The sequence below is a fragment of the Diadema setosum genome, chromosome 19 (assembly GCF_964275005.1).
Source record: "Diadema setosum chromosome 19, eeDiaSeto1, whole genome shotgun sequence".
Taxonomy (NCBI): domain Eukaryota; kingdom Metazoa; phylum Echinodermata; class Echinoidea; order Diadematoida; family Diadematidae; genus Diadema; species Diadema setosum.
Window position 1 is genome coordinate 30,504,980 of NC_092703.1, and position 72,089 is coordinate 30,577,068.

A 72,089-nucleotide genomic window follows, 5' to 3' on the forward strand; every position below is an offset into this window, starting at 1 on the left:
TATTGGTTGAGAAGAGGATTCAGCTTTCAACTTTTTGTGAGATACTAAGAAACCAATTTATGACATGTTAAAGAGCATACAATTCTAAGAGGAATTCAAAGTTTATTTGATGAACATTGGTTTAGAAATGGCTGAGATATCCAAAAACAGAGTAAAACAAAGCGATCCTATAAAAGATGGGTCCCATCTTTTATAGTGATAGCTTTGCTTTGGATATCTCAGCCATTTAAAAACTAGTTTTCATCACATAAACTTTGAATTCCTCTTAGAATTACATGCTCTTACATATTTATAAGAGGCTTCTCATTATTTCAAACAGTTATCATCAAAAAACGTTAAAAATCTGAAGTCCCATCTCAACCATAACTATCCCTTTAAAAGGCTGACGGAGTCTATGTACCAGACACCTGCACCTGACCTGGCCACTCTCCATTTTACACCTCAAAGTTACCCATGCTCCATGATGCTGCTAGCAAATGCAAGCTCACTGCATGCAAACAAGTCTGTGACAGTTGGATCAGTATTGGAGAATCTTTTCCTTGAGCCGATTTGGAAATGAGCTTTCCTATACATTTATATGATTTAATGATTTGTAATTCCAACTTGTGATTCTCTCCATTTTCCCCCATTTCACACAACAGTATCAAATCTTGTCCCACTCCAGACAGTCCTGTGAGAATCAGCAAGACACTTCCTCTCACCCCTCACTCCGGTTCTTCACACCTGCAAGGCACCTGTACACAAACAGAAAACTCACCCCCTTTCACACCCTAAAATCAGCCACACTCTAACACTCCCAAGCAAGACAGGGTGTGGACGTGTGGCACTGGTGCGGTGGTGTTTAGGGCATGCAGTCACCTTGATATTTTCAGAAAGCATTCAGAGAAACAAATACAATTTCTTCCATCCTTGCTACATTTTACATTCTGAAAACAGTATTCTAATATTTCTTCACCCCTGTGGATCACTTTGAAGCCTTATTTTGTACAAATTCACATAACCTGGGATATTACATTGGGGTTTGTTGAAAAAAATCAGAAATCAAAATTTTCAGGTGATTTTGATACATAGAAAAAGCAAAATGTGTATAGACTTGAGAAAAAAAAAAATCTGAAATAAGATTTAAATCTACAGAATATCATGCCTGATAACTCAGTGCAATGATAAACAAAATGTATGCTAACTGCACATCAACTAATCTATCATGGTGGTCAATCCAACACTTCAGATAAGATGATTACACATGTACATTTTGCCAGCTAAAAGCCTGAAGCAATCAAAATTAACAGGATCTCTTATTTTTTATTTAATCCATCTGGACTTCCAGCTGCCGACACCAATTGTGGGAGTATTATTAGGTGACAGAAAAACAGGCAGAGGGCCCTCATTACTGATGAGTTGCACAGTCAGAATGAATGAATAATTCTTTCATATCCCTGTTCAATCATCCACTGTATCAATCATTCATGGTCACCCCAGAAATCTTAACAGATGGGTTAAGATCTCTCTCCTCCATCATTCTAAGTTCTTTCTATCTATCCATCTATCTATCTATCTATCTATCTATCTACCTATCTATCTATCTATATCTATCTATCTATCTATCTATCTATCTATCTATCTATCTATATCTATCTATCTATCTATCTACCTATCTATCTATCTATCTATCTATCTATCTATCTATCTATATCTATCTATCTATCTATCTTTATCTATCTATCTATCTATCTACCTATCTATCTCTATCTATCTATCTATCTCCATCTATCTACCTATCTATTTATCTCTATCTATCTATCTATTCCCAACCTATCTATCTATCTATCTATCTATCTATCTATCTATCTATCTATCTATATCTATCTATCTATCTATCTTTATCTATCTATCTATCTATCTACCTATCTATATCTATCTATCTATCTATCTCCATCTATCTACCTATTTATCTCTATCTATCTATCTATTCCCAACCTATCTAATATATCTTCTATCTATCTATCCCTATCTATCTATCTATTAATATATCAATCTATCTATTAATCAACACTGTATATTCAAATGGCCTGTCAATCTAAAATGTCCTTGTCTGTTTCTTCATTATCCAGGTTTATTCCATTCAGATGCTTTCTATATTGTCATCATCACACAGCAACAGTACAACCTGTAACACTGTAATTCAGGTGTTGGCCCCCTTCTGCAAACTATCATAGCTTCCAGCATATTTTATAAGATGATGATAGGTAAAAACAAGGCAAATCTGACAAACTTTAGATGCGTGGTGATATTGGTGAGCTGTATAATCATCCTGTTGAATATATGCATGTTACTGAATGCTTATGCATCTTATAGGTCAATTTATGTTAAAAGTCCATAATAATTTCCAGCAAAATAATAGCACACACCTACATGTATGAATTTGATATCAAATACAATGGGTGATTTCAAGTTCGGTGCTAGTGCTAGTGCTAGTGCTAGCTCCCAAATAACAGCGTTAAATCGAGCTCCAATACCGACGGTCAGATTAACGAGGCGATACCGATCACAATTATCGATCACCAGCACTAGGTGTTCGAATCACAGCACCGGGAGCTCCGCGGGAATTGCGCGACGAAAAAAATGATGGCGCGTGATTACAGTCAAATATTAAAAGATGTAGCCAAAACTGCTTAGTTTATAGTGATGAAGACAGAATAAATTGCCACAAATTTCATCCATTCCCCAAAATACAACTGTCTTAATTTTGCTCCCAGGCTCAGATTTATGTAGCCATGTCTGGAGTGTTCATGTTCTTTACGTGGGCGACCACTGCATTAGCATAGACTTTGCGCGTAAAACATGCATCTACATTTGTATCATGGAAGTGAATACGAGTCTCGCACAGCAACGCTAACACCAGCACTGAACTTGAAATGAAGAAAATGATAATCCCTAGGGGCTAGTGTTAGTCAATGGGGAAAAAGGCATGTAAATCGCGAACACAAACGGGGGAGCTCGGTTCAGCAGACGACATTCAACACCGAGCCCAGCACCAACTACCGGAAATACGTCATAATTTTGAGGTCAACTCCCAACACTGACGTGATTTCAAGTTCGGTTTTATCGCCGGTGCTAGTGCTGAGATAGCACTAGCATTAGCACTAGCACCGAACTTGAAATCACCCAATGACATTCATAACACTTGGCTGAGTTATCACTGTAAAGCATGTTTCCCACTGAAAGTTTACAAATTGCACTGCTACACTGCAGGCATCAGATAATAGCAATTTTTCTTTATCTCTTTCTCTCAATGGCACTCTCTCCCTCTCTACATCATGAGTATAATATACACCGATGTTATCACGAAGTCAGTGTGCGAAACCCTGAAGAAGATGCATGACATGTTGACGATTTTGTTTAAAAGTTGTGGAATGCTAATAACGCACTACGATCTCTTCTTTTTATCTTGTGTGTACTGCATCCAACGCATGGACTTAAATCCTCATAGTAATATAGTGTATTGATTTCTTGTGTACAGCTGTACATACACATGTATAGCCTGTGTATTTGTCAATTCCTACATGCATACCCTACATATTTACAAACAAATATACTGTAAACGTCAATATTTTCGCGCGATTAATTTTTCGCGCTGAGCGGCTCGAAAACGTATTCGCGGGTTCTTAAATTCGCGCTCCGCAGCAGGTTACTTTTACTGTAGTACACATTCACTGCTTTCATCCAAAGCCTCTGCTACATAGCTTGCTATGCCAGCGTACGACAAGCGATGTAGCGAGCGGCTCGACTGCGAGTACAAGCACTCAAATACGTAGTACAGCTGTGACTGTAGTACCGTAGTTACGGGGGAATGTAGCATCGGTGCGTGCGGTGCGTGCGACAATACTGCTAGTGCTATGTTGCTACGCTACTTTATTGCTAGGCCGGTACGCATGGCCACAGAGCTAGAGAGCACATGTGTACTGTACTCGTAGACGTTTACAAAAATAATGAATCTTGGCACGTTTCAGATTTTTAACTTACCGATACTAGTGTAGATGCTCCACTGCCTCCAGCTCATTTCCAAAGATTGGAGATGTAATATTTCCAAAGTTTATCCAAAAACATCCACACCGAACATTTTTACGGCAGCTGCTCAGAGTCAAAGCTAGGTAAATACATTGTATTCCAAATTAATTGCTGCATTCCAAGCTCATCAAGCAGTTGAAGTTGATTCCAGGTTACAGTACAAACATGCTGAGTGAACACTAACAACAGCAGTAACGTTATTCAACATCTGATCTGGTTCGTAGTTGGAACATAACTTTCCATTCTGAACATGTTGCAACGGCAATATCAATGGACAACTCTTAACAATCACTGGATGCGTCCCCAGAAAAAAAGAAAACAAGTAGGCCTACATCCGAAGTCAAAAACAACAGGCAAATTAGAACTGAAAGTCACGAAGAAGTTGGGGAGATGTCTACTCGTCATCCCATTCGCCTGTTTCGGCGTCACTGTCAGCACATGGAGGTACGGGACCTGCACGAGCATCGTACACCGCCTGCACGATTCCAGTTTTCCTGAACCCCTCCTTGATGATCTCTGCCTCGCTTGACACGATCGCTTGGGTGCGGATAAGCCACTGGGCGTGTACAGGCTTGATGGTGGCCGTGCGTAAATCCAATCGAGACGCGATGTCAGCCGCTCCAAGCCCTTGCTCTACCATTGCTGCCACTTTTTCGGCAAACCACATCTGGAATTGCGTGCGCATCACCTGTTTGTACTTGGCATTCACAGTAGCATCGAGAGGCTGCATTTCATCCGTGCATGTAGGTGGAACGAACACGCACAGACCACCTGCTTCCGTGATTGCTCTCCTGACGTCATCAGTACGATGGGCAGCAAACACATCGAAGATGAGAAGTGGAGGAGCGATGGTGTTCAGCCTCTCCTGAGTGCGCCGAACATATGGAACAATGATCCGCTCGATGTAGCGCACCATGGTGTCGCTTGTACTCCAGTGACTGACGCTATGCCAGATGTCCCAATCTCGAGGAAAGTTGATGTTTGGATGACATCTCTCAGTGGTCCCCTGATAGATAATCTGAGGAGGCAACAGCTCGCCACTCATGGTGCATGCAAGAAGGGCAGTGTACTGCCTCTTGTCATCCACTCCCTTGATCTCCACTTGCGTTTCCCCACGATGATTCATTGTCCAGCTCCCAGATGGAATTACTTCCACGGCAGTCTGATCCCAGTTCAAGATCAGTTCGTCTGGGATGTTGTACTTCCGGACACGCCTGCCAATCCGCCGCTGAAACTTCCCCCGCAAAGCCTCAAGGTCATCAGGGAGTTTCCGAGCTGCTTTTGTGCCTTTCCGCTTCGTGAAGTTCATGCGCTGTAGCAAAGAGCGTGCCCAAGTCTTCTCGATGACTAGGTGTCCCCCAAATTCTGACAGAATTGGAGGGGTCTCATTTTTCAACAGTCCCTTCGTTGCCGCTACCACCAGAGGGGTTGATACAGGTCCTCCACTCTCGCGCAAAGCCCTGATGAATTTTTGGACCTTCAAATCCATCTCCTTTCCAAGCATGAGAGGTCTGCCGCGGTGCTGACGGGCAAGTTCGTCGATCGGTCCAGGGATAGCTTCGTCCAGCTTTCCGAGGTAGGCCTTCTTCATCCCTCTCACCGTACTCTCGTTGACAGGGCGTCCGAGTTCCTTGGTGAAATTTCTTGCCGCTGCAACAACGCCATTTTCAGCTGCGTATCTGCCAATCTTCGCACGAAGCTGGCTGGAGTAGACTCCATACGGACCACGCTTGGGTTTCACTTTGCCGCCACTAGTAGAACTAGCGGCAGACAACGTAGACCCAAGCGTTTGGTCCGATGAATCTTCTTCCACTTTCTTCAAAATCTCCTCATTTGCTGATCGGATGGATGCTGGATCAAGTCCATCCTCTTGCAAGATCTTGTTGGCAGGCTTTGGAAAAAGCTGAAGATTATCTGTCTTCGATACTGGCTTAAAATAACGAAGCATTTTCGCAAAGATTGAATTGCCAACGGAAGGAAATCCCGGGAAAAATTCAAACACTCTTAGGAATCTAGTGCATGCGCGTTGCATACATAGACCGCATACCGTACCGCATACCGGTACGCCTAGCATGACACACAACGATTTCATCACATACACTTACCACATACACACGCATACAATCCAATCGGAATGCACGGTATGTAGGTATGCGCTCACTACAGTACGTCTTGAAATGCACGACGTCGTCCACATACCACAGCTTGGGGGGGGGGGGGCATGCAATGGGAGCAACATTTTTTTTTTTTTTTGCGCCAATGGGATCGGAGGATCGCGGCCGGATATTCAGCAAGCATTACCGAGCGTCGCTCTCTACGCTACTAGTACGCTACACACACGTACACGCACAATACTTACAACATGTTCGAGGACACACACCACACACACACACATGCATGCTACAGTACACATCAATCTATCGTCTCTTCGCACAGTAGCGTAAACATGCCTGTACATTGTACTACGCAGCAGTATCATCGATGAAGCGCACACAATTCATCCCGTTCAAAATGTGCATAGAAAATTGTGAAGATATATTCGCGCGTTTTTGAATTCGCGCTAGCTGAACGTAGCGCGAAATCCGCGAAAATTAATGTACCGCGAAAATTTCCACGTTTACAGTAAGGTGTTTATGTACATGTGCTAAAAAGTAAGAGAGGTGGGAAGAGACCCACCTCCCTAGAAGTACAGAGAGGATATATGCACTAAAACAATATCATAACAACAAGGCAGCCAGTACCAGTCTTATATTGGACTGAATTAACAACTCTTGTTTTTGTGAGAGAAGAAAGGGGGGGGGGAGTAAAAAGAGATTGTGCAATGATAAGATACAAGAGGATGAAAAATAAGGGCGAGGGACCAAATAAAGCAGGGAGAAAGTAGTTTGCAGGCACAAACCCTTGTTGGTCGTAAAGGAGTCTGCGCCAAGACTACTACTTGCACCACTTTGGCACTGTCCCATAGGCCCTGTGTTGAAGCTTCTCCCAACGAGAGGCTGCAGTGTAGTGGCGCGTGTATTAGTCTTGGCGCATGCAGACTCCTATACGACCAACAAGGGTTTGTGCCTGCAAACTAGGGAGAAAGGGGGCTACACCTGGCAAGCTGTTGGGCCAGAGATACTCTTCCTCGTCTGGATGGTTGTCTATTTGTTTACATCCCCCTATTCAAGCAGGCAGGGAAAACTTGATCAGCTAAGCTCCCCCTTCATCAGGAGTATAGACTTCCATTCTGTAACCCAAGGGTTGTGTGGGAGGTGTGACCCTATGAGGTCATGCCCAGGGATGGGGGTTTTCATGACTAGTCTTACTTCAAGGCCATATATTTTTAATTTTCTGGGAATGCATTATTTATACAAGTGGATCACTCTTTTCTTTTGCTATATTTACTTTTTGTCACCACTGCAAAGTATGCATTTTTTGTTATATATTTTATTTATTTTTACATACACTGTGGATTATACCTGTTACTTCATGACATGTGCTTCTTACAAATTAACAATTAATTGTCAAATACAAATACTATGTATACTTTGTATACTAGATGTTTTCTCTTTTGTTGGATGGAAAAAAAAAGTATAATTGGATTGAAATTGAAATTAAACAATTCTGATGTTTTACACATGCAAAAATGTTCAAAACTTTTCTCATGGTTAATTTATGCAATAGAGTTGATGTCATTAAGTTTAAAACAAAAAGAAATTAACCATTAAAAAAGAAGAGGGGAGCACATTAATGTAGAACTTTGCATACTTCTTAACATACACACATGCCAAAGTATCCCTTGAATATCTTGAACAGTGCAGACATGGAGGATTAAAAGGATTGAATGTAAAGGGAGGAGATCACCACAGTTTAAAGCATTGTAATCCCATTCTTAAAAATCTTGTCAGTGATCTCACAGTGTTGGTCTGAAGATGGTGTCATTATCACAGCAAACTTCCGCTCAAATTAATCACTTATTAGAATGGGGAAAAACAAATCCTAAGCTTATCACTTCAACAACTGTTTAAGCTAGTATTTCTTTTAGCCATTTTCTATGATTAGATGACTTAATTCACTCCATAAATACAACTGCAAAGCAATAAGTGGCTAACCAGAAAGGTCATCCCATTCACTTTATTTTCTTTAGGAATGAAAGTACGCATGGTATGTGTACATCAAGACAACGGACTACAAAATCATCAAATTTTATTTATATTATTCTAAATTTCATTGCCATTGATGAACAAAGAACACATGACAATTCTGTGGTTTTGAAACGTTATTAGAGAGAGCTGATAAACAGCCTACTGTCAAAACAAGCCAGTTCACAATTAGCTCATGTGCACATTGGTAGAAATTACCTCTCTTTTGTTTTCATTAGTTAACATAGGCTTTTCACTGATTTTAAAGCAGTATAATGCATAAGCTTGCCCGACATACCAATCTATGGAATTCATGTTCAAATAAAGAATGAAGAAACAAATTATCAACCAGGTAGACAGAATGGTCCATCAATTGACACTTTGGCATCATCCATTTTCTTGTTTTGTATTGAATGCATTTCTTTTTACTTCAACCTTTTTCTTCTAGTATTGCAAAATACCAGGCTTGCTGTTAGCCGGATGTGCTACAGTGTAGCACGCACACCGGATTAAATGAATAATCAAAACATCTTGGATGCTTATCTCAGTGGATTTAAAAACCAACATGTTTGACCGTACTAATGACCTTTTTCTGCTCATGTGCAAAGTGGAACTGTGAACTGACTTACTTTATTCATTCTCCCCTGTACACCTGCTGCTGCTCAATAAGTGGGTCAACCATGCAAGTTAACCCTCAAGGCGCCAAAGCTTCAAAATCCTTCTAACATATCAAGCAGTATAGTCTTGGAAGAGTTAATGGTATGGCTCTCCTAATCCTACTTTTAAAGGGCTGTCGTGGCTCAGTGGATACAACAAATGGACTCTTAATCCCAGGGTCTCTGGTTCAAGTCCCATGGTAGCAGTAGTTGTGCCCTTAGGTACTTTATCCTCATTTCCCAGTCTATTGGAGGGCACTATTGGACCCCTGTGAAAACCAGCTTTTAGCTGACCAGGGCAATCCATCCCATGAGTGGAGAATAAATAAATAAAATAAATAAATAAATAAATAAAATAAACTGAATAACATGGGGCCCCATCATTGCTTGCTTACAAGTTACATGTACAAGCATTCACTGCTTAGCAGCCATAGGAAACAAATCATAATTCAATAATCCAACATTGCTGAACTGTGCCAATAGAAGTAAAGTGGCTAAAATGTCTGCTGAATTATCTAGAGCTCATCACAGCTATTCAAAGGATACAAAATCTTGTGGTCATGTTCAAAACTGATCCTAATTCTTGATGCATGGCTGCAAGGAGAAATTGATATTGGGATATAATCGTTCTTATAATCCTCTCCTTGAGAATGATTTAAATGGGATGGCTAGTAACTGATCAGTGGGAATCAGTGGGAATGCTGGGGGATGATTGTTCCCATTCTTGTGGGATTCATTTAAGAGTACATTATATATCTATTGTTGTGTGAAAATTATTTGCTTCAGAACGGTCTCATATTCAAGTAATGTGCAGTTTAATGCCCCGTCACTGTACAGGCATGCTAACATGGCACATTACTTGAATTAGAGCCCATTCTGAACCAAATAATTTTTACACAACAATAGATACATAATGTACTCTTAAATGAATCCCACAAGGATTGGAACAATCATCCCCCAGCATTCCCACTGATTCCCACTGATCAGTTACTAGCCATCACCTTAAAGAGTTTTCCCTGTAAAAAAAAAAAAAAAAAAAAAAAAAAAAAACTTTATAAAGCTTAAAGGGCTCGTATAGTTTTGGTTGAGACCTAACTTCAGGTTTTCAACATTTTAAGGTGAGATAATGAGAAACCTCATATGAAATATGAAAGAGTATGTAATTCAAAGAGGAATTCAACGTTTATTTGATGAAAATTGGTTTTGAAATGGCTGAGATATCCAAAACAGAGCGATTCTAATAAAGTGTGGGACCCACACTTTATTACGATCGCTTTGTTTTTCTTTGTTTTTGGATGTTTCAGTCATTCCAAACCCGATTTTCATCAAATAAACTTTGAATTCCTCTTAAAATGGTATGCTCTGTACTATTTCATAAGTGTTTTCTTGGTATCTTGCAAAAACTTAAAAGCCCAATTCTCATCTCCACCAATACTGTACTATCCCTTTAATATGGGATCAAATATATATGATCTTTTTAAATGTTACAAAAGTTGTAATATACATTAACAGTAAAGTCTAATACTAGTGGTACTTAATGTCATCCAGAATATATCATAGCAAACTACGTATATCAGGTTTTTACTTCCTTTTCTAAATCTCTCCCTCTTTGCTCCCATTTTCAATAACATGATTATTATCTTATTCATTAAAGAGCAAAAAACAAAAACAGAAAGATTGATCCCATTTCCAATACAATATTGCCATACAATATCTTACAATGTACTTCCCATAACCCTGTTGCTGCATGGACAGGAGCCCAGTCATTGGTAGATACATCATCTTCAGAAGGGGTGCACGCAAACGACCAAGATTAATCTTCTGATTGATTCCAAATCATTAATTATTCACATGCACATCGATGCATGTGCCCGTCATTTACCAAAACGCATGCACCTGCCAGTAATAAGATGCCTGCACCTGTAATTAATAGACTGCATGCATCAGACATATATCCAATGATCGCACTGATTTTGAGCTAGCGATTTCACTGTATCTATACTGTACTTCCCCATCTTGGTACAGTGAGAATGCTATCATCCAGAAGCCATGGTAGACATTTTGAGTGATGTTGTTCACCTGATCTGAAGGCCATTGTAATGTCAGTGCAAGTTTTGAATTTACTAATGTCCAGTTACTTTTGCTAATGCACGTTTTTCATTGTTACAATGTCAAACCATTTCTTAACATTTCATAATTACAAGAATACTAAACACAAAATTCTAATTTGCAGCACCTAGAACACACAGAAATTTTCTGTTGCAGCCTAAAGGTTCTTTGATATTACTAACTGTTTTACAGGTGTGTGTTTGTGTTTGGACTTATGTGTTAGGACTTTAACCACTAGGGATGTATTCATATGCTTGTGAGCTAGCTATAGATTATAGATCACAGGCTACTGGTTCACCTTCCCCTCTGGAGGACTGTATGAGGACAAAGTGCCTTGCTGAGGGGGAAGGACCAGTGTTGCCAGTGAATGGACTTGAACCTGGGACCTTAGGATTGAGAGTCCGTGGTGTTATCCACTGAGCCACAAACAAAACCTCCTCTTAAATACAATCACAAGTATTAAATCATTGGCATGTTTGCCTTTCCTTTGTACAAATTTAGATAAATCTTTTTCTACTGTATATGTCAAATATTTAGCAAGTCAAACTTTTTGTAAATCGGGACTTTCCAACAATTTCGCTAGTGGTTGAACTAGCGATCGTGGAGTACCGTACTGAACAGAAAAATGTTTACATGAATGCCACATTCACATCACGATCTGAGTCAATGTATTTGCATCTCTTTAAATACGCGAATAGCACCCAACTCGTGAAAAATTTGGTGTATCACTGGCAATATGTCATGAAAAATAATCTTAATCAATATCTCCAGTGCTTCTGCAACAACACTGTTATTTATATAGCATTCATCTTCAGGGAAGACATTATTTGGTGGTTTAAATGAGGAAACTGGACATTTTACACAATATACTCTGCTGACAAGATTTTTGCTTTTCTGCACCTTTACAGACAATATTACTCTCCAAATAACGGTGTCTGTCATCTATTACATATCCAGACATGATCCAACACTTCACTATGTGAAATGTGAACAAAAGAGAGAGGATAAAAATAAAAATAACAGATTCCTGATTGGGGTGAATCTATGATACAAGTTCTCCTACCCCCACTGGTACAGATGGTATACCGAATAAGCGCTGGCCTGTGGCGATTGGATGCCTAGCCATGACTCATTGTAATTCGTCCATGGTTCCCCTCCTCCTCCTCCTCCCTCCACCAGACAAGATTTGTCGGAGAGATGGTTCAATAAATTGTGAAATGAATGATTCCCGAGTCGTCCGCCCATAACACTCTTGTCTCCCTGGAGATGGGCACAAATTGAAACCGACTTCCCCCGGAACAAATCTCCCACTCTGTAGCTCTTGATTAGATCAAATGCTAAGTGTGCCTTGCTAACTTTCATTAGCTCCACTGCCCATTTCCCCCTTCACTACATTCTAGTCACCATCAACATTTTGTGTGTGTGTGTGTGTGTTTGTGTATTATCTATTTTTTTATGATTTTTCTCCCCATTCCATTTATTTCATTTCTATCACTTCTATTGTAATCAAAGTTGGTAGTCTACAATATTGATAGTTCTTTCTTTCATTTTATTCATTCTCTTATTAATTTTGTCACTACATTTAAGTCATCCTCTATATTTTCATGTCATAATTTTTATTCCTATCCATATATTTTATTCTTATCATTGTCATTGTTATCAAATCTTATAGTCTGCAATGATTATAATTTTTCTGGTAGTATTCTTCATTCTCTTCCGATATCATTACAACACTTCGTCATCTCAACATTCTCTTTTCAATATTACTCTTCTCTACCATACATGTACATGCATGTATATTTCATTTCTATCATAATCAAAGCTTGTACATTGTGGCTTGCAAATTTGTCTTTCATCTTTATTCATTCCCTTCTGATAATATCTCTGTAACTACATCTCTCCCTTGTCTTCCCCTATTAAATCATCTTTGTCAGAAGCACAAGCATCTCCCAAAAGTTGTAGATTACATGAAATAAACTCATAGAATTCCATCTCTGAGAACTGCACTTCTGTGTCCCTCTGTAATTGCCAAATTATGCATTCGCTGATGACTGATGAACTGTAGCGCTCTTCATCTTTTTGTTCCAGTCATGACTGCTTCAAAAAGAGACTGCTTGCCCACTTGGGATGTGTTCATACTCTACTTTTCCCCCAGAATCACGGTTTTCAAGCATGTTTAGCAATGAATATGGTTGCTTTCATGTAATTTTTTTGCCTGTCATAAAAATATGCGTGTATCAAAACGCCAACATGACATGCTGAAACAGACCTGTAGCTGTGCATTTTCAATCATGATTCTACCCAAATCTGCTTTGGAACATTGAAATTGCATGAACACAACAGTTTCTCTAAACATGATTTTATGATGTCATTTTCTATCTAGCATCCAGGTTCATATGAAAACTGCATACCAGGTACTTTGTACGCATGCAGCATTTTCGTATAGCTACAGTGACGTTGACCTACACTTCTGGGTCAAACTATGTAGTACACTGTGCAATGGCAGACCTTCAGGTAGAAGATGTAAAATTGCATGAATGTGTTTCATGTTGGCATTTGGATTATGATTTATCAGGGCTGCACACTGGCGCCGGTCCGACGGTCAAAGACCGGTAAAAGTCACTGTCGGACCGGTAACTTTTCAGGAAATCCACAAGTTACCGGTCCGACATGACCGGTAAAAAAAAAAAAAGCATTGGTGGGGTCAGTAGAAAGAAAAAGAGCAGCCCCGATCAGGCAGAAACAGAATGCAAGATATCGCACTGTTCAACAAGTTTTACGCAAGTTTTCGTTTATGTCTACCGGTGCAATTTGTACAGTAAATATTAGTTTTGAGCACTAGCAGTCGACCAGTTATTCGCGCTCGCTTCCGCATTAGACGCTGCTCATGCACTGCCATGCAATGCAATACATTCAAAGCATGTACAGTGTAACTGCTTTTCGTTTGCTTGCGATGCGCGGTCATGCCAGACAAGAAACATTGATAGAAGCGCACGCATTTCTGGGTCATGTTACTCATGATTTTTTAACGCAAGATCGATCCGATCCCGGCTTCGCAGCAGCGTGGTAGTTATGTTATAACTAATTTACTTGTGTCGATTTTTAGAAAAAGTAAAATGACATTCGATATTCAGCGATACAGTAAATGGATCTGATTGCGTTTATTTTCTTTCACACAGTCATTTCACAAATGAATATTTTCATTCGTTCAGAATGGTTCATTCGTTCAGAATGGTCTCATAATAAAGATAGGCGCAAAAAGGATCACGAAATCGGCCCATCCGCGTACTTTTTAAAAACGCATGCACAAAATGTGAAGAGATAATACTAGGGAGAAAAAAAAATGAAATCATCGCAGTCCCGCTTACATATTTGAGGTAGAAATCGTCCCAAAAAGGATCATGAATTCGACCGGCCGCGTCGTATCTTTCAAAAGTTTACTTACGAAATGCGAAGAGATTATAGAGGAGAAAAAGCAAACAAATAAAGGACACATTTGGTGAGTGCATCATAAAAGATAGCAGCCGAATAACAATTCATAAACTCAACGCAATCCCGTTGAAATTTGAGGAAATAATAGGCGCAAAAAGGATCTTGAATTCAGTTCTGCATGCCGTGTTGGTTATCCAAAACGCATGCACAAATGCGACAAGATTATCGGGAGAAAATAAGAAACACATTTTTACCCTTCTGGTGCGTGCGTTAAACAAGATTACATCCGAAGCTATTCATGAAATCGCCACAATCCCGCCGATACTTGAGGTAGAAATAGGCGCAAAAAGGATCGTGAATTCGGCCGTGTCGTATACCTTTTAAGAACGCATGTACGAAATGGGAAAAGATTAGCGGGGAAAAATAAAGGACACATTTTCACCCCTTTTGGCGCTTGCATCATATAGATTACAGCCGAATAGTAATTCATGAAAATTTCGCAATCCCGTTGGAATTTGAGGAAACAATAAAAGGCGCAAAAGGAATCTCGAATTCGGCCCTGCATGCAGTGTATAATTTTGAAAACGCATGCACAAATGCGAAGAAATTATCGGGAGAAAAATAAAGAACGCATTTTCAACCCTTCTGGTGCATGTGTAAGGCTCGGGTTCTCTCTCAGCTCTCTAGCACTCATCACACGTACACCAACAGCAGACTAGAGCAGCACACACGTGGTACCTGGAAGGAGTCCCCTGGCTAACTAACTTGTAGCCAGTTTATTCTTCGTAATTTAGCATGAGTTCACATGAAAATCCAGGTTATAACATGAATATTCATATACAGAATCAACATAACAAAACATGCAAATACGGAAACAAAGGTTACAGCTAAATATTCATAATATGTAAATGATGTGTAGGCTTGGGTGATTTTGGCATGTTTTCAGTATTACAGGGACCAATGGATGTGAAGTGAAAAGAGCGGGAAAATGTCATGTGATATGTGGTGTGTCTGTGATAGGTGGGGTGCGTGGATGCATGTGGATGTGAATATGTATGTAGTGTGGGTTGATGTATTGGTGAGTAGAGGGGTGGTACATGTTATAACAGAAGGGGGAAACACTGATAATAAATGGTTCAAAATAAGTCCCTACAAATCAGTCTTCCTCTTACAAAATAAAATGTCCTCATTTTCTTATACCTTTTTTTTTTTTTCCAAAAAAAATGAAATCAAACATATATCCTATTTTGTCAAACTGATCACACTGATCACATCAAAAACGCAATTCCTTCTTCTTTATATACTCCTTCCATCATCTCGAACTACTATTATTTCTTCTAAAATCAACTTTATCCACTGCGCTTACTCATCTTCTATCCTCCTTCCAAAATCACCAATCTACATACAATATATACTATAACACGAAACATCACTTTTCCCGTATAAATACACTTTCTCAGTCTATCTCCTACCCTAACCAAATTCATCACTTCCTTCTAATCTTCCTTCTTTCTATCCTAATCAAAATATACAGTAACATATATTCCTTCCTAACGACTATATTCTGTTAACAGTATATTCCATTTCTGTTCACAACAGTATATTCCATTTCTGTTCACAACCAATATTCTGTTTCTGTTAACAACATTACTTAATCCACTTTTACTAAATTACACACATATGTATTAAATTACCTCTCATAACTAATCAATTCTCTTTTCCGTACCCATTTTTCCATACTTCTTTCATCATATAAACACATCAAAATAATATCACCTTGTGTTATGCACTATACAAACACTGTGCTATACAAACACTATCAATTCATATACTATCATTTACTCTAATTTTAATTTGTTTATTTTTTTTTCCATCTATGTTACACCAGTTACCTTCCTGTGGCGTTTCTCATACTTATATAAATTTCAAAACCAAAAATAAAATCAATAGTTTTGGTTCATCTCTCTATATACACCCAAAATACAATTAATACTCTTCTCACTTTAATAGTGCTTTTCAAACACCATTAATCACTTACTGCCTTCAAAAACTAACTGCTAACAACTTTAACATAAACAAACTAATGCACCTTAATGTTCCTATTTTCTACCTTTTTTTTCTTCAAACTTCATATTATCACAGTAATTACACTTTTGGCAAAATCTAACCAATCCTTCTGATAAATCCAAACATCTCACATTTCATAATCTCGAAATCTTTGCGGCCTATTAATCTGTCTACCATAACGAGTCTGGGTAACCTGTCTTTCCCTGGTTTCTCCCTGTGCTCGGGCTGCGGTTGGTTGGTGCGCTGTTTCACCAGATACCCGTTGCTGCGGTGTGGATTGCCCGATGTTGCCTTGGTGGTCGTCGATGTCCGGGCCGGTGGAGCTTTCCCGGGGTGGTTGTGGTGGGATGTTGCCTTGGTGATCGTCGACCTCCAGGCCGGTGGAGCTTTCCCGGGGAGGTTGTGGTCCCTGGTTGCAGTGGGCAAGGGGATGTGCTCGTCCCTCAGGGAGGTTGATCTGGCTGGGTCTGGGGTGCTGGATGTGCTGGTGGCGATGTACTCGTCCCTCAGGTAGGTTGATCTGGCCTGGTCTGAGGTGCTGGATGGGCTGGTGGTGCGTCTGCTGCCCCCTGGCCTGCTGGCGTGGTCGTTCAGCATCGTCTGGCTCAGCTCGAAGTCGAACCGGTTGGATTGGTGGCTGTGTGTTAGACTCTTCTGACCGTGACGAATGGTCAGAATCGTCTGCCGCCTGGTGATGAATGGATTGGTCATGGCGTTGATGTCGTGGAGCCGAGTCTGACCTAGGCTGTTGGTCAGTCTCGTCTCTGCCGGGGGGACCCTGGTGTTGACCTGGAATCTGCTGATCATCTCGGGGCTGGAACTGGTTAGCTGGAGTTGGGGTGATGGCTGACCATGGTACCTCTATCGAAGCAGGAAGTGAAGTATATGGTGGAGAGGAAATTGTGGGTCTCCTCTCTTCACTTACAGGTGGTGATGAGGCTGGGGTGCTATTTTGTTGCTTACTCTGGTCACCTGAAGGAGGATGTGACACTGGTGATCCTTTACTCTGTAGAAAGGCTCTGGATCGAAACAGTTTGAGTCTGTTGTGATGAACCAATTTCTTCCAATTTTGGTTGTGGATGTCGACTATCTTGTAGTCCAAGCTGTCTGGTGATGCTGCGATGATGCTGTATGGTCCTTTCCAGTTTGGCTCTAGTTTATGCCTTGCATTAACAGGATCGTGTAGCCAAACGAGATCTCCTGGTGCATACCTGATGGTTCTGGTAGATGTGTCGTAGTCTCTTTTCTGACGGTGTTGGGCTTTGTCTGCATTCTGCTGGGCATACTGAAAGGCCTTTTTCAGTCGCGAACATATGTCGGTGACATACTCGTGCTGTGAATCGTATGGTTGAGTCATAACTGGGCATGTGGTAGTGGCTGGGGTTCTTGCTTCACGCCCGTGCATGATGAAGTATGGCGTTAAACCAGTACTGGCATGGACACTGGTGTTGTATGCTAGTTGGAGTTGATGTATGTGCTTGTCCCAGTCTCCTCCTTGGCCTGCTATGTACTTTGCAAGTTGATCTTTTATCACTCGGTTCGCTCTTTCAACAATGCCAGCTCCTTGGGGGTGATATGGTGAGGACCGTGACTTCCGAATACCAAGCTTTTGGCAGAGATCCTGAACTACTCTGGCTTCAAACTGCCTTCCTTGGTCTGTGTGAAGAGATTCAGGAACTCCATGCTCTTTGACATACTCTTCAAACAGGATTTTGGCTACTGTCTGGGCTGTTTGGTCTCGCATGGGGTAGATGTTGGTGTACTTGCTGAAGTGGTCGACGACAACCAGTATGTAGCGGTAACCATTTCGTGAAGTTGGGAGTTCGGCAATGTCGGCAAAGACCATCTGAAGGGGGTGATCAGTCTTGATGTTCTGGAGTGGGGCTTTGTGTTTGGGATTTGGTTGTCGGATTGACTCGCAGGCGATGCATGCTTTGCAGTGGTTGCTTATGTCTCTGTGCATGAATGGCCAGTAGCATGTTGATTCTGCCCGATGTAGCGTGCGTTGGGTGCCAAAGTGTCCCGAGGATGGATTGCCATGGATCTCTTCCAAGACTTGAGGGACTAGAGACTCTGGTATAACTGCCTGTAGTGTAGTTGACCCTGAATTGTTTTGCCGTCTTCGATACAAGATGTCATTCTCTAAGACGAGACGTGGAAATTGCCACATGAGACGCCGTAAACGAGGGGTCTGTCGACGAACTTCTCTCACCGTTGGATGATGTCCGTCATTGATATACATGATTATTCTCTGAATATCCCGGTCATGTTGTTGTTGGTATTTCAAGTCAGCATCTTGGTTGTCGAGGATGAAGTTCTCTGGCCCTGTACTGGATGTCATTTGACTTGCCTGTGGTTGAGTCTCGTGTTGGTCTGGCGGATGTGTGGATGACTTTCGTGTGGAGGACCGTGTGTTTACCATACTGATGGCCTGTGGAGAGTGCTCTGGTAGGCGTGACATGGCATCTGCATTTTGATGTGCAGTGCCTTTCTGATGTGTAATGGTGAACTTGTAGGCATTCAGCTCAACTATCCATCTCGCTCTGCGCCCAGATGAGTCGTCCTGGATTGGGACCTTGTTGTAGCTCAAGAGGGGTCGATGGTCTGTGATGATGGTAAAGTCCTGGCCTCTGAGGTAATGTCTGAAATGACGAATTGCTGACACAATTGCCCAGAGTTCCCTGTCATAGGTAGACCATTTTCGTTGTGTCTCTGTCAGCTTCTGGCTGTAGTAGGCAACTACTCGATCCTTTCCCTCCTGCATCTGAGAAAGGACGGCTCCGACTGCGTCTTGGGAAGCATCGGTGGCTAAAATGAACTTTTCGCCAAAGTCGGGGTATGCAAGAAGTGGTGGACTTGTGAGGGCCAGTTTTAGGTGGTTAAAGGCATCTTCACACTCATCTGTCCAGATGAACTGCCTTCCTTTGTGGGTGAGATCTGTGAGAGGGGATGACACCTGAGCAAAACCAGAGATGAATCTACGATAGAATGATGCAAGTCCAAGAAATGATCTTACTTGAGTCGGATTTGTTGGTCGAGGCCATGTTGACACTTTCTTGGTGTTGGCTGGATCGGGTAGAACTCCTGTCTGGCTGATCACATGACCCAGGTATGTCACTTCCTTTTTGAAGAGCTGACACTTTGCCGGTTTTAGCTTGAGTCCTGCCTCTCTGAACCGTTGGAGAACTTCGCTGAGGTTCACAAGATGTTCCTCAAAGTTTCTGCCAAGAATGATACAATCATCCAGATACACCAAGCATGTAGACCAATGTAATCCATGGAGGACACGTTCCATCAGGCGTTGAAAGGTCATTGGTGCATTTACAAGTCCGAAAGGCATTACGTTGAAGTGATATAAGCCAGTGCCCGTGGTGAAAGCTGTCTTTTCCTTACTGTCAGGGTGTAGTTGGACCTGCCAGTATCCAGATGAGAGGTCGATGACGCTGAAGTAGGACGATGAGGACAAGGCATCGATAGAGTCGTCTTGGCGAGGGATTGGATGAGAATCTCGCACAGTGACTGCGTTCAGTGCTCTGTAGTCCACACAGAATCTGAAGGTGTTGTCCTTTTTCTTCACCATCACGATGGGGCTTGCCCATGGGCTGAAACTTTCCTCGATTATGCCTCGTCTGAGCAGATCATCAACTTGACGTTGAATTTCAAGTCTCATGGTGGGTGAAGTTCGGTATGCTCTTTGCCGCACTGGGTTGTTGGTTGAGGTTGTGATAGTGTGGTATGTCAAGTCTGTCTGTCCAATATCATCTGCCGAGGTGCTGAAAACGTCTGAGCATGAGTTAAGTAGACATTCAGCCTTTTCGTATTCCGCCTTGGTCAGGTCTGATTTGGTGAGCATTGATGAAGCTTGGAAAGTAGAGTTCGGTTGTGTGACTGCAACTACATCATTTACGACTTCGTACTCCTCTCCTTCCTCTCCTGTGATCGAATGGAATTGCCCAAGGTTGGTCTTAACTGGTATCTCTACCACATCTGGTGTTGGGTTTATCACTCTGATCAGGATGACACCGTCTTGTGGTCGAGATAAGGACCGCGCACCTGCTATGGAAAGATGCTCATGGATGGAGGGCTCAAAGATTCCATCGTAGTCTCCTGGGATGATGTCAGGCTGTGATGGTACTAGTCGGCCATGAACATGAGTCTCACTCATTCCAGGGAGGACTGCCTTCCCGATAAGCGAAACATTGCACGTCAATGGAGTTTGGTGTTGATGGCGATCGACGAGTGGAATACTCACATCTGGCATGGAGAATGTTGAGGTAAGGGTGGATATGCAGGCATTATGTTTTGACATGAAATCCCATCCAAGAATGCAGGGGTGAGTAATGTTCCTTGCAATAAAGAACAGATGTTTGATGGCTCTGTTTCCAAGATGTACAGTCGGTGAAATTATGCCAATGGTGTCGATGGCTTCGCCTGTGACTGATGACACTGAGGTTGCGGCCTTCTGCAATGGACTTCGTTGTCTCTCTGGAATTGAGTAGTAGAAGTCTGAACTTATCAGTGATATATGGGCACCAGTATCAAGAAAAGCCAAAGTGTATGTGTTATCCACAATCGCTGGGATGTACGGAGGAGGAGATGAAGGATGACGTCTGCCTCGTGTGTCATCTACAGACATAGCGGATGGCTGGCATGCTGGATTTTGGGTTTGGGTCTGTTTGTTCTGTGTTGACGTAGTTGATGACTGACCCTCATCACCAACTACCAATCGTTTCCCTGGTCATCGAAGTGTACTCTTCGTGAAGGACTGTGGTTCATGCGAGGATACCGAGGCTCTGTTCTGTCTTGCCGATGTCTATCACCCTGTGATGACTGCCAGTGTGGTGCCCTGGAGTACTGTTCCCAGTATGAACTCTGTGATTGGTATCTGTCGGGGCTCGATGATCTTCTGTTCCCATCAGATCTGTGTCTAGATGGGCTTGACCTGGGTTGTGGACTCCAATGTTCGTTGAAATCTTGTCGTCTGTGGTGAGATGGAGGGGGACTTGGAGACCGATAACGATGATGGTGTGAGTGGTAATGCGAGGTTGGTGACCTGAAATGACTTTGATGTACTTGTCCTGGGCCGGGTGATCTTTGTGGGCTGGATGACCGAGCTGACTGGTACCACTGGTCATTGGGATATCTGTGTCTCGGTCTGGAATGTCGTTCAAAAGTGTGTGGCATGGTTGGTTGCTGGTGAGGACTTCCAGAACGATGAAGGCTGGATTTCAGTTGCAGTGTTTCCAGCTTGAGTTCAACTTCATCCAAACGCTGTAAAACTCTCTCAAGCTTTAGCAACATGTGATCCTCTTTCTCAGATGTGGATGCGACTACTTGGTCTGGCTGCAATCACTTTTCCACCCGTACAGCGATGTCAAGTGCGTTTTCAAATGTTGTCGCTCCCATTTCATGGATTTTAATTTGGAGTGCCTTGTCAATACCTGCCACAAATCGTCTGAACTTCTCACCCTCTTTGCCTGCAGCATCATAGTTTGGAAATGCTTCCTCTACCAGTGTGGTAATTGCGGCTGCAAACACTTCGAGGGATTCATTTCCCCGTCTCTTGCGTGCGTCAATGCATGATTTGAATGTTGTGAGATAATTGGTATTCCCAAAGACTGCTGCCAATTTCTTCTTTACTAGGTTGTAGTCTTTCTGATCTGAGCTTGGGATACTTTCCCACACAGTGAACGCTGCACCTGCCAATCTAGTTGGGAGCAGGAGATGAAGTTTGTTCTCTGACTGGGGAAGGACTTCAGCTGCGACTTCAAGTCTACGTACCCATTGCCCAAAGTTCTTTCCATCTTCTCCCGTGAAGACTTCGGGGAGATCAAGTTTGAATGTACTCATATCAAAAGTGTGCCAAATGAAGTAGGGAGACCAAAAATAGCTGTACTGTATCCAATGCTTTCAGTCTTACTGCACTTAAGGATGTCCACTCAACCTCATCACAAGTCTCGTACCAGAAGGTAAGTATTAGGAGAGTGCAACAAGAAGCGGGAAACCAGCATTCATACAGCAGAGAAAATGTAGTACAGTCTTCCAACTCATGCACACAAAGGGTTAAAATTCCAGGGGGGGAAACAACTCTGAATGGCTCACCTCTATCAAAATTCACTCTTGTGTCTATCCTCACAATGTGTTGCAGTGATGAGGTACTTGCCTTCAGGTATATACTGGGTGTTCTCAACTGCTGTAGAGTCACGGTGTAGACACAGTCATGCGAACTCCAAGCAGAGTAGAATTGATCCTTCCAGAATTCACAGTGAAAACACACTTCCGAAATATCACCACTTTGCTCAAAATTCTGCCAACTCCTGGCAAAAGTGAAGTAATTCACGATGAAGGGCGAATTTCAATCACAGCAGGATGGAGTATAAATTCAGTATAGGTGTGCTGAACTGCATCCAACAAAGTGCGATGAAAATCCTTCAAAGCTGAGCAAAATTCACATGAAGCACGGTAAAATGCCAAAAATCGAAGAAGGGTGAAAATATAGCCTCAAATTTGGCTATTAGTGGCTGCTGGTCAACGCTGCCTGTTTCTCTGGGGAAAAGAGCGCTAGAAAAACACACCGCTGCCACCAGTTGTAAGGCTCGGGTTCTCTCTCAGCTCTCTAGCACTCATCACACGTACACCAACAGCAGACTAGAGCAGCACACACGTGGTACCTGGAAGGAGTCCCCTGGCTAACTAACTTGTAGCCAGTTTATTCTTCGTAATTTAGCATGAGTTCACATGAAAATCCAGGTTATAACATGAATATTCATATACAGAATCAACATAACAAAACATGCAAATACGGAAACAAAGGTTACAGCTAAATATTCATAATATGTAAATGATGTGTAGGCTTGGGTGATTTTGGCATGTTTTCAGTATTACAGGGACCAATGGATGTGAAGTGAAAAGAGCGGGAAAATGTCATGTGATATGTGGTGTGTCTGTGATAGGTGGGGTGCGTGGATGCATGTGGATGTGAATATGTATGTAGTGTGGGTTGATGTATTGGTGAGTAGAGGGGTGGTACATGTTATAACAGAAGGGGGAAACACTGATAATAAATGGTTCAAAATAAGTCCCTACACATGTATCACAAAATATTACAGCCGAAATAATGACATATCGCAATCCCGCTGATAATTGATGTAGAAATAGGCGCTAAAAGGATCGTGAATTCGGCCGTGACGTATAGACATGTACGCAATGCGAAGTGATTATTGGGTGAAAAATACAAGACACATTTTCAACCCCTTTTGGCTCGTGCATCATAAAGATTACAGCCGAATAATAATTCATAAAATCATCGCAATCCCGTTGAAGTTTGAGGAAACGATAGGCGCAAAAGAATCATGATTTTTGGCCGTGTCGTGTATCTGTTTAGAACGCATTTACGAAATGCGAAGAGTTTATCGGGGAAAAATAAAGGACACATTTTCAACCCCTTTTGGCGCGTGTATCATAAAAGATTACATCCGAAGTCATACATGAAATCATCGCAATCCCGCTGATATTTGAGGTAGAAATAGGCGCAAAAAGGATCGTGAATTCGGCCGTGTCGTATACCGGTACCTTTCAAGAACGCATGTACGGAATGCGAAGAGATTACGGGGAGAAAAAAAAAAAAGAACGCATTTTCAACCATTCTAGCTGGTGCGTGCATCACAAAAGATTACATCCGAAATAATTCATGAAATCGCCACAATTCGGCTGATATTATTTGATGTAGAAATAGGCGCTAAAAGGATCGTGAATTCGGCCGTGACGTGTAGGCATGTATACGCAATGCGAAGTGATTATTGGGTGAAAAATACAGGACACATTTTCAACCCCTTTTGGCCCGTGCATCATAAAGATTACAGCCGAATAATAATTCATGAAATCATCGCAATCCCGTTGAAGTTTGAGGAAACAATAGGCGCAAAAAGAATCATGATTTTTGGCCGTGTCGTATATATCTTTTAAGAACGCATTTACGAATGCGAAGAGGTTTATCGGGGAAAAATAAAGGACACATTTTCAACCCCTTTTGGCGCGTGTATCATAAAAGATTACAGCCGAAGTAATTCATAAAATCATCAATCCCGCTGATATTTGAGGTAGAAATAGGCGCAAAAAGGATCGTAAATTCGGCCGTGTCGTATACCTTTAAAGAACGCTTGTATATAATACGGAATGCGAAGAGATTATGGGGAGAAAAATAAAGAACGCATTTTCAACCATTCTATCCGGTGCGTGCATCACAAAAAGTTACATCCGAAGTAATTCATGAAATCGCCACAATTCCGCTGATATTTGAGGTAGAAATAGACGCTAAAAGTGTCATGAATTCGGCCGTGTCGAACATCTTTTAAGAACGCACTTACGAAATTCGAAGAGTTTATCGGGAAAAAATAAAGGACACATTTTCAACCCCTTTTTGCGCGTGCATCATACAAGATTACAGCCGAAGTAATTTATGAAATCGCCACAATTCCGCTGATATTTGAGGTAGAAATAGGCGCTAAAAGTGTCATGAATTCGGCCGTGTCGAACATCTTTTAAGAACGCACTTACGAAATTCGAAGAGTTTATCGGGAAAAAACAAAGGACACATTCAACCCCTTTATGCGCGTGCATCATACAAGATTACAGCCGAACTAATTTATGAAATCGCCACAATTCCGCTGATATTTGAGGTAGAAATAGGCGCTGAAAGTATCATGAATTCGGCCATGTGGTGCATCTTATAAGAACGCACAAGTTCACGAAATTCGAAGAGTTTATCGCGAAAAAATAAAGAACACATTTTCAACCCCTTTTTGCGCGTGCATCATACAAGATTACAGTCGAAATAATTTATGAAATCGCCACAATTTCGCTGATATTTGAGGTAGAAATAGGCGCTGAAAGTATCATGAATTCGGCCATGTGGTGCATCTTATAAGAACGCACAAGTTCACGAAATTCGAAGAGTTTATCGGGAAAAAATAAAGGACACATTTTCAACCCCTTTTGGCGCGTGCATCAGAAAATATTACAGCCGAAGTAATTTATGAAATCGTCACAATCCCGCTAATATTTGAGGTGGAAATGGGCGCAAAAAGGATGGCGAATTCGGCCCTGCATGTCGTGTACCTTTCAAGAACGTATGCACAAATGCGAATAGATTATCGGGAGAAAAATAAAGAACCCCTTGTAGCGCGTGCATCAGAAAATATCACAGCTAAAATAATTCATTAAATCGTCGCAATTCAACTGACCACCAAGAGCAAGTTCGTGCGCCGATGTTTAGAAAAAGTCATAAACGAATTTGATACAATCTGATTTTGTTCATTACCATTTTACACTGTAATTCACGAACAAACATTCTATTTTTTCCTATCTTTTTTTTTTTAATTGCTTGTGCAACAAATAATGCAAGTTTTACAAAAAAAAAAATATTAATCTGTAAAGTACATGGGTGGGGGGGGGGGGGGTAAAACGTCCATAAAAAACAAGAAAATAAGTTTGCAAGTCATTTAATGTTTTTTTAGGTTGTCGTTGTTGACCGGTAAATTTTCTGTTCGGACCTGTAAAAAATGGTAAAACGGAGCATTTACCGGTCCGACAGAGACAGGTTTGACCGGCAGAAAAATTGGGTTAGTGTGCAGCCCTGGATTTATGTTCACATAATCTGGCTTCAAAAAGAATTGCATGAACACAACCCTCGAGCTACTTCTGCAATTCAGACATTATCTGCACCCCATCCCCACCCCACCCCCACCCCACCCCCATCTCTTCTCCCTTGGGGGTCGTAACAACCCCCATTTTGTCAGAAGCAAAGTACCTATTACAGCAAATGAATCACTACTAATTCCCATGTGACTTACTACAGAAAAGCATAGGAACAATAAGGGACCAATGGATGAGTGCATGTACTGTACATGAACCGAGGGTAGCATGGGTGATGTATTTCATACGAGAATGGAATAAATAAACGAGCAAATGAGTTATCTGATGTGTTCCTTTACAGTTCAACATCTTTCCTGCTGTAGAAAACATCATTTTAGTCGCCACACTGATGACATACAATTTTATTTGTAATGCTTTTTTTCATATCATCCAAGAATGATAGCTGTATTTATATATCTCTAGACTTTCCACAAAAATACATATTTGTGACACTGAGTGTACACCAAATATTTTGCGAGGTTTTCATTTTTGTGCATTTTGCAAGTCGGGTGCTATTCGCGAATTTAAAAACACATAAAGATATCAAATCTGATCCCGAAATGAATGTGACATGCACGCAAACATTTATCTACACTGTACTCCACAACTGCAAATTTTACCACTCACAAAATTGTAGGGAAGTCCAGATTCATGAAAAATTAGACTTGCTTAAAATATGGCATACATACAGTATAATTATGACAAAAACACAGAACTTCTCTATTCAACCATTGCAAAGGGCAATGTCTGGTTGAGAACAGAGAAATATTTCAATTATTACAGTAATCATAATCACTGAGGAAAGACAAGAGGTCAATTGTCAATTAGTACTTCATAGAGGTTATTTTTTCTCTTTAATCACACAACTTTAGATATAGCTAGAGGAAAATGGTCTTCTGTCTTCAGGGCAGGTAGCCTCTTCGGTGTTACCACTGTGCTACCAGGGGGCCCTGCCATTATTATTACCCTAGCGTTGCCAGGTAAGCATTGCCAGGTACCCATTTATCACCTGAGTTGAGAGGGACATGGTGGGTGAAAAAAGGCATCTTGTCCAAGGACTTAGGCACTTGATGAGATTTGAACTCTGGACCTGTGATTGAACACCAAGAGTCTCATTCACAATATCACAGTGCCTCCAGCTATTATAGTATATTGATTTCATTAGCTGTTGGTGACTGAGTTCATCATGGAGTAGTAATTATATAAGTGGCTAATGGGTTGTATAAACTACACACGCCATAAAATAGTATGTGCCACTTTAGCATGTGCACTAAAATATCACTGTTACCAATCAACCCAATGCCCATCGAAAACAAAAGTCACATACAAAATCTAAGTAAATTACCATATTTTACATACATTATCTTAATTGAGGGATGAATATGAATATCAGGTACACGTGTACTCTGACAGAGAATAATGAATTGGCCCCTCAATTCAAACAAAATATTCAATGCTGAAGAAAAATTGGTTCAGAATATATATTCTACAGTCTTACAGTTCTGTACAAGCAGCAATATTTCATGGAGGAGTTTTGATGAACTCACCCCAACTGTGTACATTTTATATCATCTCATTTCATCTTTGTTTGACATTATGTCACTGAAAAGCCCAAAGCCTGAAAATGTCTTGAATGAACTGAATTTGGAGCAAGAGCATCACATCAAATTTTGAAGCATGCACGCAGAATGATCAGTAGCAGGGTGGGATAGGTCTTCGGATACATATCATATCTTTTGCCAATGGATGGATGTATTCAATTTGTGTTTGTGGTACACTAGAAGCTAGAATACTCCATACCACTCAGTGTATTCCCTTAAAGGTAGGGAATCCCATTTGCATGCCTTAAATGAAGAGTTGTATTTAACACAGTGGTATGTTGAAGAGAGTATCATTTTAGAAACTCCAATAAGTATTGAAAGTGGAAGGTGACATTTAGTACATTTTTATTGACCGTTAGATTTTGAATTGAATTATTTTCGGGGCTCACCGTAAATTCCAGTACATTACTAGGCTACCTTTGCAGACCCATGCACTGCATGTGTGTCCATCATGTATATTTTGTGAATAAAGTTCATCAAAACTTACAAACATTTCTATATACATTCTTGCCACACACTCTATATGTTATTACATCAGCTCTTATACTTTTAGATTTGTGTTTATAGATAAAAAAATACAGAAGACTGCAACAAAAAGGCTTAAGTGTGGCTGACACACAGAACTACTGAGTAGTTGAGTTTTGTGCATGATTCAAATTGTAGATAACTGTTGACTTCCAAATTTCTAAGCAGTGGCCTAAACAAGTCCCCTGAGGTTCATATTTAATGTTTTGCTGCATTTTGGGAGTTCTGTAAAAGGTATCCCCTACCTTTAAATTCCACTCAGCTGTGTACAACATGTTTTAAGTATGATTTCAATCTAGGTCTTGTGGCTACAGATCTCCAGGTGACAACAATGGATATAAGGAACTATACAATGCAAATTCAAGTTGACTTGTGTTGATTTATGATACCCTCGCAATCTCTTATATGTGGCCTTATATCTAGATAAATTATGTGCCATATACAGTTGTATTTTAGAACAATTTGTACTATTTTTCTTCAGATTAATTGGATATGCCAACAAAAAATGAAAAGCAACTTCCAAACCAAGGTTCTGCCAGTGACACCATCTGCCAATCATTGATGACAGTACTAATGTGATTAACGTAAGACAGTGGAAAACACCTTTCCCTAGATTGAGCTAAACTTGCATGTTTGCATGTTGCTAAATCTCTGCAAGGAAACTTGCAATTTTTTTTTTTTGTTCGCATCATATTATTATGTGTAAGTAAGTGTGTGTATAATAAGTTTTATTGTATGTCGTTTCGTCTATTGTAATTTTTCATGTGAAGTTGGACCCCTCGGAAGACCAGCACGGCCATGAAGGCCGAGCTGAGCAGGGCAATCCATCCGTTTTCCTTCAGTTATATATCCCAGTTGTATTGTATCATTGTTATTTTTGTGATTTTATACGGTGAATAAATAAACAAACAAACAAACAATTATACTTAATGGTCTAGGAGTAGAAGAAGGTATTTTCCATTGTCTTTTGTTAATCATGTTAGTACTTTACTGGTCATTGATGGATGATGTCACTAGTACCGGTACAATCTTGGTTTTGGAAGGTTTTTTGGTGGGCATACCCATGTACTGAGTAACCTGAAGAAAAAAGTAGAAAATTCCATAGGATGAATGGCACACATTTAGATTTTTTTTTTTTTTGCCACATAAGTGATGACCAATGTAATATGAATCAATACAAGTCAACATGCTTGTGCATTGCACAGTTCCTTTAATATTGATAATAAACCAGCACTATTTATTCTACAATCCTCCATGTAGTTTGTGGATATCTTCCGTACACACACACACACACAAAAAAAAAAAAAAAAAAAAAAAAACCTGGAAATAAAAGCCTGAGCGTACACATGCTTGACAGTGCCTGCCTTGGTCATATTCTTCTTTTTTTTTTCCTAGCACCAGACAACCATAACCCTTACGAAGGTCACCGACAATCAATATACGTGTAAATTGGCAGCCATCACCATGCAAAGTTTGCTCAGCAAATAGGAAGGTTGGGGGGGGGGGGGAGGAGTGGCCTTGGAAGCTCTCAGGCTGTGTGCTTTTGTGCATTCCAAGCGTACATCCTCTTGTGGTTAAATCCAGAAATGTGGAAGCGAAATGAGCATACATTTATATAAACTGATAGAATGTGCAAATACAGACCAAGTGCTGTATAGAGCTCTTCCAGTGTGGGTTAATACCTCACAACAGGAAAATTTGCTCTTTAGCAGCAGAAAAAAAAAAATATACCTCTGCATTTATATACTGTATCTCACCAAAAGAGAAGAATTGAGTGATTTTTGTTTAATCAGTAGTAGGTATAGGAGAGGATTGTGGAAGTGAACATGTGGTAGATTTTGTGTGTGTCTTCAGGTTTGTTTGTTCTTTTTTACCTGGCACATTAGTGAAGGGATAACAGGTGTGTTCATACCTGAATTTAACCCGTTGAGGACAGTTTGATTTTGCTACAATTTGCATTTCCCATAGACACCTGCCCGAGTATACTTGGGACTCGTCCTCAACAGGTTAACACAGCATATTCTCATCATTGATTGAGACCAACTTTGGAGGTAATAAAGACATTCTGGTTGTTATTTGTACAAGTGTTTGTTGTAAATATAATTTTACTAATGCAGGTAAGGAAATCTATTCTAGTTCAACAATCATCCCATTAAACTGGTTGGTTTAATGTATTCTTTTTTCTTTTTAGTCTATTGACCTAAATTATGATTGTCATGTAGCTTTTTATTCAAACTTTAAAACTTTTTCTTTTTAGGCCTCTTGAAAGTTATTCACAAACCTTCAAATCGGAAATAAACATTCAAACCCAGTTTACTACAAATTAATGTTTATGATACAAATGCACATCTTGCATATTATGTACACACAATGTTGATAGGTAAATAAATTCCCAGTAGAATCTTTATCCCTATCATATGAAAATATATATAAAGACGAATATACAACTGTACATACAGTATATTATATGTAATGAATTGTGTACATATGCCGTGTCCCACCATGTGCATCATATTAAGCAACATTCTTTGGTCACACATTGTGTTTGTGTGTGTGTGTGTATTTTTTTACTATCACTGAAAGTACAGAATAAAATCATAAATACCTACATTTTAAGGATTTCAATGAAACAATTAGAAACTTACTAACAATGATGGTACAATACACTGTAAAAATGATAATGGGTATAGGCTTGGCATATGAAATATTATCAAAGATCATAAACAACACCCTATCAGCATGGAAGAGGTGCATGGTAGCAACAGAGGAAAATGATTATAAAATGATAGGTGGTGAGCTATTGGTATCACCAGTAAGTGGTTGCTATGGTGATGATGATGAGGTGGTGGAGGAAGAGGTTGATGGTGATGATGATAGTACTTGTGGTGATGATGATGATGATGATGATGATGGTGGTGGTGATGATGTTGGTGATTGTGGCAATGATAGTAATGATATGACGGTGATATGCTTTTGGTATAAACTAATAATACATTGATGGTGATTTGATGGTACAGAAGGAATATTATTCATAATAATGTTGAAGTTTGTGGTGATGATGGTAATGGTGGTGGTGGTGGCGATGATGATGACAATGGGTTGGTCATGATATTGCAATTGGTGGTAAGACAACAGGTGGTATAGATAATTAAAAGTGTGGTAAGTCAGCAGTGATGGCTTTTTATGTTATATTTGTCAATCAGATTGGGGTTTCACTAGAGCCCCTTTATAATACCATGCACTAATCTCAATAAGCTAATGTCACAAACATCAATTCATGATGTCACTGGAAAAATAGCAATGAAGGTTGAACATTCTGTACATGTACATTCACTGTTTGTGTGTATTTAAATACATAAATAATTCACGCACCAGCATCCCTCTACACACTGTTCAATAATAAAGGCCATTTCTCCTACCATTTACTACCTATGGTAGACTAGATGATTAAGCTCCCAAGGTTAGATGTAATGAGTATTTTCAATACCATGCCACATTTCAGTGTTCTCCCATTACTCACCTTTTGGTGTAAGTTCAGCGAGATGATGACAAAATATACCAAGAGGACTCCACCCACTTCTCTGGAGCATATAAATCCTTACATATATCCTGATCCAGACGAAAAAGGCATCGTTCCGGCGACACGAGCAAATCCTTTACTCACATCCAGCACGCATCACCACACACCCACGACCTCAACTTGATATATTTGCGGATTTATTAGGCGATCCGCTGGCTAGTGTATACTTGCGGATCTCTTTTTTGACGCAGGTGGTTGATACAGTAGACATGAAATGTGTAACTCTCGAATCAAACACAGGATGTGATATGACAGCTATACCTGGTCCAGCGCATTGATGAGCGCATTCGACAACCCTCCTCCCGGCGCTGATCACTACTCGTGAACTACCACTGCTGTAAAGCGCGACATGTACGGGCTCTCACAAACAAAACGGGGAGTTCCACTTGAACGATGAACATAAAAAGCCGTTTCGCTCGTAGGAATCAATAAAATCGCTGCCGATGAGAATGGTAAAAGGAGAGGCAGAGATCACAATGCCCGCGATTCGGTGGGAGAATAGTTGTCTGTTGGTCGGCGTAAACGCCCGTGACGATCTCCAACAACGTGCGCCGCGCTGGAACAAAAAACCCGCGCTGCTTTTGTTGACGTTTATGTACCTGGGAGGACTCCTTTTCAGCAAAATGTGAGATCAGACGACACATTAACAATGAAGCACTCGCCAAATGAGGCGCGTTCGCCCGACGCATTCACAGCAGTTGTCAGGTATCTTTTCCACAATGCGCTGGGATTTTGATTCCCTGTACGCGCTACAAAGGAATCCCGACAGAGTCCTCTGTTAGTTTTGCCTAATTATACGCTTAATTCGGAGATGGTGATCAGATTGTCTACTGCATCGAAGCGTGGGTGGTAGGCAAACGCATGCCATGCACACACTCGCCAGCACAAAAGATGCGACGAACTTGATGATGATGATGAAAGGGATGATGTCCGTCTCAAGCTACTCGGAGCTGGCGCGAATGAGTCATCCGCCAGTGGTGATGGAGACAGTAATGAAAAGTCGGGGAGTCTCTATACTTATGACGTAGCTGGCCACTCCTTCTTACCCTCCTCCTCCTCCTCCTATATCAGAATGGTTGTTTGTGGTGGTACTGATTCTTATCAAATTCATGAGATTAGGGCCTAATATAACCCCTCTCTTTTAATGAAAAAAAAAAATGATAACCCTAGACCGAGACTACGGCATCATCACCACTGTCTGTTTATATGCACTGTCAACATACACCGCTTCTCATGAGGACTGACTATACATGGTTGTCGGGGCGTAAACAAAGAAATGTTGTAGCAGACAGGCTGAGCAAAATGATAACAAAAGATGGCGCTGTAACATTGGCGATCGTTTTTCGTTTTGTCGGTACTTTCATCTCTGATCGGCAACATCAATGCGGATTTGATACAGAATTGAGACTCTATATAGTTCGTCTCTGCCGCTGCAAAGTAAGCCTGATCATCCTTTTCGATCTAAGCCGCGGTGAATGTTGTCCTCTACACTTTACATTCTACTTGAGACAACAAAGAAAGATCCAAATCGAGATAGAATTACAATGTATTGACATTAAATCCTCAAGAGTTCCCTGGTATCCGAGTCCATGTTAACTTCCAAATGACGTGGATAGGCCCGGTGTCTGCAAATCATGAATCCTGGAAGTGGATTTATCAAAATATGTGTCACGGAATTTTCAATCATTTTGTTTGTGAACAATTCTGCACCTAACGCCCGCACTTTCTTGCCTTTCGTGACGTCATAAACAGTAGAATCAGTTCTAGCATGAAGCTACTAGCTTCATGGTTCTAATAAGCATCACAATACGCACATCAATTGCATGTTATGCATTTTACCATAACTAAAAAATGTACAAATTTACAATAACAAAGTCGGTTTCATAACGTCAGAACCTTTATGATATACTATGATATATGGAAAATGTTTCAGGACTTGATAGTTAATGGAAGGAAAACGGAAGGATTTGCATTGTAATTCATCTCACTATTTTGAGTTAATACATCTGTTTATAGCATCGCGCGTACACTGTGATGCTTATTTCGGGTGAATTTACTGCTGATGACACTACAAAATGCAGGAAAGATTGTTTCAAGGCCGAAGCTGAGTTGATAGGCCCCACAGGAAAAACAAAAATGAAGATTATATGATTTCAAATATAGTATTTTTTTCTTTGTTCACACTTTTCCTTAATTCGTGGTATCAAAGGACAAGTTCACCGTTTTTTTTTTATTATTATGTTTGTAGATAGAGTGAATGCAGTTTGAGCAAAATCAGACAATTCGTTTAAAAGTTGTGTATTCTGAAAGTATCTGTGCAGCTATCACTAAATAAAATTATTTCTCCATAGTCTGTGGCGTCACGTTTGGACAGAAAATATGAAGAGTATTCCACAAAATTTATTCTTTCTGAAAAATACACATTCTCCCAGTTTGTTAAGATGCAAGGGTGATATTGTTCCCCTTGATTTCTGAAAGAGGTAAGCCAAGCACTCTTCCATTTTAGAAATATGAAAATATGTTGAATTCTCTTTTTGTTTTCTCTTTATTGTCGTACGTATGTGACATCACAAACTATATGAGTCTTCTCATCTAGCAATGGCTGCACAGAAACTTTAAAAATTAAGTTGTGGATGGACTGTCCGATTTTCCTTAAACTGATGTGTTCTACTAATATTGCTGTATTCACTCAATCAACACATAATAATATCTGGATGAACTTGTCCTTTAAAACTTATTCACATCAGCAAATGTCCCCGTGGCATTGGGATTTCTCAGAATAGGCACTAGATATTAGTGAGCCTCTACGCAAAACCAAAAACGGATATATCGATAGACCCATAGATTCAACCTGAATGAACGTGTTAACGTAGGAGAGAAAGAGTGTGATCGCAGTAAGGTTAGAAACCCGGAAGTGGAAGGGGAGAGATGAGCTGAGGACCTTTCTTTCTTTCTTTTTTTTTTTTTTTTTTTTTGGCTTGTTAGCTCATCAAACCCGGAAGTCCCCCCCCCCCCCCCCCCCACACACACACACTTTTGAAAACGCTCCGCCGGCCCTATTGCGTGTGCGCGAGACGGCTGTTTCCGTTGCCCAACCCTAGAGGCTGCTTCGTTTTATAGCTTTCATGCTGCTGTAGGTGCAGAGTTCGACACTTCTTCGATCCTCTTCCATTTTTCTCGTCGAGGGCGCCATTGTCAACATTACATGTATCTCAGAGCCTTGGCTCTGCATTATCTCAGCTTGAGAGGTTACAATCTAATCCAGACGAATAAGGCTTGAGGAAGGGTGGTAATACATTTATCTCCAAACTGCCAGATTTTTGGTGTTGTTGTTGTTCATATCCAGTTGTGAATGACTTGCAATCTTAAGTCAGGCTTAGTCGCCGAATAAAGATAATCGATTTTACCGATCAATCAATCAATCAATCAATCAATCAATCAATCAATCAATCTCCATATATATATATTTTTTTTTCTTACCAACTGTTCTACCAAACTGTTAATATTGGAAGGCTGAGTTTTTATCAATTTATTTGCGCACTCACACAAACACACAAATATATCACATATGGTATGTGTACATCTATCTATCTATCTATCTATCTATATATATATATATATGTAGCAATAATAATGTAACAATAGAGGAATGCATTAAATGCCAATTGCCTTGATTTTAATACAAAATCCGAATTTTCGGGGGCCTCCCCCTTCGTCAGGGATGACAGTGCTAATGAATTTCCATTGGGGTTTAATGCATTCCTCTATTGTGACATTATTATTGCTATTTCTAGTACTGCCAATATGCGGAGCAACTACAATATGTATAATATATATATATATATATATATATATATATATACATATATATATATATATATATATATATATATATATATATATATATATATATATATATATGAAGAGTTTGTTTGCAAAAACCGATAAGTCCATATTTGTCAAATGGAGATATTTGCGATCAAAGGTCAAGAAAAATAAAGAGAATAATAAGAAAAGTTTTGCTTCTTTTGACCATAACTTAAAAAATATACCTGTATAGGTAGTGAGCAATATATCATTTAAAAGGTATTATTTTGTACTTTATGACAGAGATCGTACTTCAAAATCTTCAAAAATGGACTTATCGGTTTTTGCAAACAAACCCTTCATATATATATATATATATAGATAGATATATATAGATATATACAATGTGTATATATATATATATATATATATATATATATATATATATATATATATATATATATATATATAGGGCCTATATGACCACCCAGCTAAAAAAAAAAAAAAAAAAAAAATCACAAAAAGTTGGCCAAAGTGAATTTCCATTTGTCTACATTTTAAAAGGGTCAGCTCTAAGCATTAAAATGATATAGAACTTGTTAGATTTGGATCATGCTAACCCATTCTTAAAGTGATTGAAATAAGAGAGTTTGAAGGGTTTCATAGAAAAGAGAGGAGAGAGGATTTAAAGATCAGTCACTCGTGTGTGCTGTACAGAAATATCAACAAAAAACATGTTTTATTTCCCAATGAAAACAGGACCCATCTGAAAAGATATGGTCCAGAAAAACTGCTTATGTCTCAATTTGTCCTTTATTTTAAGCCACCAAATTTTAACCGTAGGTAGACAAAATATCACTCTCTCAGGTTAGGCAAACTTTAACATTTGAGTTGGACCACCCAAATGACATACATGTATTTTGGTCCAAATCCTAATCTGTGACTTTATGTTGGTTTTGAGATGGGCAGTCACATGTTATATCTTGCAACATTATCGGTGTGTACACATGTAGGGCATCCTACTACAATGTCGATGTGTAAATGGCTGCTATGCTATCAATGTAGTTCCACTTTATTTTGGTGTAAGTACATGGAACACAAATCCTTTTTCAAATGGAAAGTGATATGATAACCGATTTCATTTTCAAATATAATGTAAATTGTAATAGGGCTAATATTTCAGGCATTCTATTCAATGTGACTTTGTGACCAAATCGGTACAGCATGCAAACTCAGGAGTATTCATTTCAAGCTACCATACATGAATAAAGAACACAGAAAAACACAGAAAGTTAAATGAACATACAATAACATTCGATAATTTCATTCTCTGTTATTCAGCTCTATATCAATACATTGTACATCATATGTACTATACATATCTACACACACTCAGTTTATAGTGTGAAGATGAATACTGCTGTCAGCAAGAAAGAAATACTGTATATGCAGAATATTTTGCAAGGTTTTTATTTTTGTGATTTTCGCAAGTGTGGTGCTATTCGCGAAATTAAAGACACGCAAAAATAATGACTCTGATCCTGTTATGAATGTGACGCACACGTATACATTTCTCCATTTAGTACAGCACTCCATGATCGCGAATTTAACCACTCGCGAAATCGTCTAGAATTCGCGAAAATTTAGACTCGCTAAATATATGGCATATATAGTAGTCTGATCATGGTCCTTTATCAACATGTCAAGGATACTGTCTGAAATTCCAGTGAGAATTCTTGTGATTACATGTCATCCTCGAAACATAAAGAAACAACAGTAAAGGCAACTCCTCTAGTCAAAGAGAAATTCAACCCAACAAAATTAAGATTTTCGTTACGTACACAGGCAAAGAAACTTATGTACCCATTAAACTTCCAAATGGGAATTTCACTGTGTAACAAAGGTATTACGTCATGTAACAAAAGGGAAGACTGTGCCCATATGAATTGAGACTGTTGATATCTCAATCTACATATGAAACTTGTAACATACCAAGTGATGCTACCATCCTCGCTTAAAGGGAAATGGACCCTGGATTCAAGAGGGCGCTATTGCATGGCAGGGGACCCACACTTCAAGTGTCCACCATGTTCTAAGCGTCCAAATAAAACCCATTTGTATGGTGAGCATGTCGAAAAGGGTCTAAATAATGTGAATCTCAATTCGCCTCTTGCTTTTGGCCATTGTTTCTGGATGGTTTTGCCTACTCATGTACATAATATTTTATGGAACCTTCGCAGCCCTCTTAAATCCCAGATCCATACACCTTTAACTGCTGTGTATGTACTATTCACAGAATGCCATAAAATTTGCAAGCATGAACAATGGGAGTGCATCCACAAACATGTTGGGCTTTCCCTATAACTCACTGAAAACACCACTGTCACCATGAAATATTCCTGGGTTATACTAGTGTACTAAAGTGAAAATTTGGTATCAAGTGAGGAACCAAATCTAATTATGCAAGTGACTTAAGCTGCAAAGAAGTGAATCCCTTTATTGTTGTTATTGTATTATTTCTTTCTTGTACTGATCTACCACAATTATTGATGTGATGAAAAAAATCAAAATCTCCATCATGTCCTAAGGCCTACTTGCACCAATATTCCATTCATTACACCACCTTGAAGGAGATTTCACAGGGGGAAAAAAAAAAGTGATTTGAACAAAAGCACCGACACCTGGGGCATACCTCCAAAAAACTTTGGGTACGCTTGAAGAAGTATACTTGCAGCCCTGTCACTGTCTAAAATGCTATATATCCTGGCATCATCTGAACCCCAAAACAATGTCATGAACCTCTTCGGAGCAATTATAAGGTGCAATGATAGCAGTTTCTATGGCAGCATCCATGCAGCAACCAATCAGACAGGAGTATTTGAGTCATTATACCATGGTTACTGCAAATACAGAAATTTCAACTGTCGCAAACTCCTTTATGACATGGGCACCGGGTCACATGACAGTGATGACACAATAAAACTTATATGACATCATAACTCTGCTCAGAATGTTTTGATCACATGACTTCCTTACATATGCCTCACTTCATTGAAGCACGATATAAAGTAATCTCACTTCTAGTATACTTGTTTGCAAACTCAATGAGTGTGTCTCTATGTGGCAGCATCATCAATAAGCCAGTTCGGAGTTAGTTCATAGACACATTGGTATGAATGATCTGTCTTTTTTCTCAGTCGGTTAGGGGCACTTCACTCATTTTCAGAGCGACATAATGCATAAGCTTCACATGACAATTTATGGATCCATCAATCCTGTTCAAACAAAGAATAAACTTGGGTAGACCAGATGACCAGAATGATCCGTCAATTAACACTTGGGACAGCATCCATTTCATTAATTTGCATTGAATGTATTGACAATCTCTTTCTATTGATATTGCCAAATACTACTTTTGCTGTCAAGTGGATGTGCTGGCAAGCAGCATTTATAAGGATTACATGAACAATCATTACATCACAGATACTTATCACAGTGAATTTAAAAACCAACATGACTATTGGTCCAAATGACCTTGTTTCTGCTCATGTGCAAAGTGGAACTCTGAAGTGGCTTATTATGACCTATTCAGCTCTTCCTTTATGCCTGTATATCACTACCATGGATGATCAGTCACAGCCAATGAAACAGTATGCTCTCTATTTCTCATATTTCAGTATAATCCACCGCTGTCATTTCACTTCTACAGACCAACTTTGTGAAATTGAGACACACAGGAAAAAAAAAAAATTCTACTTTTCCTGTCCACATCAAATGATAACATTCTACATACTGCAATGTTTGAAAGATATCAACATTGCGGGCAGAACATCAGTTTATAGCAGGATCAAGTCCATGACCATGTCACCATGTTTAGCACAGAGTCAAAAGTTGACCTTCTTCCAGTTTACCATGCAATTACCCATGGCGCGATAAATTCAAATGACAGCTGAAAAATCTCATCCGGCCAGCCCTGATGCAGCAAACTGCTTGACGGCAGACTTGTAATGACAGTTGCATCTACTTTGTATGATTCACTGGAATGAATATTCACTTGATTGAAGGAATGAGACCATGTCAGTGATGATGATAACTGGTGATGATGATGACGATGACGACGATGACGCTGACAATGAGAACGATGATGATCGTGATGATGATGCTGTTGATGGTGATGATGATGTGAATGTTGATGTTGACGATGAGAATGATGATGATGATTGTGATAATGATAATGTCGATGATGCTGATGTTAATGATGATGTTGTTGATATTGATGATGATGATGATAATGATGATCACAATGATGTTGATCAGACGGTGATGGGTGATGATGATAATGTTGATGATGATAATAATTACAGACATGACAATGGCACTGGCAAGGCAGTTATGATCACAACGTTGTTGATGATTATGTCAACTACTGTAAAACAAGAATTGTTCGCGTGCATTTTAATTTGGAGAATTTTGTGAGTGCCAAGATTCACGAAATCAAAATGCACGCCAAAGTTCTTGTCTGCACTGTATGCATTAAATGCCAGTGGCAATTTGCGAAAATTTCAAGCCACGAAAAAGGCCGTTGGCTCCATTTCGCGAAAGTTTCATGCCGCAAATATATCATGTTTTACAGTATAGACAACCCACCATTATGCTTGTATGATGACAAATATTCAAAACAAGTGGAACAAACTTCACAGCAACAATAACGACAGAAGTTTTCTCTGCAACTGCTTTGATATGAAAACTTTTGGAATTTCTCAGTGGATACTGGAAGCCGAGCCTTGTTGAGGTACGTGTCTTGCTAGAAGCCAATTTAATTGGACGGATTTAGTGAATGCAGTTCAATTTCTTTGCTACTGTCTTTTTTGAGAAGCACTCCCTCATTTCACTGACACTCCCAGAGCTGGTTTGGACGGCGTTGTGCGGACGTTGGCGGTGGTTGCTCGTGATGGTGATGGGGCCGACGGTAGAGAATCCATTGTCAGGCTGAACTCAAATGGGTCTTGATTGCTGGTCTTGAATTTTAATCGCTCATCTAAAAAAAAAGAAAGTATAAAAACAATCAATAGCTCAAGAAAAACAGTAGACATGCAAACTACTGTGGCCAGCTGTTCACATCCGTAAGTTGTATGACAAGTTATCAATGAAGTAAAATTGTTTAGCTATATATATGTTTTTTTTTTTTAAGCAGTCCATGCCAGATGACAACAGATAAAATTTGTACATGCATCATGAGGATATCGTGAGAAAGAACAGAAATCAACAAGGAGCACTTTCATTTAGAGCACTTACCATGTACAATGATTTTGATGTATAACTCAATACGTATCCTTTCAGCTAGATATCATGGACATGGACAAATTTTGAGATTCACTAGTACATGACAAGGATGTCATCTCTAAAACACAATCAATGGTGGAAGATTCATGCCAATGAAACTCTTCTGTATTTTCAGACCTATTTCCCATTTGGAGTGGCACTGAAACCCGTGTGACATGGTAAGTGATGATTATAAATAATCACGATGTTACAGAAAGTCTTAACCTCATGGTCTGGAAATCTACTGCAGGATGTTTCATTGTCAACTTAATATGGCTGAATCAACCACTGTAGATAAAAATATGTGCAAAGGAGTTATTGCTGGAACAAGTGGTAGGATGAGTACATAACTTGATAGAGACACTGATCTGTTCAACTCCAAAGAAACTAGAATTCATCTCTAACATTAACATAGAAATTAATGTGAGTGTGGTAAAGATGGCGAGGGGGTGGTGGCATACAAAGATAATTTGTTGTCCATTATTTCATCATCTGAGCATTTGTAATCTTTTCATATCATCTAATAAAACATTATGCCTCCGGCGACACTTTGTGGCAGAGGCATAAAAAGGTGTTTGATTGCACAACTGTTATGTATTGGTGGGGGGGGGGGGGGCAAAACTCACCGACAAATGTCTCTGACCCAGCTGATGTTGCAATTTCCTGCCATGATTTCTGGTAGCTACAAAGGACAAGAAGGAATTTAATATGGGTTAGTCAAATACCAGCATTGGGTGAAAATGATTATGTGATAGCAAAACATCTGGACAGAACATCCCACAACATTTTACAAATGGAAGAATATTTCTACATATACAAATAGTGCACTCATTAGAATGGATGTCTGTATTTATTACAATATTAGAAATGCAGAGACTCAAGCCCCCATCTCATAAAATGGAGATTCGCCCGCCTAGATCCCCATGCAAACTGGAAACTCTGATCGCACGATCATGCGCACATTACGTGGGCATAGCGGACCTCATGAGCACAAAGTAAAAACATCCCTTGTGGCAGGGGTCCAAGTTCTAGGGTTATAAATGCTCCTTGGTGCTACATCTTAGCCTTGTTTTGAACACACAATGTATATGACAAAATAAAGTTGGGAGGGGGAAAGCTAAATTTTACACGGGAGAAAATACATGTTAGGTAGGAGACACACGGCTAGTGTGGGAGAAATTCAAACTTCAACTAGAGAAGCACTCTGAGAGTGCAGACCTGCGCAAAGCAGCTACTTTCCACCACTGATCTTGTTCTTCCATAGATATCAGTGATTTCCACCCATACGTATGTCGGCCTACATTGAAAATTAAAAGCCCAATTTTCCAAAGCCTATTGTTCTATTATCAACTTTCAGCAGCGCGTCGCAACTCGCCCTAGCAGAAAGTGGAGCACGCACTTTAGTGCGCGCATGCAAACCTCGAATACGCACAGCTTGAACTCCCAAGTTCATTGACCCTGCCTGCCAAAATATCACAATTTCTTCATAAAAACCATAAAAATTCCTGGATCACTACCAAAATTTAATCACCTGTTACTCGTGTCATTCTCGACCTTTCCTGTAAGTTTCATCTGAATCCATTCACAACTTTTTGATTATTTTGCACACAGACAAACAAACAACGCTGATGAAAATATAACCTCCTCCCATGGCGAAGGTAAAAATGGAAATGGCAAGCAAGCTGTATGCAAATGAAAATCCAGTCTCCTTACTCGTCAAAATTCAGGCCGCTAGTCCACTGCAGGAGCTCGTCCACTTCCCAGTCGTCCACCTGTTCGGGCCCCTTGATCTCAAGGGTGGCCATCATACCGTCAGTGGCGTCCTCCACGAGGTGGTTGAGGCCCTGGTCGTTACTGGTGGCCTGCAGCATGCCGTCCTGGTACCTGGTCCATGATGTCGGTTAAAAGAAAGCATTAGCTATGCTGCTACACAAAAATTACCCCTACCCCTTTTTTTATTACATGGAGAGGAACTGCTGGCATCTCAGTTGACATCTAGAACATGCATAAAGTAAAGCTGTGCTTTTTGGTGTGGTGGCTGATTTCCATAAAATTTGCTGAACTTAGCTGACTGAGCTATATACTGATGGTCAAATGGCTGAAAAAAAAAAACAATAACAAGAATGCATACATCAGTTTGAGAAAATAATGCTGTGACTATGCAGATACCCATGAATAGATTTCAAAATGAAAATGAACCATTCAAGTGCTTTACCTTAACACCACTTCCCATGCAGAAAATGAGCATGGTGAATCTAATTTTTACAATTAGCATTTACCCACATTCAGTACACTTTATTTCCCACAGATTTACTTCATACAATACTGAAATCATCAGTGGCACCCAGGACCATGCAACTCAGACTTTCTTTTCTTTCAAAAGTAAAAACGTTCAAGTGTGTGCGTGTGTGTCACACACATACACACTGCTATAGCTTCTGATCATTCGAGCATTGAGAATTAAGGGTTTGTGGGACGAACACTGAACTAGGGCTTACTATAGCTCAGTCAGTAGAGCACTGGGCTAGCAATCCAGAGGTCTCTGGTTCGAATCCCGATGGAATCCCATTTTCTTTGCTCATCTTTCAACTGACTCTGAGACATGTTAAGTATCCATATGGTTAATACACATCAAACTTGGTTCTGGTAATGCATGCATTAACTCACATCTTCTTCATCCACTCCAACTTCTTCCTCTTTTTCTTCTTCTCTACGTCTTCCCTCCGCTGCAGTCTGGAGTGGGGGAAGTCTACCTTCTTCTTGGAGCTATCCCACGTCACCGGATCCTGGTCTGCTCGCAAGATCAACTGAAACATGTGCCAGAGAGAGAGAGAGAGAAACACAATGAGCTGAAAAGGAGCCACGAAACATATCCTTCTTGGGCATCAGGGCATGAGAATAAATATGAATGGGAGTTCTCTGACATACTGTGCATGAAAGGTGATCAGTGGTGTGGACTTTTTTTTGGGTGAATTGCGCAAATAACTGAACCATCTTAGGCATGATCACATGCATATACCTCATTTAAAGATTATAAATCTTGTTAAAAAAAATACATTCATATCTGAGAAATGATAGACGAGAGAAGTTCACTGAAATTGACCAAACGTAAAAAGTTATTCACCTAAAATTTCCTCTTTTGCAGTACTGGTAGACAAGACTCTGATTATCCCCACAGGAGATACAAAATTTAAATTCTGCTCTGTACATACATCCCTGTTTCGTCCACCTTTTCTCCACCCAGGTGTATAAATGTGCACCTTGCAATGTTGGGTGATAATACTGGCAGGTCCCCCTGGAAGAACATCATTCACACCTGCTAAAGAAGCCATCCTTGACAAAACGGAACCTATCACAATAGACTTTTCTCACCCTGTCTGATACCAGCCGCCACCCATTGTTCTCCGTCCTCTGGTACCATCCTGTCTTGTCCGCCACCCCCTGGGGCCCAGCGCTGGGTTCAGGCATGGGTGCGATGCGTCGGTTGTGGACGTCCTTGGCAGCGAATCGCTTGGATGGAGCCGCCGTGTAGTCCTTTGGGCTGTTGGCACACATGTCGATGATGGGACGGTGGGTGAAGATTTTGTAGTATATGTTGGGTGGGAACTTAGCCTTTGAGAGTAGCATGGAGGATAAAAAGGAAGATTGATATTGAAGTGAAAACGTAAAAGATCGCGGCTAAATCCTTGCACAGTGAAAGCCAATAAAGTTGTTCAGTCTAAACATGGTTCACATGCTATACAAGAACTTTCTAAACTGATGTAAAGTATCATACCTACTTGATTGATTTCTATCTTTACTGAATTGAAGTTCTACAATAAAATAAATAAATATATAATTTTGTGGCCTGCAGCTGAACTGCAACACATACGAATACTTACAATCAGAACAGATTTTACTGAAACAGTATGGCAATGAGCACAGCCTGAGTAACATTATTATTTGACATTGTTGTTGTTAAGTGACAACATGGTTACACCCATCATTTGATAAAGAGGGACAAAAATGAGAGCAGTACTCACCCCAGCAAGTCTGAACTTGATGTGTATCCCAGCGGCGGCATCCAAAAGACTGGCCTCCTTTGGGTTGATGCAGCGCAGCATCATGGCTGGGTTGCCCCGGCAACGGAAGTTGATGAGGTCCCGGTAATACCGGTACACCTGCACATCCTGGTTGGGGACAAAAGCAAGGGTGTCAAGTCAAGTATGGTGATGGAATTCATACAAAATATGGACATGGTTTTCTCTGTGTGAGTGGCTGGCAGTGGAGTTGTCATAAAGATTTGTACAGTATATCAATCACAAGCACGCATCTATTTATGCAACAGAGCCCAGATTGAAGCAAAGTAGCATATCTACGTAATGCTGATGCATTCTTTGTTTGGTGGACATGTATATACAACACACACCATGTAAGGAAACTTAAACTGTTAATCAAATACATGAACATCTATCCCCATCATATTCTGATAAGCAACTGATGAAGAGCATAAATGCATAAGCACAAATAATCATTGAAACCTAAACTGCTTTTAGGCACTTTTCAAAATGTTGCTATGCAGTTCTATGCACTTGTGTCTACAGGTGTGAATTTACTGGTAGAGACCAATCTCTTCTTTCCTCTATTTACTTTTAATTTATATTACTTATTTTGATGCATGTACAATGAGCATGTCTGTTTGTTGTTGTTGTTGTTTCTGAAAAGGGCAACAACTACATGATTGCTTTGAAATAAATTCATTTACAGTAAGAAATGTTTCCTCTGCTTTGGCCAAAATATAGTGATCTTTGTTGCATGCAAGAAATATATGACACATACAGGGGCACAAAAACAGCTTCATTTGCACTTATTTTTGTCACAATTAAGGGACTGAAGTGAAAATATCCAGACTTTCACGATACAAAAAGTGAATTATATCATTTAGACAGAAAATAATGTTCCAATCACACACTTTGTGTGCTTTGAGTGCTAACTGGCATAGAAAACCCAATAGAAGTGTACACTCTGTTCAAAAACCCTGGTACAGAAAGGGTTAAAAAGAAAGTGATATTCTCTGAACATCCAAAACATCTTGCTCATAAAGAGGAGCAACAAACATTATTCAGCCAGAGATCCGATCCTCATTCCCAGGCTCCTCCCTAAACTCACAATGTGTCTCCTCCAAGCCTGCTGGATGATGGAGGCAGCTTCGTTGGGCGCCAAGGGTGTGGTCCTCTTCTTCTTGACGACCTCCGCCCCCTTCCTCGCTCTCGGCCTCCTCTGAGACTCCGCCTCCCTTTGGCGACCCACGTCGACCGGCCCCCCTCGCGACTCCTCCCCCCGCAGGACTCCCGTCTGCGGGGAGATGATGATGGAGACGGACTTGGTCGCCGAGGAGGCGCTCTTCATCGGCGAGAGATCGCCCATGCTTATTCCCGGTCTGTCCTGGTGATGATGACGATGGCCTTGTCTTTGTTGGATGTGGTGCCACCAGCTCTGAATGATGTGGGCACAATAGTCTTCAAATCTGAAGTGAAGACATGAATAAAGTAATGGATGGGTAAAAAAAGAAAGAAAGAAAGAAAGAAAGAGAAATGTCAACTGACAGTCGACAGCCACTGAAAACTGAGAATGGAGTGACAAATTCCAAGGCTATTATATACAAAGTAGCATCATTTTGGTGATCCATCGCAGTAATCACCAAGTTGATTTCTATCCCTCAGGCTTACATTAGGTTCATAATAGCTTTTGGCAACATGAGTAATGAAAATTTAGGGGTTTCAAGGACAAATGCTGTACGAGGTCTTTTCATAGCTCAGTAAGTAAGTGCATGAGTCTAGCAATGCGACAATCACAGGTTTCTATCTCAGTGGAATCACATTTTTCATGCTCATTTTCATTCATGTATTTTTTCAAGGAATCAGCTGCCAAAACATGACAAAGAATTGTGCCAATGTAATTATTCACAAGCATCAGGCTTTGGGGTGATTTACATATTATGTGCACAATTTACATAATCTTAGTGATTGTGGTTCAGTGGATGAAAACCATGTAATCTCAATCTTGAAACACCCAGTTTCCCTTGGAGGTAGTGTTAGTGCCTTACAACACTGTAGTCATTTATTGCTGTTGTGCTTTTGTTCTTTCTTTTTTACCTCCGTTTTCGTTACTGTTGATTTGTGTTTTCGTTACTGTTGATTTGTGTGTTCGTTTGTTCGTTCGTTCGTTCGTTTGTTTGTCCGAGTGCAAAATAACTCAAAAAGTAGTTAACGGATTGGGATGAAACTTGCAGGAAAGGTTGAGAATGACACAAGTAACAAACGATTAAATTTTGGTAGTGATCTGAGAATTTAGGGGGAATTTATGAAGGATTTTTGATATTCTGGCAGGTAGGGTGAATAAACTTGGGAGTTCAGGTTGCACATATTTGAGGTTTGCATGCACGCACTAAAGTGTGTGCTCTAGTTTCTGCTAGGGAAGAAGATCAGTGATGGCAATGAGCTGCATGCTTGGCGGAGGTCTGCGCTCTCAGAGTGCTTCTCTAGTTTTTTTTTTTTATCATGATCACATAGATTTTGGGAGGCGGTGTAGGGCTGTGAATATCACTGAGGTTTGCTCATATACACTTTATTGCTCTCAAAGTGGCCATGTTGTATAAACCCACAATCAAACTACATGTACAAGCTGAGCTCAAGTGCCATTTGCTGGGAGCCAGCAGTCAAACCCTTATTCACAGGACTGCCAAACAAGGCGGTCACTTGTACTTGGATGTACTTACGAGATGTAGGCTTTTCCTTGCTCTTCAGCCTTTGTGCAGTAGGCGTTATAGTACTGGTTCAACCGAGACTGCTCCTTCCCAGTTCTAGCAGTTGTCAGCGAGGTGTGTGGTTGCTTAAATTGGAAACAGAATTACCCAATTAGAGACATTGCAACATTTGACATGATGGTGTTAGTTGAATGACATTTGTGTATAATTCTACATTAAATGGGGTGGCTAGTAACTGATCAATGGGAATCAGTGGGAACGCTGGGGATGATTGTTCCAATCCTTGTGGGATTCATTTAAGAGTACATTATATATATCTCTCGTTGTGTGAAAATTATTTGCTTCAGACCGGTCTCATATTCAAGTAATGTGCAGTTTAATGTTTCCAGGTTAGCATGCCTTTACAGTGACGGGGCGATCATTACCGGCTCGTTAGCTACTTCAGTGAGGTTTTACAGCCTCATCTTACCTGATACGCTTTGACCATTTGCACACACTTTAAAACATGCAAACATAAAAATGTGGCACTGAAAAACCTGATTCACTTCAAAACTTTCTCCCCGACACTGCTGTAACATGCTAAAATAACCACTATCAATTGTCTTCACTGGAGTGAGAATCATTAAATTTCCACATTCCTACTACTTGTCTTACAGCCAAAATGTCTGGTGGTATGCTCTGAGCACTGACAAAACTATCAGATTCCCTTTGTGGGGCATTGCTTTGTTTCTGTGTTCTCACACCGCGGTTTCACTTCATTTAATTCTGTCTCTATGTCTGATTCCACTCAGTTTGGGATCAATTTTCCAATCTCTCTTTTTCCCCTTTGGTTCTCTCTCTCATCCTGTTTTCCTCACCGAGTGGATACTTGAGACAGAGCGCTGATACGGCGACGCCTGTGACCCAAGGTCGCGGCTCCCAGAATTCAAGCTTGCGCGAATGCACTGAACGCTGGCCTGGGCATCCAGGATCTCAAAGAGACGACATCTGTGTGGGAGATGAAAGCAAGGCATCAAAGATTTTCGGCTCCACAACTAATTTTATTACTATAACACGATACTCTATCGTCACTTCATCTGTTAGCACCAGGAATGACATTCTAACAAGTTTGCAAAGTAATCATTTCACTGCTGTGAATTGCTTCTGGGCTCGTAAACACAGTAAGCCAAAAGCTCATGAATTCCTTGGGTTTTGTGGATAACATACACATATGGAACTGATTTCTGATTGGCTAGCAATGGAGTGATTAGAATGACACAGATTGTGATTAAGTACAAACATGAAAATGAATTACAAACGTGAAAATGAATTACAAAAAAAAGGGCATAAAGGAAGAGTTTTCCAGAGATGGAAAGATACTGTAGTTAATGGAAACATACACACATGTGGGTCATAGGGTGAGGGAAAGTGCATTCTTGAAGAGACATGTGAGAAGTAAAGGAGGCATGCTTAAACATTTTTTCACTGTGAATGTGCAAATTACATAATTACCATAATGTCTTGATTCTTATTTAATTTTCATTGCTAGGCTGGAGTATCAGCCATAAATATTGACATCAAAAGCCACTTTACGAACAAAGAGATTCCCCTCAGACTCTATTGTACATGTATATGAACAAAATTTACAAGTCACAATTACTCCTGTAAATAGGTTATAGTTCAACAATACCTCACAGGTTATAATGGCAAACATATTTTCCCTCTTTTCCGATCAGTATTTTTGATGCGCTTCACAGGGTTTGCAATGATTTTTTTTTGACATTTCATGTAAAAAAAAAAAATCAGATTCCCAAATTGAATTTTTGAGGAGCACATAAAGGGTGAAGTCATCATGAGATACTATAGGCTCTGGACTACAAAGAAGGGATGAAGACTGGATGTAGATTAGTAGCAGATGGGTTAGGGTGTTTGATGCTAAGTGTTAGTGCTACCTGGTGAGGAAACCCCTCCACTGCCGCTGGATCTCGATGGCTGCAGCGCTGCGCTGCTCCGACCCCTCCCCCTCCTCGTCCCCCGTCGCCCCCTCTGCATCCCGGATGAGGGCGAGGCGGACGGACTTCGGGGCGGACGCAAGGTGGCTGTCTTTGGGTGGGGATGGGTCATCTGATGACCGCCAGGGGTTCAGAGTTAGGTGACAGTGCAAAGAAATTGGTGACGGTGCAAGTATATAGCATGACAGACATTGAGCTCACTAGGAGATAACACGTGAAAGAGTATGTATGAAGATAAAGACAGTAGACATTGCAGGAAGGATTAGTTTTTCGCAGTATGTGCACATGGGGGGGGGGGGGCACAATCAGCATGGAACTGGATGGATTAAGAGAAGTAGAGAATGGGTTGATTCTAGTGCATGAATTGAATGCAACACACACAGACAGTTGGGGCTGATTTCACTTCAACACACGCTTCCCATAGACACCTGTCCGAGTATACTCGGGTCTACTGTAGTCTTCAACAGGTTTAAACAAGGATGCATGGCTCAAGCGAGGATTCATGGGTTAGATACACAACAACTAATGCTGACTATATAGTTTTCCCACATATGAAGGCACAGACAGGGTCAGATGCATAAATGGTGAAAGTTGCTGCTACAAGCCAAATACTTGGATACATACTAGTATATTCTTTTTGTTTTTTCATATTTGTATTCCACCCTTACTAGCTAATCAGATAACCTTTGAGTAACACCTGAAATGCAAGTTATCATACAATTCAGCGTCTTTTGTTTTTGTTTTTGTTTTGTTTTTTTCCTGCTCCAAGACAGTACTCTGGCAATCGTTCCATGAAAGGCTAGCGTGCTGGTGTATCATTAGCAATGCATTACTTTGATGTATTCATGCATAAGAGAAGGTGAGGTTTGGCCTGAGCAGAACACTATCTGACCTTATGACAGGAGAGGAAAAAGTGCCTAGGGTTCAGCAGATTCAGCAGATTCATTGCAAAAACTTTTGCCACCTCAATTTCTGAATGTGTTTGGAAAGGTTTCTAATTGAATTAACATATACACATTTTTTTTTGTCTATTTCTTTTCTTTAATTGGAGTATCGCAGTTGTGCTCTTACCTTTGAACTTTAAACTTCTCAGAAGTTTTGTCGCTTGGTTTCTGGTCAGCATGGTACAATGGACATCTGTGCAGGATAGATGAAAAAAATGGCAAAGTGCAAGTAATCAAACAGTTAAAAACAAAACTTTTTAACCATCTTGAGTGATGATTATAAGGCACGATCAGGGGCATACACATGTACATTGTAATAGGGCCAGAATTCTTCATTAAGTGTGATGAGCATACATGTACTGGTAGTCTGCTGAGGAGGTGGGACCTACAATATACACCACAAGGCACGGGTGGGAGCTTGTGAATTATACTAATTACTATTTTTAAGCAGGGTGCTACAAACCCACCTGCCTCCTTGCCCAGGAGCGCAGACAACAAAGACTCAAGTTCACCTACATTAATCTGTGGTTCTAGTGTGGATTGAGTGAATGCAGCAATATTATGTGCAGATCACACTAGCTACTTAGACCCCATCTAGATTGACTAAAAGTTATTTCTAGCGTATAAAAAGTGATGGTGAAATACAAATATGAAAAGTCAAGATGTTGGCAAGATATTTGGAAAAACTTCCATATGTATCCCCCACTACTATACACCTACATTGTATGAGCTTCCTCTGAAGTCCGCATTTCCCTAGGACACCAAGATCAATGTTACCCTAACTCTAACCCTAGCTAACCCTAAACTGAGTAAACTCTAATCCTAATCCCAAGGCCACCTAAACTTATTCATGTTACTTAAACATAACGCATATGTACCCCCGGCATAGGTATATGGAAGTTTTGCCAGATATTTGAACCACTTCAGATATCAGAAGAATGAAGTGATTGCATTCATCAGTGTGTCAGAATCTAGAATCATTCATAGTGTGACACTAAAGTTAGACTATTAGAGTCTCGCACCCTATTGCAGTATCGTACCATAAGGCGGAAAATAGACTGTTTAACCGAACCGTAGGTTAAATGTCTAGAAACCTCCTAAAAACTGTGTACAAGGAGCCGAGTGTCCCGGGGTTATACAATAGGGTAGGACCCTACATTGAAATCGAATCACTTTACCCCAATAGTTAACAGTTAGACTGAAAGATTCGTCTGTCCAGAGGAGTCTTTTATTTTTATTGACGTTATCACTCTCCTCCGTACTATAGGTAATAGGAGGGGACCCGTGAAGCCAGACGCATTTCTCCGCGGAAGCGTTTTTTTAAAAAGACGGCACAGATTGGGGCATGGCGCGTGTTAAACCTATGGGAAAAACGTTGGGTTAGGGTTTTTGGTTATGGTTAGGGTTAGGGTTAGGGTTAGGATTGGGGTTGGGGTTAGGGTTAGGGTTTGGGTTTGATGGTTAGGGTTTGGATTAGGATTAGGTTTAGGTTTAGGGATAGGGTCCCCGATTGATTTTTAGTTTCCCCAATCTGTGCCGTCTAAAAAAAAAACACGCTCCGCGGAACATATCCCCGACGCGACGACCAGATACCGGCGGTACAGACCGATCTTTGATCGGTCAACTCAATAGTGTGCTTACAGACTAAGAACATTAAGGATGTACCGGGTTTACGGTACTATTCCTTGTTATACTCCTAATCATTGCAAGGTGTTTGATCAACTCACCCTCCACACAGGGCTGGAACGAACGCGGCCTGTCAAACGTTTAGAACTTCTACAGCTCTGTCACCACCTTGCTTTCGGCCATACGACGGCGTCTGTTGCCAGGTTGGTAACTACGCGGTGTAGAGTGACACTCAAGTTCAAAGATGAGCCCAAAGCTCGAAAGAGAAAGCTGTCAGGAGCTAATTTCACGATCTTAGAATACTGTAGGTACCTAAAATCACTTGCAGGTGACTTTAACGCGTAGTTTCCGCTCGCAGGTTGGAAGAACGAAAAAATTGATGAATATCCTCTTGGAAATCCAGCTTGAATAGCGCCTAGTGTTGTGCTTTCGTACAATGTTACTCTAGCTCTTTGGGGGTACGGTACGTGTACTGTGTACGTACGTACGTGTACGTACGTGTAGTGTGTGTGTGGGTTTGTTGCAACAAAATAGTACCTGCAGTAGCGCCACCAACGACAGAGCTTCTCGGCAACTCGGCCATCCGGCATCCTATCCTTCAGTCATCGAGTAAATTAGTATTGAAAGTAATTTCATGACTTTTTTCCCTGCCGTTTCCATCTTCATGATAGGATTGAATATAGATATGTAGGCCCTATATTGTACAGCTATACTTGAAAAATCATACCAGTCCTCATTGTCGTAGTGTCGGGTTCAACAGCAACGTGGGACAATAATGTGATTGTTAGAAAATTGGGAGCTGCAGTGATGTTAAAAAATGTTCAAGTTATCACATTACTAGTCTTGATGCATATGTGTAGGTCAGTTGTATCACAAAACATCCTACCATATAAAAATTTCACATCAAAAATTACAATTAAAGGGAGATATCACTATTTTTCTCAATAAACCATAACTGTAGACGGTTTAGTCCAGAAACAAACTTATTATGACTTTTGTTCACATTTTGAATATCTAACAATACTTCACGTTGATTATCCTGATAAGAATTTGTACATTTGTTGTTTCTATCCCTATTAACTCACATTTTAGAACTATTTTGAAGCGCTAAAACTGAGTTTTTGTTTCATCTGCAAATGGTAAATAATGTCTTTAATGTTTTTATCTGAGTTGTCTATATAGCTCTCTATTGATAAAGTTGAGAAAATGTTTTACTTTACCGTGCGTACCTCTGACTACGTATCTCGCATAATTCCACGTTATGGAAGAATTTTCAAAATTTATAACCTGAAAAATTTCCAATCCCACCTCTCTCTCCACACACACACACACACACACACACACACACACACACGAAGAATCCACATAATTATGAACAGGCGCGCCGGAAGCAGTTTTGGATTGGGGGGGGGGGCAAATATTGGAGGGGGCTCACTATAGACCATACATATGTTACACAATATACACATATATACACACACACACACACACATCTATATATATATATATATATATATATATATATATATATATATATATATATGTGTGTGTGTGTGTGTGTGTGTGTGTGTGCGTGTGTGTGTATGCATATAAAGTGGCTTACGATGGGTCGAAACATTGAGGGTGGGCACCTTGTGGAAAAGTAATTTTGACGGTGTGTATGCTTGTGCGTGTGTGCGTGCGCAATAATGGGACTACAATACATTACGGACTGTGATACATTCAACAACGCAGTCATTGAGGAACATTGTAAGTTTTCCTTACATGGATTATGGAATGACGGTGTGAAACCACAACTTATATACTGTCAGCAACATCAGGAGAATTGCATAACAATAAAACGCGAGCGAGCGGAGCGAGAGAGCTTGAAAATTTTGACATTTTACAGTCCAAAAACTGCCGTTTGTAGCTATATCTTTCGCTTTGGAAATTAGGGGGGGGGGGGTATCGGGCGCAACTGCTGGCAATTACTGGCGGCAACATTAGGAGAATGGCATAACCATTCAATGCGAGCGAGCGAAGCGAGCGAGCTTGAAAATTTTGACATTCTACAGTTCCAAAACTGGCGTTTGTAGCTATAACTTTCGCTTTAGAAATTAATAGGGGCGCATCGGGCGCAACTGCTGGCAATTACTGGCAGCAACATTAGGAGAATGGCATAACCATTCAATGCGAGCGAGCGAAGCGAGCGAGCTTGAAAATTTTGACATTCTACAGTCCCAAAACTGGCGTTTGTAGCTATAACTTTCGCTTAAGGGGGTATCTCACTGAGCGGCGAACGTTTGCGAACGTAGCAAATTTGGGAATTCGCCAGGGTTCGTAAACGGTTGCAAAAGGTTCGTTAACATTCGCAAGAAAGTTCGCAAACGGTTTTTATTGTCGCAAACAGTTTTTCTTGTCGCAAAGAAATTTTGAACATGTTCAAAATTTCTTTGCGAACCTTTGCGAATTTGTATTTTCGCTAACAGTTGCAAACATTCGCAAACATTCGCAAAACACTCGCAAGAATTCGCAAACGGTCGTAATACGGGGTCGCTAACATTTTCATATGATTCGCCACTGCTAGCGAACAAATAACCACATGGTTCCTATATAGAAGCTTCTGAAACAGACAAGGTTCCACTCTAAGAAAGTTCTTGAAGCTCTTGACATCTCCATCATGACTGTAATTGCTTCAAAAGCTTTTCATATTGACTAAAGTCTGTCCTCTGCAACAAGCACTCTCTGACTCTCTTTCTTTTCTTCTTCCTTTCTTGTTTTTCTTTATTTTATTTCTCTTATGCTGCACAATTTAGCTGTAGCAGCAGCCTGACAAAGCAGCTCTTCAAGGATAGCAACACTTTGAGCCTCTTCTTGGCAGAAATTTATTTCCATATCCTGGAAATCCATCTTGAACGGTTGTCACAAGAGATCTGAATTCAGTGGAAGGTTTTATGTCGTTTTATGGGTCTTACTATACACAATCGCCTGGTACTTTTCTAGGTCCAAGAACATTCGCAAAATTGTCGCAAAGGATTTGCAAACAGTTGCTAATATTTGCAAAACTGTCGCTAACATTCGCAAAATTGTCGCTAACATTTGCAAAATTGTCGCTAACATTTGCTAACATTCGCTAATAGTCGCCACCTGTGTTCGCAAACACTTTCGCAAACATTCGCTAAAGTGTTGCTAATTGTCGCTAAACATCGCTAAAAGTCGCTAATTGTCGCTAATGGCAGAAGCGAACTTTGATTTTTCGCAAACATTCGTCAGAAAAGTTGGCGAATCTCAAATTCGCTACGTTCGCAAACGTTCGCCGCTCAGTGAGATACCAGCTTTAGAAACTAATGGGGGCGCATCGGGCGCAACTGCTGGCAATTACTGGCAGCAACATTAGGAGAATGGCATAACCATTCAATGCGAGCGAGCGAAGTGAGCGAGCTTGAAAATTTTGACATTCTACAGTCCCAAAACTGGCGTTTGTAGCTATATCTTTCGCTTTGGAAATTAATGGGGGGCGCATCGGGCGCAACTGCCGGCAATTACTGGCAGCAACATTAGGAGAATGGCATAATGATTCAATGCGAGCAAGCGAAGCGAGCGAGCTTGAAAATTTTGACATTCTACAGTCCAAAAACAGCCGTTGTAGCTATGTTTTTCGTTTTGGAAATTAAGGGGGAGGCGCACCGGCCTCAACTGCTGGCAATTACTGGCTGCAACGTTAGGAAAATGGCATGACGAATAAATTTGACGATTAATTTTGACATTTTACAGTCCCCAAACTGCCGTTTGTAGCTATATTTGTTTTTTTTTCGCTTTGGAAATTAAGGGGGGGGGGGGCGGCCCAGGCGCAACTGCTGGCAATTACTGGCAGCAACATCAGGAGAATGGCATAGCGATTGAATGCGAGCGAGCGGAGCGAGCGAGCTTGGAAATTTTGACATTTTTACAGTCCAAAAACTGCCGTTTGTAGCTATGTTTTTTTCGCGTTTATTCATTTATATACATATCTTTCTTATTTTATATATTTTTATTTATTTGTTTATTTATTCATTTTTTTTGGAGGGGGGCTTTTTTTTGGGGGGGGGGGGCAAAAATGCGTTTTGCCCCCCCCCCCCCCTGCCCCCCACTTCCGGCGCCTATGATTATGAAGAACCCACACATACGGTGAAACGGGTTAGTGTCATAAAGGATGATGCCCATGTTTAGTATAGGCTCAATGAACTTGTCGGATACATTAGAATCTAATTCCAGCCACCCCCTCCTGGTAGGACCTACACAATACACGACAATATGTAGAATGTCATAAATTCCACGTACGTGAAATTCGTCTCACATCAGCATCAATACTAAAAAAGAGATACTTTTATTGGGCAAAACTAAACTTTAAATTCGAGAGTACGTATCAGGATGGTATAATTTTGGTAGAGATGGGGATTCAGGTTTTAACTTTCCACAAGATAATTAGAATCTTCTTATATGAAATATTAAAAGAGCATACAATTCTAAGAGGAATTCAAAGTTTATTTGACAAGAAATGGTTTTGAAATGGCTGAGATAGCCAGAAAAAAAAGGTCCTAATAAAAGATTGGTCCCACCTTTTATTAGAATCACCTTGTATTACTTTGTTTTTGATATCTCAGCTGAATCTCCATTACTTAGATACATCAGTTTCATGGTGGGTCCTACATACAATAATTAGAAAATAGAATTGAACTAGAAAGACTTCATACCTCGTTAATAGGCTGTAGTCATACAGGAAGTAATCTACGTTAAATGTTTCTTAAAGTTGAAGAGTTTGAATGCAAAACCGTTATACCCAATTTTGTCAACATGAGATGTTTGAGACTGAATCTGCTAAAAAAAAATGAAATAATTATGATATATGTAAAAATTGTAATAACACATTCAAACATATTTCTTGTTATGTAACAAGACATAGTGCAGTACCACTGGTGAAAAACTTTGATATTTCTTTGTTTGATGATGAGCTTGCTGAAAAACTTTGACGATGTGTTTGCATTCAAACTCATCAGTTGTAATGTCAATAACTATAATGTGTAACCACCGCGTCCATTTTCTAACGTTGTCACGAGACAGTGACTGCCTACATTTTTAGATCAGATGGTACGTGATTCAAAATAAGGAATGTGCTGCCAACAGAGGCTATATGTACAGCATTATGAGTCGGTCGTTGGAACTTCACAACACATGGCAAATGCAGGCGTCTTTGTTCAAACGGATCTGCATTGTGGGTGGGCGAACACAACTTCACTGATTGGAGTGAGTTGCAGCGCAGATGTTAATGTAAGTTTCCTGCACATCCTCCTCCTTAGGGGGATTCCTGGCTACTTCGTAGAGGTCATCAGTGTCCTCATTTCGACTCGATATCACTTTCAGATTGATCGCTCCGTTGTCCGGCTCCCTGACCTTCCACCTACAACTTCCGGGACATTTTTGTTTTATTTTGTTTTGTTTTCAAAACGGACGATGGCCACGTAAAAATATGTGTCCCGCAAGGATGCAGCAAGGAAGGGTAACAAGGAACGAAAGAAAACAGAAGAAAATAACCGTAAGAAAATTTTTACTTTTGAGTGTTTACTTTCTATACGAATACATATTGTTATTATGACCCAGACTTTGTACATAATACTTTTTTTTGAGTGGATATATACCTTTCTTATACTATATGCATGTTATATCATCCTGATGTTAACTTACCATGCGCAAGTCATGGCAACGAGACTTCCAGTGACAGCTATCGCCAAACTGATGCCGTAGTAGATGTGCAACCACGTATTATCGCCTGCAGGCCAGGGTAAGAAGACTACACAACATAAACATTTACGAATTTTTAAACTGGCAATACTTATTTATTCATATTCAGCTTTATATATTTAGATAAAATTCTTTTGATCACATTAAGTGATGATCAGGGTATATACATCCATAGAAGTCAACAACCTCCATCTGCAGTGCTTAGGTCCTTTAAGCATACAAACCAAGGCACTAGCCATTCACACAATGTTACTGCTCTCCATCGAAACAGCCTACGTGCGTACCACTATAATACTATCCATAGTGAATTTATTCACATTTCAAACAGATTGTAATTTCAACATTGACAATGTAACATACTCGGACAGTGACAGTGTTTAGTATTACCCCGTGTTTTCATCCACCATTCATTCACACAGTGAAACTGCTCAGCATTTAATATAGCGCCGGTGCTGACCATGAATCGGCATGTGAGTGGCGCCGCAAAGATATAAGAGTCAGATAACCATGCAGGGGCGGATCCAGGAATTCCGTAAAAGGGGAGTCGCCTTTGCTAAATTAAAGGGGGGGGGGCGCACGCTTCCCCATCTTTTATTTTTATTCCTTTTGTTTTAACCAAAAATAAAGAGGGGGCGCGCGCCCGGTACGGCCCCGCCCCCCTGGATCCGCCACTTGATAACTTTACCTTGATCGCAATGCTGTCCTCCGACTGTCACGTTAGGAGAAGTACCATTCACATCGGCGTACTGTGAAGCATGTTCTTTGCGTCGTGAAATTATGTAGGGAAATAAATTTGTATGGTTATAATCGTACAGAACACACATGCAAACACACATATACATGAATATTGTACTTTCAAACGTAATAGTTTACAAGACAGAAGGCCGTATGCTTTATAGCAATAATGCTTGCAAGCAATAGTGGGCCGAATAAATGCATGCAAAGTAGTAAATGCTTGTGCTAGCCTTTTACTTGAATCTGTATGTATATGCATATTAACAAGCTATTGCTTGCGAGCAAAAGCTTTTGCTAGCAAGCACAAGCAATTGCTTAGAAACCAAATGTTTGCTTTGCCTCATAGTACTGCTGCATGTAGGCCTACTATAGTATACACGTTCAAGTGTTGTATTGCTACTTCTTCTTTTTAAACAAGATATATATATATATATATATTTATATATATATATAATCATGTATATGTATTGTCATGTCCGATATGAATTGTGACTGTAGCTTTTGTGTCATGCTTTATCCTAGCCAGCTCTAGCATTTTTTCTCAGATTGTCAAAACGACCAAACGGTATCAATCGACTGACGGTGAGACATGCTAATAGTCATAGTGAATGGAACAGTACCGTGGATACTGTTTGTCAACCTTGATTAAAAATGCACTCCCCAGTTGTCTTGTTGCAAGGCGTGCCGTTCAAACAAATACACTTGTTGATACACTGAGGTCCATAGTAGCCCTTGTCACACACGTGTGGGACTACAAGAAGATAGAAACGGATAAAAAAAAAATTAAATAGAAAACATGATTAAAACCCCTTAAAATACTACTTCGTATCGTTCACTATGACGTGACGATTTTACCATTACAATGTTTGTATGAAGGCTGATGTAATTTCAATTGTATTTTTTTTTTATCCGTGTCTAAACGAGGCAAATAGTTGTGCATCATGAATACATGATTGTATAAAGCTTGATGGGTTGAAGAGATCCAAATGCATGATAATAATAGAAAAGAAAGAACGATTGTATAACGGCATATCTCGGATAAGCTATACTTTTTTCACAACTTTGTCAATATCATTGCAGGAATAATATCTGCGTGAATATCATGAAAGGAGATTTTTTTTTTCGTCATTGCAGACACAAAACCAGTGGGTGTTATCTTTTCCTAATGATACAGTGCATTTATTTCTTCGTTAGTCCAGCAGTCTATTTCTTGTCCATTGCTTTATTCAGTTCAGTTCAGAACACTTCAGTTCAATTTATCTTTATATTTCCTTTTTTCCTCAGAGAAATATCAAATTCACTGACATTATGATAACACAAATAGATATACATGTATTTTGAATGCATGAAATCAAGAACGTACTGAATACAAAATTAATGGTAATAGTCACATCATCATGATCGTGGTATAAAGTGTGTGTGTCAGAGAAGTTATGACGTGGCCTTAATAAAAGCTAATAGCTTGTAAATTTACTGTAGGTGCCAAATTCATCGGTGTGAAAATCACGAGAGCCGATCATGGTTGTCTTGACCAACCAGAACTACTCCAATATTAAAATCAGTATTGGAGGATGAACTAGTATAGACTACAATGTTGCTTCTACCTAAATGTTGAATAAGTTAATCCATACATTTCAAGATACTGGATAAAAAAGAATATAACATTGTTAGATTTTAAGTTGTCCTAACGTTACTCGTGCAGCAAGCGGCGCTTACAAGGGAATACACACAAATGTAGATTGTAGCCCCATTTGATTGTTCGATTACTGAATTGTTGGATTGGATTATTCTTCCCGTAATTCCTTCATTTATACACAATATTCATTCATATATTCTGGACAGACCCATCTGGGTAAGAGATGTAAATATCCATATGGGTATAGGAAACAAAGTGGGCAAATCCATTTGGGTAAGAATTTTTTAAACATCATTCTATAGGGATGAACTGAGCTGACCCTTTTGAGAGAGAGATGTAAATGTGATAGATGGGTCCGCATGGGTCTCGTATAGGAATGAACTGGGGAAACCATATGGGTATCAATCGAGAATAGTGATATCTACATATGTATATATATGTATATATATATATATATATATATATATATATATATGTGTACCATATGGAAATGAACTGGACGATGCCCATAATGGTTATCATGGGAATGAATTGGGCAGACCCATCTTAACTCATCTGGGTAAGAAAATGTAATGTAAATATCTTATCTATATTGGTACCGTGTGGGAATGAACTGAGCAAAACCACTTGGGCAAGAGATGTAAATAATTATGATAGATGGATCCACGTTGGTTTCATAATAAATGGGAATGAATTGGGGAAACCAACTGGGTATCAATCGAGAAATATGTTATGTGTATCATGTGGAAATGGACTGGAAAATGCCCATGTGGTTATCGTATAGGAATGAATTGGGCACACCGATCTGGGTAAGAAAATGTAATGTAATTATCTTATCTATATGGGTACCGTGTGGGAATGAACTGAGCAAACCCATTTTGGTGAGAGATGCCAAAATGGGTACAGTATATGGAAATGAACCAAGCAAACTCATTTGGATAAGAGATGTAAATATATATGATAGACGGGCCCGCATGGGTTTTATATGAGAATGAACTGGGCAAACCATCTGGGTATCAATCGAGAAAAATGAATATTATGTATCATGAAATGGACTGGAAAATGCCCATGTGGTTATCATGGGAATGAACTGGGCAAAACCCATCTGGATAAGATATGTAAATGCCTATATATGGACCTCATGGGAATGAACTGGGCAAACCTATATACTAGGGGAGAGATCCATATTGGTATTATAATGGCAATGAATCGGGTAAATGATGTTAATCTTGAGTGAAAAATCTTAGGAGCCCCATGATTATGGATATGCCCATCTGGGATCCACATTGACACCAATATGAGACTATATGCAGCCCATGGGCATGCTACCTGATGGGATGGCAACGATCGTCGTGACCATTATGCCTTACATTTGGAGCTGTGTGATGACTTGTGTAATGTGACGAAGTTAAATCTAAACTCACGTGACAATGTGAATTTCAATCTAGTTTACAGAGAGAACAGCTCAATGGTAAATACAAGCGATCTATAAGAGATCAATGAATAATCACTCACTCTGACAATTGTCACCGGTCCATCCCGCCTGACAGTCAGTGTTCTCGCCCTTACACTCCCCAGAATAACGATTGCAGGTCCCCGATTGGCAGTGGCACTTTTGGGAGCATCCTGGACCATACGTGCCAGGAGGACACGCTATGAATATACCACAAAATATATCTGATGCATCTAAAACTCGAGGAATACAATGAATCAGAGTTAGCAGTCAGTGCACATATTCTTCAGCAATATTCAGATACACCTCTGTATCTTAAAAGAAACAGAGCAAAAGGAAAATGATAACAACGAAAGGAGACAAGTAATCCCGAGGTCTCGAGCTCACTGAAATAACGGCAAGTTTATCTTAATAAATCCCATACATTCTATTAGTGAAAAAAATGAGCATAGAAAATGGGATTCCATCGGAATTCGAACCCGAGACCTACGGATTGCTAGCCCGGTGCTCTACCGATTGAGCTATAGAAAGCCCTAGTTCAGTGTTCGTCCCAGAAACCCTAAATTCTCAATGCTCGAATGGTCAGAAGCTATAATAGCAGTGTGTTTGTGTGTGACACACATGCACACACTTGAACCTGACGTAAACCCAAAGGATAATTCAACTTGGGGATAAATGCGAGGGATCACCGAAGTGATGCAACACTTTGAGTAGACCCATAAAAACGCAAACAGAAGGAAACTGTGTCAGGTTCAAGCGTGTACATGTGTTTTATTTAAAGATCCCTTATTTAGGTGTTATTTGGGCCCGCTTGGGCCCCAGAGTGAAAAGGACATGGTGCCCATTTGAACAAGTACGATCTTATCACCCTAGGGATTCTACCTGCCAAGTCTGTTGAAAATGTATCATGGTATTATCAAGGAGAAGCTGAAAATGTGAAAATGTGAAAATGGGTCCCCAATTCGGGCTGTCCAGAGGGGCCCTATACGGGCATCCCCAGATCTGCTATCGAAACTTAAAACTACATTCTCAAATGTACTTCCTCAAAGCACAAACGGAGCTCTATGAGTTCTGGTTCTAGAGAAGAAAATTATTCAAGGGGACTTTTCATCCCCTTGCCCCCCCCCCCTCCCCCTCCCCCTCCCCCCCCCCCCCCCCCACAGTGCCCACTGGAACAAGTTAAGATAATGTCCATCTGGGGATGCTACCCGCAAAGTTTGGTGAAATAGGTCATAATAATATTAAGGTTTTAAACAAAAAGCTGAAAAAAAAATGGGCCCCAGTATGGTACGCCCCTGGGGCCACCATGAACAAACCTGAAACTGCGTCCACCAAATGTACTCATTCATAGCACTGACTATAAAGCTTCACCATTTTTGGTTTCAGAGAAAAAAAAAGTAATAAGCTTTTGCACAGAGCATGACGGAGCACAATAGCCTTTGACTCAGATAAACTGAATCGAATGGGGCGGACTGGAGCAACCAATCCACCAGTAGGAAGGAGGCGGAAAATTAAACCCTGTGCGTTTTCACCTGTTGACACGACTGCATCGGAAGAAAGAGGATGTCACACTAGTACTACTCACGAGTTTTGCAAAGCGGCCCATGAAATCCAACGGGGCATGTGCATCCATAAGGGTCTGGACGGCAAAAAAGCTTTTCACTGCAGCTGTCCCGGCCGCGCCCAGCACTGCCGTCACTACAACTGAACTCACACCTTGCGCCAAAGCGATTTCCAGCCCAACAGACTTAAAAAAACACACACCAGAGTTTGAATTATATTATGAGGAGATGCAGTACACATCTTATATAAGTATTGTATATAAACATTGTATTTGCTCCGCGTATTGTCAGTACTATAGAAATAGCAATAGTAATGTCACAATAGAGGAATGCATTAAATGCCGATTGCCTTGATTTTAATTCAAAATCCGAATTTTCGGGGGCCACCCCCTTCGTCAGGGATGAAAGTGCTAATGAATTTTACAGTGATATTAACAGTGAGGTGTTGATATCAGTAGGATATTGAAATTATCAAAATTCTCTACCACTTCCTGTCTTGAACTTTTGTTCAAAGAATTTCTTTTTTCACATTTTGCCGACTGGAAACTTTGTTACATAATAAAAATTATATGCACAATATGCTAATCAAGTAATATTTGCTCAAGAGATAGGGTTTGAATTTTTAGAAAACATTTTCCTTTTGACTCAAGAGATATGCATACTATAGGTTGGGAGTTTTTTGTCATAAAATGCAGTTCTTAGACTGTAAGAAAAACTTCTGAAAATAGTGTTTTTACTTTACTATTTTTATTAATCATGTTAATTAGGTGGTAATGATGGTTCCAATTATTCATATTCATATCTTTTTTTCTCATTAATTGTGTTTCATCGAATGTTTCTACCAAGTTACATATTTGTCTGGGATGAGATTTAGGTTTTTTTTTTTCATTGTATAAAAAATAATTTACATAGATTATGCAAATTAGGGGTTATTTGCATAGATACAGGTTGTCTCTTTGGATGAAAATTTCCAATTGCTTTAAGGAACATGTGTGCCAAATAGGGCATTAATTTTGTACTATAAAATGCAGTGATCGCCCCTTTTTTTCGCCCTTAGCAAGCCTACTAAGAGAAATTATGCAATGTATATAGGCAGGAGATATTTGTAATAATTGCAAAAACATGAATGGTGTATGGTATAATATGCGGTACAATAACAGAAACCTCTGAGCAGAATTTATGTTTAACAGATTATATTTTCTACAGAAAGAAAAGTTAATACATAATTGTTTAATGTTTAAAGAAATGATGACTTCACTGAGATGATAAAACGAAACTAATTCCGTTGCATGTTATAAGATTTCAATGAAAACAACTGTAATTCATTCTTAAAAAGAATTTAAAGTTTTAGCTGTTGTTATATTGTTATGAAGTGAGTTCCAATACTTTGGCCCATCGCAAATGAATGTGTTCTGAGCCAGCAAAATTATCAAAAACTAGATGTGTCATACCTAATCGTTTGAAATTTTGTGATTATGCGTGGTCTGTTTATGGGGCTTACCTTCATTTGTTTTCGAGAGTGTTGTTTAACCTTGTGTTGATTGCTGTTTGCTCAACGAATCCTTTTCCAAGTCGAGTAGCTTATTGGGTGTCAAAGCTACCGTGCAGTAACCTCAAAGAAATGGTAAGCTGCGTTTTCTTGATGGAGCGCTATTTTTTTTTCTTTTTCTAATGCAAGACAATATCAAAAGCACTTACTGCGTAAGCAATTAGGTCCAGGAAAAGAGTTCGGGCACATACAGAGACCAGACTTGTCGTCGCATATTCCCCCGTTGTAGCATTTATCACAGACTCCATAGCAAAGGGGCGGGCCCCATTTACCAGCAGGGCAATCTGTAAGAGTATGTAACATATGACTCTATCTATATCTCTGGATGTTTGTATGTCTGCTTTTTTGCCTAAGATGATAATTTTATGAACATAGTTACACGTAAAATGTTCATGTATGCTTACATTCTAATAGAGTGAACTCATGGTGATCATCGGCGAAAAAGCTATATGTTAAAGGCGCTGCTATCTCATTAATTTTATTTAAATGTTATATGTAGAAGAGAGCATGAAATTGAATGTACTTTTATGCTCATTTTGAAAAGACATGTGTGAAAGTGATGGTTAGGAATTTGGTTACAGTTTGTTATTTCACATGCAGATTAATGCAAAGGCTCGTTATACAGGAGGCTTGCTATTCCAAAGATATTCTAAACGTTTGTTAATCCGAAATGAAGTAAAGTTCGAATTTTTCGAAGATGCAGTGCGGTCCTCCAATATTTCCGAAAGTTCGCAATTCCGAAAGTGAAATAGTCCCGTGGTTTGTTATTCCGAAGGCTCGTTAGTCCAAAAATGGGGGGGGGGGGGGGGGAAGAAAGAAATGTTCGATATTCCAAAGGTTCGTTAATCAGAAAATGTCCGAACATCTTACTTGATTCTCACTCTATTCTTCCTTACCACTCTCTCTGTTTCTTTCTCTACCGTCTCCACTAGTGCAACTTCAACTTCCAGCCCATTACTGTCCCCCACTCTTCACTTTTGGTCCTCCTTACAACCCTCATACGCCGCTTCCCTCTTCAATTCTCCCATTTCTAGGCTCTTCTCCTACCAAGCAACGATCCGGTTAAGGACTTCATTCACATGGTGTCACCGCAAACCCTTCTCCCTCAAATTAAATGTTGAAAGCGCTCAACTTACAACATAATATGCAGTATATGGCCTATACTACACTGGCTTCATAATTGACTTGCAATGACTATAACGCTGCGAGCATGTTTACGAGAGAGATGCGATCATAGTTGATTTTCTTTCTTAAAGAAGTATATTTATTGAAACTTTTTTTCTTTTAATAGGACGACCATATCTATTGCACTAGCCCAATTTATGACTCAGCCGGATTTTTTTTTTTTTTTTTTTTTTTTGTGTGTCACCCGTTGATGCAAGCTTCTTGATTTCTATTAACATCTAAGCAGCTTAACAAGAAAAAATCAATGACGACGCTTTCACAGATATAGGGAATTGTTATGAGCGATGTAACTATATTTATACGACGCGTCAGCATGAGAGCGATATGCGAGTTGTTTTTTAATATAATTGCATGGTATATTGAGAGATGTTTATAGGTCATATCCTAATTGTGCAAGTACCAGGACAATTATCCCCCTTGATGGCGATGTCAGTGCTGAGTGTGCAGTGGTTTTGGTGCATGGATACTGCAGTTTTTTGTTGGACAAGAGATACAGGTTTTGTATCATTAGATTAATCCATTTGAATTCATTTTTATTTCGATGTTTTTGGTATTTACCATCTCACTTGACTTTGTCATGGCGTGACTTGAGACTGAGAGTTGGATGAGACCTCACACCAGAGCTACATAGTCTTACTGCATACTGGTACACAGCTTCAAACTACAGGACAACATCATGTCAGGCCTTGTAGTTCTCTTTTGGCTCTATTTGGCATCTACAATTGTCAACATCCATTACAATCATGTGATACTTAAAACTAGTGTAGGAGAGAAGCAGGACTCCATCACTTCAAGGCTGGTACAGCTACACCATACTTCTCACCCTTCAACTAGTACCAACAGTTGGCTCCAGGAAAGTCTCCACTTGTCAGCTGTAAAGTAAGAGGATGCATTATTTCTGCTTCTGAACATGGTAAGAAACACAGCTTCCTGTATCTTACTTTCCTTCTAGTCCTCTCTGTTGCCTCGGATGTCGAACTAAATCCTGGCCCGAAGATGCCCAAATATCCTTGCCAGATTTGTTCTCGGGCAGTTACATGGAAGCAACGCTTGGTAGCCTGTGATGACTGCGATGGATGGTATCATGTAGAATGCATGGGCATGTCAACACAGGTGTATGATGCCCTCCAAGGGTCACAGGTGTCTTGGCATTGTGTCAAATGCGGCCTGCCACAGTTTTCCAGTAGCCTTTTTGAGCACACACCTATCGATACATCAAGCAGTTTTGGATCTGCTGAATGATAAGACAGACATGAGTGACACACGCAACAGCTCTTCCTCTTCAGCTACGACTAGTCTTGGTTCTCCGCAGCATTCATCTTCCCCTATGCACTGCAGGAAGCAGGCACCCAAGCGAGGTCAACAACTGTGCAACATGAAAATACTCAATGTGAACTTCCAGAGTTTAAAGAACAAGAAGGAGGAATTAGCAGTACTGATTGAATCAACTGAACCCAGTATCATCATTGGGACCGAACCTTGGCTGAACAGCTCGATTTACACATCTGAGATCTTCCCACCAAATTACAATGTTGTTCAAAAAGATCGGCAGGATGGGTACGGTGGCGTTCCGATTGCTGTACGACGTGACCTTATGTGTAACATCATCATGGTATGTGATGAAGGAGAACAGGTTTACATCAAACTGTCATTTGGTAAAGGCGTAAGTCTAGTGGTAGGTGCAGTGTATCGCCCACCAAGCAGTGATGTACAGTGTATGGATGACATATGCTCTACGATCGAGGAACTATCTCTCCAGAACGAGAAGGCTGTCTTGTGGATAGGGGGGCGACGTTAATCTGCCTGACATCGATTGGGAAGACCTGAGTGTCAGTGGCCACAGCAATTCAGTTCCTCTCAACAACAGGTTTCTGGACATGATCGAGAACTGCAACATGCAGCAGATGGTTTCCTCCCCAACACGTGGAGACAGCATACTTGATCTCTTCCTCACCAACAGGCCGACGCTGATCAACAAATGCACTCTGCTACCAGGACTTGGAGATCATGACATTGTCAGCATTGATTCTGATGTATCAGCAAAACGATGCAAGCCAGTGAAAAGGAAGATACACCTGTGGAAAAAGGCCAATCTTTCTGACATGAAAAGGGACTGCCGACAGTTTCAGCAAGATTTCCTGAGCAAATATTGTGAACAGAGCTCAGTACATGAGATGTGGAATTCTTTCAAGACCAGCCTGCTGAACATGTTGGATACCCATGTACCTGCAAAAACAACATCTGGTCGCTTTGGTCAGCTCTGGGTCACGAGAGCAGTTAAACGTTTGTCTAGAAGAAAACAGAAGGCCTTCAATCGTGCTAAAGCAACTGGCAGTCAGCAGGACTTCTACAAATACCAGGAAATCAAGAAATCGTCCCGTGCTGCTTGTAGACAGGCTTACAATGAATACATCAGTAACATCATTAGTCCTAACTCCTCTGCAAACCCTAAAAGATTTTGGAGTTTTGTCAATAGTAAAAGGAATGACAGCGATGGAGTAGCTTCTCTGAAAGACATCCAAGGGAAAATACACTCAGATAGCACCAATAAGGCCAACATTACCAATCAAAAATTCTCATCAGTGTTCAACAAGGATGAAGATTTGTCAACCATGAAAGACAAGGGGCCAAGTCCATTTCCAGACATGAACAACATTCAGATATCTCCAGCTGGTGTCTTCAAGCTACTTTCTACCCTCCAGATACATAAGGCTACTGGACTAGACAGACTCCCTGCTCAACTGCTGAAGGAGCTATCTTCGGAAATAACACCGGTATTGTGTTTGTTATTCCAGGCATCTCATACTCAGGGAGACGTTCCTGAGGACTGGAAGGAAGCTGATGTCGTTCCAATATTCAAAAAGGGTGAGAGGTACAAAGCAGTCAATTACCGTCCAGTGTCACTTACCTCTATTTTCTGCAAAACTTTGGAACACATTGTCTGCAGCAGTATTCTAGATCACCTTGACAACCACCAGATTCTTTCTGAAACTCAACATGGTTTCGGGAAGAGGCGATCTTGCACATCTCAGCTGCTTCTCACCATTCATGACCTCTCCAGTGGCATTGATTCAAGGAACCACATAGACGTGATCCTGTTAGATCTCTCGAAGGCTTTTGACATGGTCCCGCATGGAAGACTCCTACACAAGATCCAGTTCTATGGAATCCGGGGTAACACCCACAACTGGATTAAGGAATTCCTTACTGGTCGATCACAAAGGGTAGTGCTAGATGGATGCACATCTCATACCTCTACTGTGCCATCAGGCGTCCCGCAAGGGAGTGTCATTGGACCCCTCCTCTTCCTACTGTACATCAATGATCTTCCTGATTGCGTATCATCTGGGTCAACGGTAAGATTATTTGCTGACGACTGCATCTTGTACAGGAAGGTGGCAAGTAAGGAGGACGCGGACTGCTTGCAAAAGGGTTTAGATGCAATTCAAGAATAGGAGGCAGACTGACTAATGCAACTTCACCCGCAAAAGTGCCAGGTCATGCCTGTCTCCAATAAAAGAGCATCATCCAGAACCTCCTTTCCATACTTCATTCACGGAGTGCGTCTACAAGTCACAGAAACTGCAAAGTACTTAACATTCAAAACAACATGAAATGGAATCACCATGTAAATGCCACCACCAAGAAAGCCAACTCAGTACGGGGCTTCTTGCAGAGAAATGTGAGAGCCTGCCCACCAAAGGCAAAGGCATTACTATACAAGACCCCAGTTCGCCCTGTGTTGGAATATGCCTCGATAGTCTGGGACCCATCCACACAAGAGAACATCAGAAAGCTGGGGATGGTGCAACGCCGTTGTGCACGTTTCGTCCTGGGTTACTATCACAGAGATAGTAGTGTTACTGTCATGCTCAATAAACTACAGTGGGGCACTCTTCAAGAAAGGAGAGCACAGCAAAGAGTGTACATGATGTATAGCATTCTTAATGGTCTGGTAGATCTTCCAGTCACCTACTTCATACCAGTTGCAGGACCGTCAACACGTGGAAATCCACAAAAGCTTCAGGTACCATTTGCCTGAACTCCCTTGTTTCAATCCACGTTCTACCCAAATGCTATTCGGCTGTGGAACACCCTACCACCTTCCACCATTAGCTGCACCTCCATGGAAGATCTTCAAGAAGGAGGTCCAACTTGTAAAGCTCAGATGAGCTTTCTTCTTGTTTTTAGCTGCACATAGAAAATTGTAGAGGATTTTTTACCTGCACACTGTACACCCAACACTTGACAAGCACAAGGTACGATAATACGCCAGAGGCGGACTGTACCAGACTGGAAGAAGAAGAAGGGGCCAATCACCCTCGGCTAAATACCGCCTGGCACTGCTTGGTGATAAGATTAAAGATTAGGGTTATGGTTAGGTTACGGGTTAGAATTTAGGTTAGGGTTAGAATTAGGGTTAAAGGATCAGGTGAAGGTGCAATTCAGCCACGCTTCTTATCAATTCTGACAACGTTTTGAACACAGAAAATGCAGACAATATTGTTTAGATACACAGTGTTATTATGAGCTTTCAGATATGCACAAAAGTAGAGGCCCGCGTCATATCCATACCTCCTGCATCCTCAAGATGTAAATTGATAGAAAAAGAATACGCTGATTAGGAAGCGAGTGAATTACCTCGGACAATGAGCCTGTAAAATGTTCCTCTGCCGCTCTCCCGCGTGTCTTTACAGTTGATTTCGTATAAACCCCCGTCTGCTGGAACAACTGGCTCAGGAAAGAGAACAGCATTGTTGAGTGCTGTCGTCAACAGACTGCCATCCTTTCTCCAAGTGGTCAAGTTCTTGGGACATTCTATTGATTCTACCATCTCAATGGTCACTCCTGTGTCTCCAATATTGACCGTACGAGTGACATGCTCATCTTTAGAGTTGAAGAAAGCTGTTGTGAAATCATAGAATTATATACACACAATTTGATTATTGATGTCAGAAGAAATTATGACACTGAATGTGGAATGTCCATTTTTTGATAGTTTTTATATCTTGCTATGCCGAGTCAATACTGATTGGACATTTCATCTTGGGGCTATATTTCCCCATAATAATTATGTTGGGATTTACATTAGGTTATACATTTATCAGCTGACCTTGCGGATCCCACTTTACTTTCAGCAAAACAGTTCCAGCTAATATTGATTTGGAAATACAAAACAAAAATTAGACTGACTCGAATGTTGTACATTAATCAATATGCTGTAATGATCGTGACGACAAAATACGGAAATTCGGAATGAAATAAAGAACAGGAAATTAAAATCAAAACACAGACAGCTACCAGACAGTACACAAGATGCAAGATGAAGTGGACATTAACACAAGTAAGAGCCCGGGGAAGAGTAGGTGACAAAAATGAGATTAATGGCTTTGGAAACTGTGATTTAAAACAACATGAAAAGGAAGTACCTTGAAATATATTTCAATTGCGCATGCTAGACAGCTAGAAACTATTTTACACTTAACATGTATATAGGGCATAGAAAACGTATATTTATATATCATGTATGTGTGTGGATGTGTGCGTGGGTGTGTGTGTATGTGTGAAGATATGTTATACAGGCATTGTCTATCTAAGGCTTTTAATAATTCTGAAAGCACGATTATAATATGAATTCAATTCAATTCATTTCAAAAGTTAATCTATTTGACTTCCATTCATCTGATAAGGACACTTTTTTCGAATACAATATAAAGAATATGAACGAATGATGTCATAAAAAAGAAACAATACACTTTGTCATGGTAACAAAAAGTAAGTAATCATAACGACGGAAAACAGTGTTCCACTAAAACGCCAAGCTTGTATTATAGGATGTAGAACACTGGAATGAAAACAACGACAGCACCAATATACCAATAAGATATATTTATATTAAATTCATCTATATCATTGTACATT

General features: G+C 40.2%; 1 protein-coding gene across 2 annotated transcripts; it reads right to left on the reverse strand.

Moving 5' to 3' along the window:
- Window positions 1-40,276: 40,276 nt before the first annotated feature.
- Window positions 40,277-52,711, reverse strand: LOC140242671 (protein MFI-like). Of its 2 annotated transcripts, XM_072322429.1 has the most exons (12): window positions 52,392-52,711; window positions 50,792-50,857; window positions 49,661-49,832; window positions 48,587-48,716; window positions 47,742-47,854; window positions 46,133-46,490; window positions 45,007-45,153; window positions 44,357-44,596; window positions 43,652-43,791; window positions 42,698-42,868; window positions 41,611-41,666; window positions 40,277-40,700 (listed from the first exon to the last, which is right to left on the reverse strand). In XM_072322429.1, the coding sequence occupies exons 2-12, from the start codon at window positions 50,841-50,843 to the stop codon at window positions 40,546-40,548; spliced, it is 1,734 nt and encodes a 577-aa protein (XP_072178530.1). In that variant the 5' UTR covers window positions 50,844-50,857; window positions 52,392-52,711; the 3' UTR covers window positions 40,277-40,545. The 2 variants fall into 2 exon arrangements, with proteins under 2 accessions (XP_072178530.1, XP_072178531.1); XM_072322430.1 differs by lacking the exon at window positions 49,661-49,832 and having other exon boundaries at window positions 52,392-52,423.
- Window positions 52,712-72,089: the final 19,378 nt, after the last annotated feature.

What these genes read in the sequence shown, in the direction of transcription:
- LOC140242671 (XM_072322429.1), bottom strand. Translation starts at nt 50,843, where the DNA reads ATGCTGACCAGAAACCAAGCGACAAAACTTCTGAGAAGTTTAAAGTTC. An exon ending in TGGAGGGGTTTCCTCACCAG is followed by an intron (nt 48,717 to 49,660) that starts GTAGCACTAACA and finishes TCTCCCACACAG; the next exon opens with ATGTCGTCTCTTTGAGATCC. An exon ending in AGGCTTGGAGGAGACACATT is followed by an intron (nt 45,154 to 46,132) that starts GTGAGTTTAGGG and finishes GTCCCCAACCAG; the next exon opens with GATGTGCAGGTGTACCGGTA.